Source organism: Varroa jacobsoni, unplaced genomic scaffold, assembly GCF_002532875.2.
Source record: "Varroa jacobsoni isolate VJ856 unplaced genomic scaffold, vjacob_1.0 scaffold_634, whole genome shotgun sequence".
NCBI lineage: Eukaryota > Metazoa > Arthropoda > Arachnida > Mesostigmata > Varroidae > Varroa > Varroa jacobsoni.
Window position 1 is genome coordinate 1 of NW_019213536.1, and position 72,089 is coordinate 72,089.

General features: G+C 40.9%; 3 protein-coding genes and 1 long non-coding RNA gene across 13 annotated transcripts; 1 reads left to right on the plus strand and 3 right to left on the minus strand.

Annotated features, from left to right (window-relative positions):
- Positions 1-2: 2 nt before the first annotated feature.
- On the minus strand, positions 3-3,243 carry LOC111262200 (uncharacterized). Of its 2 annotated transcripts, XR_002681451.2 has the most exons (3): positions 3,112-3,243; positions 2,003-2,064; positions 3-93 (listed from the first exon to the last, which is right to left on the minus strand). It is a non-coding gene; the product is annotated as an uncharacterized LOC111262200 (long non-coding RNA). The 2 variants fall into 2 exon arrangements; XR_002681450.2 differs by lacking the exon at positions 3-93 and having other exon boundaries at positions 930-2,064.
- A 286-nt stretch (positions 3,244-3,529) lies between these two features.
- Positions 3,530-32,226, plus strand: su(r) (dihydropyrimidine dehydrogenase su(r)). Of its 3 annotated transcripts, XM_022836281.2 has the most exons (19): positions 3,530-3,663; positions 6,905-7,015; positions 11,185-11,267; positions 11,550-11,637; positions 11,861-12,040; positions 12,325-12,497; positions 12,877-13,043; positions 13,443-13,567; positions 13,794-13,949; positions 14,264-14,477; positions 23,194-23,413; positions 23,794-23,974; positions 24,282-24,446; positions 24,915-25,188; positions 25,415-25,701; positions 26,225-26,428; positions 31,044-31,184; positions 31,308-31,490; positions 31,753-32,226. In XM_022836281.2, exons 1-19 carry the CDS (start codon positions 3,613-3,615, stop codon positions 31,846-31,848), a joined length of 3,099 nt encoding a protein of 1,032 aa, XP_022692016.1. In that variant the 5' UTR covers positions 3,530-3,612; the 3' UTR covers positions 31,849-32,226. The 3 variants fall into 3 exon arrangements, 2 of the variants coding, with proteins under 2 accessions (XP_022692016.1, XP_022692018.1); XR_002681449.2 differs by lacking the exons at positions 31,044-31,184; positions 31,308-31,490; positions 31,753-32,226 and adding exons at positions 26,992-27,230; positions 27,474-27,566; XM_022836283.2 differs by lacking the exons at positions 3,530-3,663; positions 6,905-7,015; positions 11,185-11,267 and having other exon boundaries at positions 11,575-11,656.
- Positions 14,659-17,518, minus strand: LOC111262199 (uncharacterized). Its single transcript, XM_022836284.2, has 4 exons — positions 17,368-17,518; positions 16,689-16,973; positions 15,426-16,145; positions 14,659-15,219 (listed from the first exon to the last, which is right to left on the minus strand). Exons 2-4 carry the CDS (start codon positions 16,963-16,965, stop codon positions 15,104-15,106), a joined length of 1,113 nt encoding a protein of 370 aa, XP_022692019.1. The 5' UTR covers positions 16,966-16,973; positions 17,368-17,518; the 3' UTR covers positions 14,659-15,103.
- Positions 32,227-56,635: 24,409 nt separating the features above from the next.
- Positions 56,636-70,725, minus strand: LOC111262203 (uncharacterized). Of its 7 annotated transcripts, none has more exons than XR_002681454.2 (8): positions 70,607-70,725; positions 68,179-68,914; positions 65,308-65,465; positions 64,531-64,919; positions 63,067-63,406; positions 62,211-62,747; positions 57,236-57,555; positions 56,636-56,827 (listed from the first exon to the last, which is right to left on the minus strand). XR_002681454.2 is itself a non-coding variant. In XM_022836297.2 (6 exons), the coding sequence occupies exons 1-6, from the start codon at positions 68,243-68,245 to the stop codon at positions 56,822-56,824; spliced, it is 1,497 nt and encodes a 498-aa protein (XP_022692032.1). In that variant the 5' UTR covers positions 68,246-70,362; the 3' UTR covers positions 56,636-56,821. The 7 variants fall into 7 exon arrangements, 1 of the variants encoding a protein (XP_022692032.1); XR_002681455.2 differs by lacking the exon at positions 70,607-70,725 and adding an exon at positions 70,418-70,593 and having other exon boundaries at positions 68,179-68,705; XR_002681453.2 differs by lacking the exon at positions 70,607-70,725 and adding an exon at positions 70,418-70,593.
- Between the last annotated feature and the right edge of the window lie 1,364 nt (positions 70,726-72,089).

Here is a 72,089-nt window from a genome sequence, read left to right on the forward strand (position 1 = left end):
AAAGCGACTCCTCGAGTGACAAGCTCGCAGATATACACTGCGTGCTTGCGCTGACCGACGTGAACCGCCCAGAGCCTTTGCTTGGCAGTAGACCTAAATTGAACGACATTTCAACTTTTAATTAGTGTATCATATACAGGGCGCAGTAGTTTGTTTGGAGTGCCCCTATTATGTATAGATTCTATAGATGTTAGTCATCTTAATAAAGTCAAATATCTGTACAGATCCAGGCCATGTTGAAGCATCTCAACAGAAAATTTATCAGAAACATTATATGCAACAAAAATTGTATCGTATGCGAAAAGTTGGCGAGAAATTCCCTCTGAAAATGAACGATTTTATGATCGGGACATCAGCTGAAGACGCGACCATATGCTGATTTACCGTTAATGTTGAATTTCTATTTAGCCGAAGTAAATCTCACTGAGCATGGTTATATATATGGTTGTATAGCAAAGTTAGCACATGCACACTATATTCAAGCGGATGTATATATTCATTCAACTTAAATACGAAAAGCGGCAGCGGATTAAACATCTGAACATGTAAATATCTGATCCAGGGCATCATTGGCGCGAAGTGCTACCACTCTGTCAAAAGCTGCTCACTAAGACGTCAACACACACATAGATGACCCTGACACACTATTCATATAAATAACCATTGTATAAAACAAGTTAGGATAAATTCAAATGGCCTTTTATCCTAAATAGCAATGTAATAGGACATAAAGGTACGCTTAAGGGCTTCATCTAAACCAGAATTGTTCAAGGAAACATTCATCAGCTAAGTCGTGTAGGGAAAACCCCACAATCCGAAGCACAGTACTACCTATTTCCACGTCGTAGCAGAAATGTTTATACTCGTCTTACTACTACTCGTAAAACTTATGAAAGCTAGAAATGAAACACTTTAAGAAAAACACTCTATTATCATCGATTCTGACGCGTTCCTTTAATCAAACATGGTTCAAGGATGGCTGTTTCAAAAGGCCTTTCTTCCTTGCTTATCCTCGCCAGACAACGGATATCGTTTGGCCACATCGAGCAGTACATTGTACAGTTCAACACTATTTGAGGCACTCAAAAAATTAGAGTGACATTTAGCACGCCATAGTCGAACCCGCGGCATGAGCCTTAATTCACTTCCCTCCAAGACATTGCTGCCGTCCTTCGCAATTGTACCAATACTAAAAAAAAATTTGTTAAAGACCACTGGTCAGGCGATACAATCGCTGCATGAGCAGAGGCTGTTGCTCTAGCCGTTAACAATTTGTCGAGTGATTATGTTATTACCTCCAAGCAAAATTCGTTTGGTATCGGACCTGGCCTACCCTTTGATTCAGTTACTTTCGGTGATTTTTCTACCACGAGTAGACCAGCAAGCGGCGAAGACGCACTTTCGGAGTAGGGGGGTGCTCAAAACGCTATAGAAAAAGTTTGGTTTTAATGATTAATATGTTCATCCCTATTTCACGTCGAAGATTATATTTCTCACGAAAGAGCTGCGCATGAATTCCAGTTACTTTATTAAATATCTTTGCCGACTCTACACGACGGCTTCGTGTAATTTTCGACGAAAGGAGAACTGATCACACAATTAATTACAGCTACAGGAAGAAGGGAGTGCGTAACCCTTCGCACTCTCGTAAGCACACAAATGACAATTAGGGTCTACCACGCTGGTAGAACCAAAACTCGATGTACCAACAGGCGTGGCTATCCTTGCCGAAGGGTTCTGTTTTTTTTTTATAACGGTGCAACCAATCTCCCTAGATTCCCAAAGCTGTTAATTGTTACGATAATTTGCAGTGGACAAACAAATTTCTATTTTCATCGGCGCATTTGTGATATACTGTATTGACAAAGCAGTGACGACGACGACGATGATGATGATGATGATGCTTTGTTGTGCATATATAGTTCGTTGTGTGTTCTGTGTAAAAACACAGAAATGGGGCTGAAGACCAAAGGGCTCATTGAACCATACAGCCAATTCTTACCTGGCCATCATCCATTCCCCGGGCCCTAGCGCCGAAGAGAGTGCTGCTTTGTACATCGTATCCTAAAACAAAATATAGAAAAAGTGATTAAAAAAATGTAGAAGAGCTTTATGTTCTACTAGATAGTTTTTGAATTTGATTTTTATGTGTTGTTGTCCCAAGCGATTCCACAAAGTTTGTGTTTGTCGTACACTTGGGCTGGCTTATCCAATTTGCTTGTCAGTCTACTGAAATAGCCGACAATGGCCTTCGAATAAGTAAAATGGTCACAAATAGTTTAGCGCAACATATCCGAGAAAATTGTTATATAGATTTTTGCGGTATCGCTTATCCAGCGGTGTGGCAACACGATCTTCTTTAACGTTTAAACACTTCCTTTTCACATTCTGTGAGTCACGTAGACCACGCTGCCCGGTAAAACGTCTGGATGCCTCTTGTAGAGATTAGATGAATAGTAGTATTACATAGGTAGGTAGGTAGGTAGGTACGTACGTACGTACGTACGTGCCAGATGATAGCAGCAGTTCACTAATATATATTTGCCGTGTTCAGGTCATTCGAAGTTTATCGAAAACCATAGGTAATTAAAAAGGTATGTGCAAGGTTTTCAGCCTTTATTCTGCTTTCATCGCCTACTTTATTCCTATCACAAACCATTCGTTCAAGGCGCAGTACGATAATTTTTACTGTTGGCATTCTCCCTAAGGTATATGTCGAAATTAGTATCGCTGCGCCTCGTTATGAAGTATGGCGTATTTTGTATAAGTGGCAATAGAATGACTAGCGTTTCTCGACTCGATCAGACCGGGTTATGGAAATGAGTCAGAAGCCACGTACGATGACACGGTTTATAAGAATGGCTGTTGCAGTAAATTTGCGTCTGACCCAGTTATAAAACGATTAGCTTTGCTGTACTTATAATAACTGATTATATATTAAAGATAATTGGACATTATAAGTGATGTCCAACTATCTTTGTATGGTACGCTGTCATTTCACCGAATATTACAGCGTACAAGGATTTTGGCTAGGCCTCACCGCCCCTTAATGTCACTATTTTTCTTTAATCAAGTAGACTGGTGGCAAAATGCAGTGGAAGCGGCCCTTACCTTCCTCCGTGTGCCTCCTCGCCAATCGTCTCACACACAGCCGCAGTACAGAGCACGTACGCTCCGTTATTTTCGTCGTTTTTTGTGGTGGTAATAGTTTACCTTCAGTAAACTTCTATTAACAACCGTAATGAATTGATAACTTGCAGGGCTTCTGCTACTTTTCCTCTGATATGTTGCTGTTAAGGAGTCAAGTTTGTGTGATACGCGACAGTTGGTCCAAAACGTCTCGACGGCTCCACCGTTTATGCTTCCAACTATTCAGTGGAGCTATCGGAGTTGTTTAGCGACGGTCGGTAGGTACAATAGCAGCCGAGGTCGCGGCAGTGGTAACCGTGTCACACCGATCTACTGCAGGGTCCTCTCCTCCTCTTGTTCCGCAGCCGTTCGTCAGCTTTTGAAAGAACGGCTGGGAGCAGACCCATACTGTTTTGAGCTGCAAGCTGACGGATAAGGCGAACTAGCGTAAATCGAGCACCGGCGTAACCGGAAATTAACGCAATGGCGCCCATCAACAACGGAGTACTTAGTGTTGACCCGCCCGACATTGAGGTACGTGCGTCACAAACTGCATTAATGGATTTACGGAGATGACACCTCACCTGGTCGTACACAGTTGAAGCGGTCGAGCCGATAAGCTCATGAATGTACAGATAAACGTTTACCTCTGCTAAGCAATTAAATAAATTAATTCTATTTCTAACGTTTGCAAAAATCATTTCCATTCATATGCGGAATGCTGTTTGTGGACATAATCGAAAGAATAGGCGGGACTGTCAAACCCGCGCCCTGTATTTCTACATCTAAAGTTAGCTTTAAAACAATATGCTCCACGTATTTAATTCGGTCGAAACTTCGAGCCAGCATCAATAGTGTCTGCTAAACAGACTGTAGAAGACCGAGAAGCTTCTGGTTTTCTTGATCAGTGCGCATGTCTGGGTTATTGTACTCTGAATATATTTCGTGCATCATTTGTAAGGAGCATCTGTTTCATTTGTAATGGTATTATATTCGTCTGTTGTTTGATATCGGACGGCAAACGTTGTGCTCCCTCGTTCATTGGTCACAGACTTCTATGTCTGCAGTTGGTCCGCAGAATCTAATGCTAATCCGTCCTTTATTGTAGAAATTTGGTACTCGATTTAATTTATCTCATAACTACTGCGCAGCCTTGTTTGCAAGGCCATTTGTTTTTCAATTTCGATGTTATTCGATTCATCGTCGCATCAAAAAGGGCGGTACTGTGAGAGCAAGGCAAAGCTAAACTAAGAAAGAGCCTGCTCAACAAGCAGGACTCTCTCAAGTGGTACACAAACGCAGCTTAGGTAACTGGAAAAAAACTTGAACGTTGTCACAGAACGATCAACTGAAACGGAACGGTTTTCGAAAACGCCCACATAACGTTCACATGAGGTCTAGCACAATACATTGCAAAGAGAACGTATTCTTTGTATAAAAAAAGTTTGCCGATCTCTTCGAGCAGGCGTAGATCTGTGCTGGTACTTTTTAATGGCAAAGCGTCTCCCAAAAGCTCTGTTTGGAAGCACAACGGCCTCCCATGATAGACGCTTTCCATTGGCTTTCTGAACTGTCCTAATATTCTCCTATGAGTAAACGAAACCATCCTAATCATGATTTGTTCAAATAGATGTACAAGCATAGGAAACCTATTTTCTATTAAAACAATTTGCTAATCAGGAACAAAGCTAGTTCGTAACTTCTTTCAAGTGTTCTACGACTATTTCGGCAGCCGAGACAAAAAAGCTAGTTACAATTAAGCTACACCTCTCGTTTTATAAGCGTTGAATGCCCAATTTGCAGTTTCCATCCACTGCCATCTTTCAGTATTTGTTATACTTCGCTGCTGTTGTTCATAATCATAAACATAAAAAAAAAAAAAACGAAAAAGTCTTCATTGTCATCGAAGAGTAGCGAAGTCGAACATTCTGAACTGTCGTATCTCTGATTTTTTCAAATTCTTACTATCTGCCAGCTTCGCAGTAACATGCGACTTTATAACATACCGGCCAAAAATGAGTATGTAGATACAAGGACACAGGCATATTTGAGATTTAAATAACGATAGGCTTATAGATGGGACAAGATTTAGTTGTATGTAAGTAGATAAACATTATTCATGCGCAAAAAACATGCTAGTTAACAGAATGTGTTAATTAGTAACCTGTTATGGAATCATTCAGATTTCTTCTCAATACTGACTCCAACACTTGTACGTACTCTTTTACTTTGTCTCGAAATACAGCCGCAAGAGGTTAAACGGCATGAGGTGTATATATGACTGATACGTTGTAATATTTGTATGAGGTCTGGCCAATATGTGCTCATGAGGATTGTACGTTTTAAATACTTCAGCTCCGTCCCATGTAACAACTGCAATCAGAGCTAGTCATCATGAAATTACCTCCATAAATTTAATGCTAAGTGCCATAATTTCTACAAATTTATTAAAGGTACATATACGCGGAACTAGTAGACACTTGTTAGATTTGAGGAAACTAAATCGTAGCTTAGAGCAATTCGAATTTGTTTACTATGAGTTCGCCGTTGCTCTTTTGGACCATTTTTGTTCCGTTTCTTTATATATATATATATATATATATATATATATATATATAGGAATACAAAGTCTTTCTAAGGCCATCAAACGCCAATCATGGCCTTTTCAGTGTAAAGATCAGATTTAACTCTGACCTTAAGCGTTTCTACAGGAACCACACGTTCCTTTCCTAGCTTCATATCGGCGTAGAAGTACCACTTGTCATCATGCGTGACAATCCTGCGTACAAAGCTGTCATTCCCTATGAGAGGCTAAAGGCTTTCGCTTAACTTCTAATATTTGAGTTCATTCTAAAAACTTAAAATACCTTCAATTAGTGATACGACTGCGGTTCACCCTCTCCAACCATTTCGCAAGCTGTCTGTTCGCTGTTTTCTTTTAAAGACGATCTTCATCGGCCTTGAATGGCCGACCGGGGCCGTGTGCATCTTCCAGTTGCAAAATGCCGTTGATGAACTTCGTAAGCCATATCGTCTCCACCATATGGGCCTCACAGAGGAAGGATATTCCAGACTAGTTTCTTAATTTCCTTTACGGAAACTAACAAACTAGACAGACTAGGCAAAATAGAGTAGAAGTTAAAAGTTGTTCGAATTAGTAAAGTTTTCCTACGTCTCGAGTCGACGAACATCCGGCGCCGCCGTTAAGCTGACATTCTGGCTCTCACCTCGAAACGAAGCTTGTCCGCCTATATCCGAACCCGAACCAACGTGTCGCCCACCTGCACTCAAAGCCTGAGCTCTAGCTAAACTTCTGCTTCCGGGTCAGTGACACGCTTGATCGTTATATAGGAATAACGTACAAACAATGCATGTAGATATAGAGATAAAAGGAAGATGAGAAAATCGGGCAAATACTAGTTTAATGAAGACAACACTTCACTTGCCGCAATCGACAATCTACTTCGATCTCAGCTCTAAACTCTTTGTTCCTGATTAAATCTGGACTTATTTGTGGGCTACCCAGTATCTTAAAATTGGAATAGCAAGCAGATGTGCGAGAACGGCGCATTTCGCATTAGTGCAATATATTTTTAGCAAAAGGTATCTCGTACGATTTATGCTGTTAAACATAAATTAGCAAGTAGCACATTGTAGAAATGAGTGAATTCTGAAATAAATGTGAAAGTTTTCTGTGTAACCAGTTATATGCTCACCTAACAAGATTTGCTTGCACCATATGTACAAGCATTTAACCGACTTTTCTGTATTCCAGAATATTTTGGCTCTAAATCCAAAAGTCAAACATTTTGCCAATTTGGTACCTAGCGCTCAGACGAGAATCAACAAGGCACACTGGAAGCGAAACGAGGACAGCAAATGCAAGGTTTGTAGTATCGGTGTTTTATTTTTTTTTCATAACCGAAAGCATCAAATGCATAAAATTCTTACAAAGTATTAGGCCTTTCGATTGATTGCTACTAAGGACACCCCTTCTTCTTAGTGTTTTGCGACAGGGCAAACCTAGCTAGATACGACAGATTATTAATTAGGATCCTTCAGTGACGACGAAAAACCCTTAGTCCTAAAGAAATTAAACCACTTTACGAGTGATGTAAAAGGAATTATTACAGTGGTCGCTAGTCAAAGTGTTGATTTATTGCAGACGAAAATCAGACAAAGCTACGCGTAGAATAAGACGACAATTACTCAGGTAAACGTTTGAAGTGTTAACTTCGACGCTGCTGGAATAATTACCACTGCTGCTATTGGTCGAGCCAGATAGGCTATCAGTACTTCTCATCTTGCGATGCCGAAATGGTGTCAGTAGCAAGGATTGTTTAGATGAGATTGCCGCGCGCCACACGTAGTGCTATTATGTATTGCTTGCCACCGTTAAAGTAAAAAGTGTCTTCAATCGCGTCTTTCTCGTCTGTCTGCTTTTTCGTTTTTGAGAGCGGTACTGTTTAAGGACGGTAACTATTCAGCGGCGGCCCTCAGCAGGTGGACGAGATTTTTCGTCAACTGGTAAAATATGCCAATACCAACATATGAGGAAAGCTTATTTGATCCCTACAGAGGCAAGTGTTTATTAAAACTCACGAATAAGAGACCGAATCACCGTTTGCCTCACTGTAGCATTTACTTGAAAAGAAACTAAGTCTACAAGAATTTTATACATACAAAGAAATGCATACGTTTCGACATGATAATGAAAATGAAAAGGAAAGATTTAAAGGAAAAAGTTTTTTTTGTGGCGTATACGAACCGGCACGGATATGTTTACCTAGCTTAACACCAGTGTGGTACAGTTCAAGGTTTGTTTACATTTGAATAACTTAGTTGTTATGAACCGCGTCACAGGTACTCGCAATGGTGGCGTTACAACTTGTTTGCGTATCAGTCGTGGACGGCGACAAGTTTGTGTCGTGTTTATATGTCGTGTTTTTGTAAAATACACAATAGCGAATCTGCTGCATATCGCCTATGGCTATTGTTTCTCGCGGTGTTGAAACGCTTGTTTGCGTTATTCGTTCTTATCGTCTATCGAAGAAACTAAAATTGCGTCTAAAAACAGTTTAGATGAACGGACGAATTTCATGAACTGGGTAGTTGAATAGATAAATAGTTGTAGTATGAATATACAGAAGATTTTACCACATTTGTGTCTCAAATAATTTTACTACAAACGCGCAGCTCGCTACCAATCGATTGATCGAGAGCTTTTAAATGCTTTTGGTAACACGACAAATGTAATGTTCGTCTTATCCTTCTGTATTAGTTAAACAAAGTTGCCATGCCATACCTACGGGGCACCATGACTGAGCTATAAGGTTATACCTTAAGTGTTTTATTATTATTCAAAATATGTTAAATAAACGTATCAGTAGCGTACTTATACGTTAATGTCGACGTCACTTTAACAGTCACCTAAGAATTACAGGTGGACGTTCAGGGAATATGGCATTATCAATATAGTAGTACTTCATATGTCACGCAACCTAATGTAAAAAGGTGTACAAGAAACACATCACTAGGGTGATGTTTTTTAGCACGTTCAAATAGCAAAGAAGTGAGTTCCTCACTTACTGCACTTTACGCAGTGTTTCAATGCTGCATTGCTTGAGCTTCTTACGACCATAAGCTTGCGTCATTTTTTTGCAAGATATGGCAGGTCTATCGAATTAAGCTCAGGCGCAGGCCTTCGCGATCGCGACACTAGCGACCGTCGCTCGTACGCTACTGGACCAGTAATAGCTATAGTAATTATCATAGGGCACGTGGGAGTTAAAGCGGAATCATTTTCAATCAACGTTTTTTAGTAGACATACTGTAGTTACGTGGCTATCATGGCTTACACGCATTCGACGGTGAAAACCAAAAACCCGTCCAATACTGTCATAAAATACGTTTTTGAAGTATTTATATATATATGACAAACAAAATACAACAGATTCGTACGAAAGTGAATCATTATTATTTATTCGAGCCACGTAAAATTCGAAATTACGTTTATTGCAAAATGTACTTACTTAAAATGTAACTAAAGAACCGCATTAACTTATTCGACATACAGTTTTGGCCTTCTTAAATGATTGCTTCACCTGTTTTCTTTTCAGTCTTATTGCCACGGTAAAATAAGTTTTTTTGAGTAACCTTTTTGGTGTCCTCGCTTCCATCCAGGTGCTGTAAAAAATTAGCAGGTTAAGGGCGCGAAATTCGAAATCCAGTACTTGCCTAGTACCGGCCGTGCAGCGGCCGCAGTCGTGCAAGCCTACGCCTGATTAGATCGCACATAGCATACGATTTATTAAAGCCCATCTTTGCAATCTTCAGTAATATAGTCAAATCTTTATCGATACTGCGCCTTCAACCACGATTAACGGTTATTTTTGACTTTATGGTAGTAAGTAATCGTTTGTCGCTTATTAAATGGATTCCAGTGGAAATTAATTAGTGAGTGGCATTTTTTTTTTATTTTTCGAACAGAAAAATTCAAATGCTCAAAGATAAAAGTATTTCTTAGATACTGTAGTGTACAAAGAGTACGTGTGCCTAAATGGGCGCAGCACTCGCCATGGGTGAATGATTATAATGTTTTTGTGTAATATCATGCGATTGGATCCTGGAATTATTTGTACGAAAAATGGAACCTAAGTTCTTGTGATAAATATTAAGGCTGGTTTACTTTTGCAGGTGTCCCCGTATAGGTTTATGAACAAACATATTACGTACAACATTGTACTTCCGTCCACTTGAAAAACTTCGATTGTACTTTCGCAAATGCTATAATGTTTTAATTAAGTAGGGCTACACTATTTCACAGCAATAAGAAAATTTTGCTGGATTTGGATGCAAAGCACAGGTCTCTTCATGACAAGGTATCGACCAATGGCATTACAGTCTTTAATAGCAAATGTTACAATTTTTTCTATATGAACAGTAAACGCTTAACTTGTCGTAACAAATATCAGGGACCAAGGGAACGCAGAGTTACGGAGGCTGGCATCATTTTCAGACACAATCAGTTGTTTTTTTTGCGGTTTACTGATGCCATGTCTGTCTTCTATGAGTGTGTGAATTTTTAAATCATCAGCTCATACACTATATTCCGTCGGACATAGTTTTTTCAAGATCATCGCGCTGTAAAGTCCTTATTTGTAGAAAAGGTAGTAAGATACTGCTTGGTTTCGAATTCATTCTAACCTAAAGGGCCTGTTTTGAAAGTAGTCCTATCTACCTCACAGACTTATAATAGATCTTTAACTTTCGTAGTAATAGTTTGCGGCTCACTATATCGAACGCATGTTAGCAGTATACATAATGGCACACCACTGCTTTGTTTAGATTGAAACCAACTAGATAGCATAGAGCCAAGCTTTCCAAGAACCATGTTGATATTGTCGTTACGATCGTGCTTTGTCAGGTAATTCGGAAGCTGGTCAAGGATGGGATTCTCAAACAGTAAATATGGTAGACCTGCCTAAACTACCGATCAATAGTCCATCGATTAGACACCCCCAATAAGATAACAACTCGACCCTCTTAGGACGACTATCCAAAAGTAGGCGCAAAAATCTTTATATCTGCCTATAAAAGTAACAACATGTTTTGCATGAGATTCGCCTAAATTTTTTTAACTGTTACCGAAAAAAACCCTCTCAGTGAATATTGTTAGGATTTTTTTTTCTCATTTAACTCTTCGGTATAGCATCATGGATGGGTCTAACACGGGTGGGTCTTGCCAGACTTAACTGGGGGTTTCCACAACAAACTTACGAAACGGCGTGCTAATCATATGTCAACTATTTTTTTAATGTTGAACTAGCGATAGTCGCATGTTTGTGGTCTTTATTGCGCATTTCAAGAGATGCGCATGAGCTGCCTAAACAACGTAGCCCGATCATTAAGAGTTGGCGTAAGACTTTTGAGGTCATAAAGGATACACAGAATTTTATTTCAGCAAATGATACGGAATACAAAAAAATATCTGCTCTTTTTATTTTTTAGATCCTATTCATTTTACAATTGCTTACAAAACCAATTTGTTTGTAGGAGTGTAAACCTTTGGAGAAAGACTTCGACGACATAAAACTTACGACATTATCCGAACGAGGAGCTCTTAAGGAGGCTTGGAGGTGCGTTCTGTATGACATGCTGCTACCTGTAGAATTTTCTTATGGTTAGCAAGCAATTCACACCTGTATATAAACGGTATTAAAAGGCGTTCTAAAGCGTTCGATGGGCCGTTATTCATTTCGCATATTTCGGAGCAATTTTTCGACGTAAACCAAATTTGCCTAGGTTTTAGCATTAGAATTTTTCGAAGTTCAAATTTAAAAAATAGAATTAGAAGGGAACTTAAATATTGTAATCTTTTAGAGTATTTTACTGATGTCTCGTTATTATTTCATCTGAAGGTGCTTGAAATGTGCTGATGCCCCATGCCAGAAGAGCTGCCCTACGCAGCTGGACATTAAGCACTTTATAAGTTGCATCGCTAATAAAGTATGTCTCCCATCAAAAGGTGAATTAACTATGTATGCAGTGATTTCTCAATGTATCGAGGTTTTCTGAAAAAAGGTATTGAAAAATAATAATATCTTTAATTTATTGAATTTCTTGTTTTTGTTAGGTCCTTAAAAGGTTGATTTAGCTCTACGAACTTAAAGATCGAACATCGTTTCCGAGATTATAATTTTATTATTTTTTTTTTCTTGCACTTGAGTAGAACTATTATGGCGCCGCAAAACAAATATTCTCGGATAATCCTCTCGGCTTGACCTGCGGAATGGTCTGTCCAACATCAGATCTTTGCGTCGGTGGTTGCAACCTCTATGCTACAGAAGAAGGACCCATAAATATAGGAGGATTGCAACAGTTTGCTACCGACGTATTCCGTCGCATGAAGGTAATTTACCCCAAGAGTATGCATACAATATGCAGCATCTCCATAATTCATTATCCTGTTAAAATTACGCCGTTCTTCTCTTCGAATGGTTGACTAATAAACAGTTATCGGCAAAATGTGATGCAGACATAGCGTAATGATAACGATAGCAAAACTTGAACTGAAACTCCTTGTTAGTTGTAGAACGCAAACGTTCTGGTGCAAATTTACGTAAACTAAATGTGTATGCCTTTCGATAATTTACTAATCCGATCACGTGTTATCTACATGCATGTTATCAAAAGGTACCACAAGTGCTTCCGCCCGATCTACCGACGAATCTGCCCAACTCATACAAATCGAAGATAGCTCTAATTGGTTGTGGTCCAGCATCTATGTCGTGCGCTACATTTCTAGCTAGAATGGGTTACTCTAACTTAACGATCTTCGAAAAACACTCTTACTTCGGAGGACTCAGGTACTCTTACCTAAGGACACCGTCACAGAAACTGACTGAAGCTTTAAAACGGGTCTGAAGGAAGCGATACCTTTCGGCTGTATATTTAGTATGCTTTCGTATTCGTTGGGTAGTTTTTTTGCTAGCCTTCCGGCAACGTTATTTTTTTCGCGTGATGCCATCTGAGAAGCCATTATAATATTCAACAAGCGACAAGCCATTGAACATTGGTTTCAGATAAAGTAGTCTTCTCTGTTTTATCCTTGCCTTATTTAGCTTTATTAAGCGCTAATTATGCCTAGAGAGAAAAAAAAAAGTTCACATACATTGCTGTGCGGCACACGTTATCGTAGTAGGACAGAACAATTACATAAAAAGAAGCTTTAATGCCCAATTCCAGCTCTGCAGAAATTCCACAGTATCGACTACCATTTAAAGTTGTGGCGTTCGAGCTGCAGTTAGTAAGAGACCTTGGGGTTAAAGTTGAATTTAACAAGGAACTTGGCAAAGATTACAGTATCCAGTCACTAAAAGACGAAGGCTATACAGCCGTGTTCGTTGGAATTGGTAAGTTTACGAAAACGTGAGAAAATATACAAATTTCTATATTTTGATTTAGCGTTCGTTCCTCTTGTTATTCTTAACAGCCCGGTTCGCTTAGATCGCCACTTCAATTAACTTATCTTTTGCTAAAATAACACCGGATCTGGATGCAATGTTAGCGACAGCACGAACCACAGACTCTGTACATAACTTATGAATGTTATAGAATAACAACCATAGCTTAACTGAAATGCTCATCCGATAGAATATTAGATTTTTCACACTATTTTAGTTTTATATTTTTTTCCTAAGTTCGCTTCACTTCCTTTTACAATTGTTTGGGATCCAAGTGAAGATAATCGGTAAATAAAAAAACTATAAACAAAAGACATATGACAAACATGGATTTTTTTTTGTTTATAGGGCTGCCGGACCCAAAATATATTCCGATATTCGATGGTCTGGACGTTGAAAGTGGCTACTATTCGTCCAAGGATTTCCTCTATCTCGTTGCAGCTGGAAGCAAACCAGGAATGTGCGCATGCAAGGTAGACCCTTCAAACACGTCTTGAAGTTAATTTGACAGACTAGTGTACCTTAACTTGTTTTCAAACAATACGAGGATGAGCCATATACGTACCTGTCGTACGTGCCTATTCCCCTCATTTTTTCTATCTAACAAAAATACAAACGCATATGGTGTTTACGTGGCCACATGTTCATCTCAGACGTCATCTAAATCTTGTTTCTTATCGGTTACACTTTATATTCTAGAGCCAAAAATTACCGCCATTGAGCGGAACGGTGGTTGTTTTGGGGGCGGGCGATACAGCCTTCGACTGCGCTACGTCTGCTCTACGATGTGGAGCTAAGCGGGTCTTTGTCGTCTTCCGTAAAGGTTTCAATAATGTGCGCGCTGTTCCTGAAGAGGTAAATTTGAGCAGATTTTTTTTGTATGTGACTCCCTTCTTTCGAAAAACTTACATGAATTATTTTTGAAAAACAATAGAACTGTGCAAAAAAATAAGTTAGAAGATAGATCTCTTGATGTCATTTTAGGCGTTTTACGTGCCGAATCTGCACATATCTTGTACTTAGACGTTTTGCAATGCGCTTTACCTAACTAGAAGTTAGGTAGCTAAGTCGAATCATTATGTGCAGCTCTAGGAAAAAAATGAACATCTACGTAGAAAACCCTAAAGACATAGATACTAATTCATTTTCTAATTTCTTCCTAAATGTAGATGGAATTAGCAAAAATGGAATCATGCGAATTTCTACCATTCATGGCGCCGCGGTCGGTGGAACGCCATCCGAATGGCCGCTTGAAATCAATTCTGTTTTGCCGTACTGAACAACTTGACGACGGTTCGTGGGTCGAAGATGAAGAGCAGACGGTTCGTCTTAAGTGCAACTACATTATATCGGCTTTTGGATCTACGCTCAGTGACAAAGACGGTGAGCTTGTCAAGTCTCTGAGTAATCAGAGCAAATAAGATACTGGTCCTTTGCCCGACAGTCAAAACAGTTCGTTCTTTGCAAAGGTCTGAAATCTGCCGCGATCGTATTTGCCCAGTGGATAGTTTATGGCGCGCAGCCTACTTGACCTGACGGAGATACCTGATAAAAGATTTATCTGTTAACAAGTTTATTACTTTTCTTTTTATTATCATTATTATAATTACATAATATTTAGCACATGTTTGTAATAATAAATACGCTACACTAGTTCATTCACGTTTTTAATTAAATTTCCCCGATGGCGACTGGATGATATCCCTGTTCTTGTTGCGTTGGGATGACATTTGTTTGCTCAATGAGATGTGATCAGTCCTTCAACTGTGTTCGGGCTCATATTTTACACTTGACATTTCATATAGGGTTGGATCCGTCCGTATTTCGTGAACCGGTGATCCTTGTCGAGATAGCAGGTCACTGACGCGATAACCGCGTCAAATTTTGGCGAATTTAAAGCACGTGAAGTTGCGAAATAAACACGACTTCGGATGAGGCAATGAAATAGTTGAAATCATTGATTTCTTTTCCTAATACCCTCTAACAGACAGTGATCTTGGCCTACCTCACTAGATGACACAAGGTAGCTGAGTGTATCTAAGCGAGAAGCCGTACTGGCCGTTGGCAGCGTTATCGGAAGCGGCATGGTTTGATTTAACCTTCAGCAAAAAAGGTTTGCTATGAGCTGAAACAAAAAAACGTTTTGACAAAAACTAATTTAAAATATGAAGAGTCTCATATGAAGGCTAGCTACGTATTTCCTGAATAGACTGCCTCATGATCTTCCAACAATAGAATTGTATCATTGGACCATGGGTACAAATATATGTGACGTCATGATGCAGTGGCACCAAAAAACACTTTGACAAAAACAGCACGGATGTTACTTACATATAATAACGTTGTCTTCTCCAAGCATTGCACCGCAGAACCTATCTTGTCCAGGACCCTCTCCTAGGGTTGAGCCACTATCGATACCAATGAAATCGTCGACATTGCACTCGGGGCCAGAAGCTCCGTTCAGAATGGGCTTACCCCACGAAAACGAATTGTTGGTCTCCGTTTCCCATTTAATGGAACAAAAGTTCTCCTCGACGCGAATACAAATTGAGTAACGCAGGTTGCTTAAGTAACGAACTCTATTATCTACCTTAGGTCCATAATTGAATGAACGTACAATAGCTTGCGGACTACGATAATAGAGAAGACAGCCAGCCGGGGCGATATCAAGCGAATTGCATTGAATCATTGATATACGAATACGCCAGCGACGAAGCATAATGGCGCCATTACTAACGACGGAAAGTACGACCGGGTTTCCACTGCTGCGGCCCATGTCAACGTAGAGATGTAAGCCGGCGTTCTCTCCGCAAAGAATGGGTAGGCGTTCGCCGACAGTGGTACGCACCATGAACGAGTCGGTAATGCACTGGCCGTTCTCGTCGGGTTGGGCCAGTGAGAATTCGAGGAAGTCCAAACGCAGCTGGCACACATTCGGCTGCTTCTCAATGGTTACCTGGCACGTATCAGTCCCATTTTCGCCGTTCGGATAGTGTGGGTTGACGAACTCCGTCTCGTTGTTCGATGTCGATTTACCGCACGTAAAGGACACTGTGATGAAAATAGACAACACATCGCGAAGTGGTTAATAATCGTTCGCTGCCATAAAGCCAAAAGGGTGTAATGGTCTGCTTAGGCCATCGCTCTGTAGCGCTAATTTCTGGGCGAGCGGTGTAAAATACCTCGTACCCGTCGTGGTTGGTGACCCGTGTCTGACCCGCTTGGTCGGCTCTTCATGAAGACGGCAAAAACGGAACGCTCGAAATAGGTGACGGGCGTCAACCAAATATCGGTTTTTATTTTTCTTTTTCTTGCTCTTGTCGTTTGTGAACGATAACAGTTCCACTTTTCTTGACCGCCGGCCGATGTGGGTCATTTCGGCGGGTGGTCGCAGATACATATCTTGTCGCTTGACGAAAAACAGTCCTCCATAAGTCAAAGAATTTTATATGAAAAAGCCCAGCAAAGGTAAGCATGCCACCAATAATGTTACAGGGGAAGGAGTGCAGTTAGTACACACATTACATGAGGCATAGACTTGAAACTGGAAAGAAATAAGACTGAGTCCGATCATCGACGCGTAAGGAATCTTACCGTAACAACAGACTCCGAATCCGTTGGCACAACGGTTGACTTCCGTTCCTTTGCGGTCCACGCAATCTTGCTCGCCAAGACAGGTTCCATTTTGGTTATTGCGTCCTTCGCACGGCTGGTTTTGGTACCGTAATAAGTTAATAAGTCCTGTGATGGATTGTGGTCGAAGGGCAGTTTGAGTGCCGAAAATGCCGCTTCCCGAACCTGATGAACTTTGTCCCCATACGCCTACCGCGAGAAAAGCCAGAGCGGCGCACGACACCAAGATGCCGCGCATGACGGACGCTGCAAATGAAAATATGTGTAGAGAACGGTAGCCGATATAAATCGTCACAGCCCTTCTGGAGAGCGGGACTCCTCTATGCAGATAGCTAAAGACCTGGACTGGAACTAAGGAGATAATCAAAGTAAAACAGGATTTGATCATTCTTTGCAGGATGCCGTTTGAAACAAATGCACACAGCACATATCCCCCTCACATAAGGCGTTTCAAAATAAAGTGTCTGCTGCCTGGGGCGAAAATACGGCTTGTTTACAATTTTTGCAAAAATGGTTTTGCTCGATTCCTGCAAGGATTGCCTGTGTCAATTTCTACGGTATCACTAACGTGGAAGTATCCTTCGAAGTCACTAATAACACTGTTTGACGTAGTTACCAATACACCTCAAATCTTCCTCACCTGCTAAATTGGACTGTACCACACTACAGAAAGTGTTACGTCGAACTCTTGGCTGGCAAGTGCCTGCTGCGGCTGTCGATCGTTGCGGGAGCAGCGGACTGCAGCGCTGGGTCACTCAAACTGCCTGGTACTGTGGTTCGGAGCCCGGACCCAGTTTTGGTAGAAGTCACTCGCGGTGGCTTCTCCTTCTGAATGAGGGCGAGGGTGAGAGACGAAGCATCGGTTCACTGCACTTCCTCCGTTCTGCAGTTCTTTCGCGACGACGGCAGCGACGGTGGCCGTAACAGAAATAGCAGCGGCAGCATCCGCCACCAAAAGGGTCTCATCATAAAAGTTCGAGGCGCAACGGAACCGCAGACACACTTTCCACATTTCGCACGCTGCCGACCACAGCCGAGCACCAGCGAAAAAAGCTAATTCACTATACCAGTTTCGAGAACGTCTGCTTCTGGCAAGCTCCGCCATCCGCGAGATGCAGAAACCGACGAAGATCAAATGAAAAACAGGGGGAAGAAGTTGGCCACGGATATGTGGGTCACCGTGAAGACCTTGCTCCTTATCAAAAAAAAAAGACAAGAAATAATATCGTACTTTGCCGACGGATGTTCCATAATGGTCCCGTAAAGAAATTAGATGTACACTACGTAAATTAACCATGCTAAAAGTGGCTGAATCAATCGCAGAACCCTTAAACGAAGAGCACGCGCAACATACGTAACAAACTCGTAATACAATAAAAAATAGCAACTTTAGCAAACGATTACTTCTAAAAGGAGACCGCAAAGCTTGCGAACAGCATGTATTTTTCGGACGCTGGTAAAACAGGGTTCGACAAGCCATATCTGATTCAATTTTAATTAATTCTACGAATATTAGCAGATTTTGCTCGCTAAGCACTTCTAGGAATAGGTCTTCATGGGCGGATGCAGACCTAAGCAACGTTGGTCTTCTCATTCATGCTTCATTACGACATTTTATAGCTGTCATTGCTCAAATATTGCGGTGGGGAAGCTACAAGGAAACGTTTTCCATCTATGACAAATAGCTGCCACGCTAAAGCTAAACAAAAGTAAATTCATCTATTAAGTATTCTATTGAGATATATGTGTATATATTCAATGGGATAGTTAGCTTTTTTCCTCCTGCAGAGCTCTGTTAGGTCTCCCAGAAGTGACAGATTGATGCCATCACCGCCCCTGTCGAGAATGTATCGGCACAGTTTGTATCGCCAGACTATCATCTACATATCATTGATGCTATAATGATATGCATTTGAAGGTGACACAGTGATTCCAACATGCATTGACTCATCAATTGATTAAATAATGGGAGCAGGCCACTTCAGTTGATTCCATTTGGGAGCTAGGTAGCATGTAGCAACGCACGGAATAATAGGACAAACATATTGAACAGAGGTCATGCAAGTCCAGTTAAATGTGTCGTCACTAATTACGAATAGAAACCGAAGTCCTAAGCCATTGAGGAGTGTTTTAATAGAAAACGTTGTCTGTCAGAGAACATGGGGGATTATCGTCGGGCATACAACATCGTAGCTTAATACAACTGTAGAACCGTGGTCGTCAGATTAAAGGTACACGTGTTAGATTCGCTCACCAATATAAAAGGGGTTGGATATCTAACATATGGACTGTGAAACGCTACTGTCGGTCAGGAGAGGTCAATTTCAAGCTGTTGTAAAAACGTAAACGAGCTGTTCAACTTTTTTAAAATTATTAAAAAAAAAGTAACTTATAAACTTTATAATAGTTATAGAAAATCCAAACAGAGCTTAACAGTCAAGTTATAACAAATAAAACAAATTAGGTAAAGTGGTCATATATGATCAATTTGAGACAAATAGTTGACTTGCAACAAAGCTTATATATCTATATATATATATATATATATATAAGGTTATATTATCAGTGCAGCATAGCTTCCGAATTGAGCCAACACGCGTTTATACGCGTTTTATTTCAACCGCGATTTCATGCTCGAGTGATATATATATCCTCTGTGTTTTTCTTACCTTGTTCTTTATTTTTGGCACGCCGTTCGAAAGCGCTCTCCTTGATCTATCAGTGAGCTACAATGGCATTTGTTGTAAGTCCTCAACTCGAGAGACCTTGGAGATGGATGCTCCAGGTGAAAAAGTGTGTATTTACAACGCTGCATCTGCTGTGTGTTAAAAAAACCGCTGTCGAAGCAGCCCGACACCTTTGCCTTTCTTGTGGCTAAAAAACTGCGTAAGAGTTAGTTGTATGTACCCCTTGTTACAGAGCGGTATCCGGGTTCTAGATAATGTCGTCCGCTCTAGTCGACCGCCAGAGTCCAATACTGCCTATTAATAATAACATATTAATATAATGACGGCATACTATAAGGAAGATATTCTACAAACAGCCACACGACTACCGTTAACCATCTCAAGACCTTCTGGTTGACGCAGAAATTTGGAGCTTGAGTATCTCTCGAACTCTCTGAGTCCAACAATCACGGTTTAATGCTGCATCTCAAAACGTCGAGCATCACGCGTCACAATGACCGATTTCTGCATAAAGTTGCCACTGATGATGAGAAGGAATACCTGTGTGTCAACATGAATCAGAGATCAAAATCTGTGGCCCTGGCAAAACCTAGAGTTTGGCCAGACCTTATCTAAAGAAAGCCACATTTTGCGTTTGGTGATATTGCAAGACCCTGATTTACCGGGAGCTGCTTCCTACGAACCAGAGCGTTGATGTCACCCGGTTGCGTTGCGTCAACCAGCTTATTTCAGAGAGAAGACCCGACAATTAAAATCAGGTCATTCTGCTCCATGTCAACGTCAGGCCACATACGGCCAACATCGTCAAAGTCCGACTTTGAATGGGGCTTTTGGTCCGTCTACCCTCCATACCCTTCTACGCATTTTTTGCCATCGAACTTGCACATTTTCCGTTCACTAGACAGTCATGTTTGTGTTCTAATTTTTGACGAACTAGCAACTCAAACGTAATTGAGAAACTCTTTCGAGATAAAGTCCGTTACCCTTGAAAAGACGGGATGCATATCGCAGCAACTTACTGTTACTACCGAGATACAAATCGTGATACTTTTTTCTGTAACATACAAAAAAAAACAAGCAATTATATATACAATGCACATTCGTACTTATTTCGGAACGAAATAAATAAGGGGTACTGGTGCCGTTGGCAGTTTTAACGTATCATTCGAATATATCCCATGCCACTTTATGTCCCGATTAACTTTCGAATCTAGTGGTAGGGTTATGTTAATGCATAAACATAATTTAATTTTACAATTGATTTAAAATCGCAAATGACACTGGGACTTATTATTTGAAAAAGCAAGCTCTTGGCTCAAGGTGAACATCTTCGACATTTTGATTATATCTGACGAGTCCGTAGGCAACATTAGTACCGCTCACGGATCGGCAGCAGTTCTACGTTAGCCACTTGCTATAACTGCAGGCACGGTCTTTCTATCTTGACCCACTTTTCGTAAGCAGTCGGCTGTATTTTGTCAATATCTTCTTAACGGCACACTATCTTGGGCAGAATCTGTATCACCTTTAAATAATGCTATTACTATGATAACATGCTGAAGATAGTAATCATTACGTTAATTCTGGCGTACTCAAAAGTACTAGCTTGGGACTGCTATAAAAGAGGGGCTCAACGGAGAACAAATTTTCCTTATTGGCTTCGTGTGTACTAGACTGAAGAGTAAGCTACTGTCCATTGTATTATAGAAACACACCACCAATGGCATGATTGATGATAATGCCTGGAGGGGCGAGAACATTTCTCGTATCCTCTAAGCCTCTGTCAGTGATATACACTGAGAGTTCAAATAAAATAATCGTGAATGTACTGGACATGCGTCAAGCGTCTTTTATACCAGTCCACATAACAAGTACCTGAAAATAGCCAATTCATTGGATCGATGTGTTTGAAATTCTTCGATACTTTATATTACAAATGGCAAAATCATACGTTGTAACTTAACGGAAGCGAGACACTTAGTTCAACAACAGTCCGGATCACATCAAAAAAAAAGTACTCTCATCTAATTGACAGATAAGTCTGAGATAGTAGAAATATACGGAACAGACGGGGAAAGGCAAGATGACAGCAGACACATTCCTCAAGCGGACCAATGGGGCCAGGAGCTCTCGTAGGGATAGGGACGCAGGAGCTCTACAGACAGACGGTCACACACTCACACACACACAAACGCACACAGACGCATATACACACACACACACACACACCAACACACATAGACACATACACACCAACACACACACCAACACACACCAAGACACACACACACACACACACACGCACCAAGACACACGCAAAGAAATGTCGGAGCGGCTGAGAGATGCCCAAATTTTTCTTTTTTCGCCTTTAGCTGCGAGGTCACCGCGGTTATTCACCTTCCCAACCCAGCAGCACGAACGAGAAGGGAACAACCCGAATCATCGAATAGGCACGATTTTCGATTGGGGTTAAATAGTAACTGACCAATTTTAGCTGCTTGCCATATGAACAAGCTAATTGTTTTAAGGTTCGAGAGCCGTTAAAGTTTTCCATCCTATATCATTGATGCATCTAACTTCGACAATTTTCTACTTCTAGAAAGGTTTCTTTGTAATATATATTTTCTGTGAAAATTTTATGTAACACTACTTTTGTACGTATTCAATATGTTTGATTTAATAAATAGCCTATGTTACTAGACTAAAACTTAAACCAACCCAAAAATTTCACAAAAAAAATATTCAGTAAAATCTACAGATTAAAGCATAGCATCAACCACAAACAGGTGCAGGTTTTGTCTACCTTAAATTTATACCAACGATAAAAAACTTTAAATATCAATTGGAAGAGCTCCGACTAATAGATAATATGACTGGTTACTTTAGTGAATCATGTAGATTATATTGGGTTAAAGTTATATGTAATATAGGCACAATATAAATAATTCTATTACGTTGGTCAGTATGAAACGCTATAATAAACTTTAGATTTTAATATATTATGCAAAAAAATATAATTTATTATTATTATCTATGACCTTATTTTACTAGATGGTAACTTGTCTATCCAGCTGCCATAGAATTCTGGAATACAGAAATCGATAACCGTTATAGAATAGCGTCGTTCTAATGTATGGGATTATATTGGCAGTCTCGTTCTTGATATCAAGCAGGCCATTTTTTTGTTAATATTAGTCTATAAATGCGCGCAATTAATGCAATTTTGTGTACACTTTAAGAATCTCTCCCACTTCCCAGGTAGCCTAGACATTGTCGTAATACGCTTGCCAAATATATTTCTAAGGCCGTACGGACGTCGAGCCCGATCTATAACATAGCTCCCTGTTTTTAAAGATGTTGATTTTCAATGTACAACTGTAACTTGGCGCCTTTATTTTAACTGATCATAGTTTTTGCATTACATTTAATTAACGTAATACTCGCTTGATAAAAACACATTGCTTCCATGAATGGCTCAATTATCACTGAATGAACCTTACCAAATTGAATGCATAAGAAATTCTGTCGGGCCTCTTTTTATCAAAGGTACAGCCGACTTGAGGGGAATATTCAGTCATGAATATTTAAAATTTGTTACGTACGATAGTGCCTAGACATAGAGATAACCATGATGATCTATGGGAACCAAAAACCCTCGAATATTAAAACCTACGCGCTCTGAGATTTCGCCGTCTCAACGTAAACAAACTCCATCAAATCAGTCGAACACATACATCTTAGAATAATAATAAAGTATTATTTTCATTTTGTTTTTTTAGTGCAAGTTGCACTGGCTCCATTACGTATGAATCGCTGGGGGCTTCCGGACGTAGACCCAATGAAGATGACGACTAGCGAACCGTGGGTCTTCGCAGGAGGTGACATCGCCGGTGTGGCAGGGACCACCGTCGAAGCTGTTAACGATGGCAAGACCGCAGCGTGGACGTTACATCAATACGTTCAAAACTTGCACGGGTTAACAGTGCCTGACGTGCCTTGGTGAGAAATCTTAATATATATATATATGCGACGCGATAGTATCACTGACTTTGGGAGCAATTAGTTTCCTGAGATACTCTTAGTTTTCCATCCTTAACACTACCTTACAGTTCGCTCCCGCTTCAATTCCCGTTAATCGACAATCTTTTAGCAACTCTGTATAATCCCTATAGTATTACATAAGCCGTTATTGAAGCCCCGTGTGGTTAGTAATTTCGGTTAATCAATAATTGTTTACATTAAAAGTAAAAAAACAAAGCAGAGATTGTTGTGCATTGGCTATTTAGCTATCTAAAGCTTTTAAACTTGACGATTAAAGGATAAGAATTGGAAGCTTCAAATTGTTCCTACTATTCATTTCTACGAACTTGTGCCTTTAGCTTGCCGAAGTTCTATACGCCTATCGACTCAGTTGATGTGAGCGTAACAATATGTGGCATCAAGTTCAAGAATCCATTCGGTCTCGCTTCCGCACCGCCTACGACGACTTCAGCGATGATTCGGCGAGCCTTTGAAAACGGCTGGGGATTTGCACTCACGAAGACGTTTAGTCTCGATAAGGTATGGCCTATTTTGCACTCTAACCGCAACGTAGCCATGTATATTATCGGAAGGAGCTATCGATTAATAGAAATATATTAAAGAGGTTCCACTTCGGTCTGTTTGAGGTCAAGGATGCATACGTACTGCACGAGTTGGTGATGCCTTGATTGATCTTGTTTATTTTGCCCTTCTGTGCTATATTAATAAGTATTCGTTCAATAGTGACGACGTATCTTTCAGTAGCCGCATTGGATATATTAGACAGCCAGTGTGGTTTGTGGAGAAAATAAACAGAAAAATGTTCACTTTATTTCGATGTTACTAGGATGTCAGCACCAACGTATCTCCACGAATAGTTCGCGGTATAACGTCAGGCCACCAATACGGACCCAATCAGGGATCGTTTCTGAACATAGAGCTAATCTCCGAAAAGACGGCAGCCTACTGGTGCGGAAGCGTCAAAGAGCTAAAAAAGGACTATCCCGATCATGTGAGTCGAATTGTTCGGAGACTGTTTTTTACAAACTCGTTAGATATACTAAAGCATGTGTTTGGAGCAGGTAAGAAAAGCGCATTGTTTCTCATGGCAAAGCACAGGTGTTTCAATCGAGTGAATCTGTTTATTTCGATGTTATGAGTATGTGTCTATTAAGGTCTTCACGAACACTTCGGGACATAGCCTTAGGTTGTCAGCATCGAATCGCCTGGGGGCCATCTCTAAACGTAGATTTATCTTTGTCAACATAGGTTCAACATCAGTTGGCTTTCCAAATTGTTTTTGATAACGAAGACGCTGTTAAAGTGCGATTATAGGAAACCTAATTAGAGTTGGGTCAGGAAGTATTCGTTAGCGGACAAGGCTTCGTTTCCATTTTGCTAAAAATACATCTGTTTTTAAGGAAATAAATTTTTTCTTTTTCTCGAATTACTAAATATATGTTCTTTCATCTGGTACCAGGTGATTATTGCTTCTATTATGTGTTCGTACAGCGAACATGATTGGGTTGAGTTGGCAAAAATGGCGGAGGCATCGGGAGCGGATGCTCTTGAGTTAAATCTTTCATGCCCGCACGGTATGGGTGAACGTGGTATGGGTTTGGCTTGCGGACAGAACCCGGAATTGGTACGTAGCATTTGCAAATGGGTCCGAGCGGCAGTAAAGGTGCCTTTTTTCGCTAAGCTCACGCCTAACGTTACCAACATTGTCGATATTGCCAAGGCAGCATACGAAGGTAAGTTTAACTGCGACAGACCAAACTTAAATAATCGTTATTCACGAAATGTATGTGACAGATTTTGTAGGAAATTTTTGCCAAGCAACTATTGAAATAAATTAATATCTAAAAATCATCTTGTGCCAGAAATTACTAACTTAGTATATTGATTTACCATAAACCTCAAAAAAAAACTTGGCAGTACTTAATATGTCAATTTATGCATGCTTACATGCTGTAATAGGAAAGGCGGACGGAGTCACAGCAGTAAACACAGTTTCGGGACTCATGAATTTAAATGGGCAAGGTGATGCTTGGCCTGCTGTAGGAGTTGAAAAAAGGACAACGTACGGCGGTATGTGCGGTAATGCAGTTCGACCGATTGCCTTACGTGCTGTCTCAGCCATTGCAAAGGCTCTTCCCGGTTTTCCCATTCTAGCCACTGGAGGTATCGATTCCGCCGACGCCGCACTTCAGTTTCTTCGTGTTGGTGCCAGCGCTCTACAGATCTGTACTTCTGTCCAAAATCAGGTGCATATAACTGTCAATTGTGAAGCCATTATGAATAGTTAATCTTACGAGGGCCCAACGTCAACGGGTTATTGAGAGCAAAACTGAACACGATGATTTCAAAACATAGCTGAAAACGATTTTCGGTACACTGGAAAACTGAAATCTAGTGCATAATCAATGACAGGAAAAAAATTATATATATATATATATATATATATATATATATATATAAGGTTATAGACATAATGACGAATGCGTTACGCAGAGCTCATCGATCATTATTGAAAGCTATGGGCCAATTCGCTGATTTCAGCACCAATATCCCAGGAACACTGTAGGATTTTGCTGCAGCGAAATCATCTGACGTTGTCCTTAATGATCTTAATCGTTTTCACGCTGGTCAAACGTAACGCGTGTTCTGGGCTGGGCTGACATTTTGAAATTAAATGCTTAAGCAAAACAATAGGTCCAAACCCAGATTTTTATGATTGCAAATCGAACGTCGCCCTATTCTATCAGTTCGGCAATCTGATTGTTCCAGGAGTTCACCGTTATTGATGATTACGTCACAGGTCTTAAAGCCAACTTATACCTTAAAGCACTACAACACTGTAAGGAATGGGATAATCAAAGCCCTGTTATTGAGCCTCATCAAAAGGGCAAGCCTGTACTTGTCCTTGATGTCACGCTGCCCAATTTCGGCAAGTTTAAGAAATCTAAGGAGGAGCTAATTGCTAAAAGGAAGGTAAGTCGGACAGAGAATACGGGAATATCATCTTGATTTAACTATGAATGAAAATTGTGTGCAGAACCAACGACCATCTAAAGTGTGTGTGATGTTATCAACTAGGCTAGTTTTCATATCTCAGAACATCTTGATATTAGTTCTACAGAATTTTCTTTTTTTTTGTTACAATAAAATTAACAGAAGAGTTAGCTATCTTGCCATTTCACATCATACTATTTTGATAGAATCCGACATTTCCAAAAAGGGCCAGATTTGCTCCAACATATTATTGTACATGGCGAGGCGTGCCTGTGGTGCAAAAATTGAGTCATCTCAGACTGGCTGCACAGGTGCAAAAAAGCGGCGAGATCTATCTGAAACACCCAGTTTCTTCCCCTCCGCAACCGCGCTATGGATACGTAAGAAACTGTTTTGCTATTACTAAATAGAATTACCAGGAAGTCTTACGAGAAGTTGCGCAATGCTGTTAGCCGAAACAGACCCAGGAGGATAAGTCGTTGGCTTTTCACTGCGATAATATACAGCCTTATAAGTCAAAATTTGTATTCCATTTTTTGCAGTAAAACTCACGACATTTATATCCCTGTGCTTAGAGCTTGAAAAACGCCTAAAGGAAAATATTTGGAAATCGACGATCGAAAGAGATTCAAGAAAAACGAGAACTGCATCAATATCTATTCCTGAAAATTACATGAAACCTTGACACACTTACACTGGATCCTGGGAGTATTAGCTCGAGGCAGAAAGTCAAATTCTCGATGTTTGCGCCTAGAGAGAACCTAGAGAGAATCGAGAAACAGTAAGTTAAAAGAATACGTCATAAGCTTGAGTACTAGATGGACGCCTGGCCCCATGTTCTGATGAATTGACTTATCTAATTAATCCATGATTCAACTAGTGTTGATGGCATGTCCACATTACCGTAAACTTATAATACATTGTATTGTACACCAACAGTCACTTTCTATCCTTTTTATACCGTAACTTTTTGGAGTTGTTTCATCGGCCTGTTTCTATGCGAACTAATTTTATAAACTATAAGAGTTAAATTGCAGGCACAGCTATCCAACTGCAATTGCTTTAGAGCATTACTTCTCCTATTTTATTTGTCCAGTCGTTCTATTACTCTGTTTGAGTGATCGATCAGATGCCACATGACCTACAAGCAACTTCAGTGCACCCATCGTCTGGCCGTGATCTCCTTCTTCGATCGTATGATTCAAGTAACTATCATCTTATTTGTTTGTAATTTCTTTACTTTTCCCGCATTGCCATTAATTCATTACTGTAACCCTGTTCTCATCACAATGTTTCGAGTTTTACGTTAGGCAATCCATCAAACACGAAACGACTTAGGCTGTATATGGCCGAGTTTGAACCCAGACTATAACGTGTCTCTAAGATATACAGCCGAGCTAACACCTAACTTGGCGTAAAGCATCGTTTGATTGTAGGCCAGCACCTTCACAGATATCTAATGATAATATTCCTGAGATTCTATTTTATCGCAGCTATCCAGTTGCTAATCATATTTCTCTGGTTTTGTCGGTTTCATATTTGCTCACCCCGTCACTACCGTGCTTGATAACCCCGGTGAGATGGATCCGAAATTTCCCATTGAAACATTCCAGTTTACTGGTTGCTTTGTTTAAACGTTAACGCCTTACGTAAATCCTCTCATCGGAAAAAAATAGCTGAGTTTCATGGGCAAAATTGACAATAGAGTATAATACGCGTGTTTATTTAAATCTCTAATATAAATCTAAACAAATTTCATTTCACTTGCATTAGTAAGGTTACCTCCGGCTAGGGACTCGGTGTGAGTTTGAGGTTTTACCCGACTCAGAACTCAAACCCTTAGGCAATTATCGCGCTCTCCCCTGTTTCCAAACTTCAATCAGCTCTTCACCCAACTGGCAGATGACTTTTTTCATCAATAACCAATCATTTCAACCGAAATCGTTATCTTATCCTCAATAGTAGAAATATAAGGAACTTAGCTTTTGGCTAAAATCAAATTTGATGCCTACTTTGAAGAACAAGAGCAGGAAAAAAAATGGTCGACTTTTTGACATAAACCTCTCTGAGATCTTCAACGTTTGTCAAACCGCCAGAACAATAGCTCAACTTATCCGAATTGTTATTACCCTCTATTATGGAAAAAGCTATCTCCAACAATTCATATTTCATTGCCTATGAGTCAGTTCGTGAATTAACTAAAGGAGTATTACACCGTATGGTACATAATCAGACGAAATATATAGATCAGATACCAAAAAAAGGCTATATTTTGTAAACTTTCTACTATTTCGGCAAGAGTCGTCACTCAACAGGGTAAACTGAGACAAAAATTGATTATGAAAAATAAGTTTTCAATATAAACTTAGCGCAAAATCTCAATGCTTGTTAAAAATATGCTATATGAGAGAAAAAAGCTACTGTCCTCTCCTGGAAAAATATCTTATTTATCCAATTGACTGGATCTCACTCGTACCCTTCCCCAAGACGAAGCTTAGATAGAAATGCTTCGAATCCCTGAAAAGATAATCAACGGGATTTTTTTTGCGCTTCAATCAGTAGTAATGGGCCGGTCAAAACTGATCATCATATAGTCAAAAATGATATGATCGTTTTTAAATACTTTTTTCTCGGATGTATCCTCTCAGTAGCAAAATAATTTACTATAGAACTTTTTTTTTGTAGCAGGGAGATGTGTGCCCCCTTAGGAGAAAAAAATTAAATATTATAATTTGCTTTTGCAAAGTTCTGCAAGTAATGACTGCGTCACTGTGTCTGATATGTTGTAGATCTTACCAAAACAGAGGAATATTTTAAGATGTATAGTTTATAAAATAAAATCAAGCCAATTTCGATAACTTCAGACCGCTCATCAATCCTAGATCGCATACCAGACCTTTGGCCACCTCAGGGTTTATTATTTCAGCTGAAAAATGACACAGTTTTAGAGTGAAGAGCACAGGCAGGTTGCCTATATGGTTCAAGACTGAGCTATATCTTGCTTTGACGGAATTTATTTCCATTTTTTGTACATCATCACAAAACGTCTATTTTTAGAGTCTCTTACACGAAGTAGATTTATAGGGTGTTAGATGGATGACGAACTACCTGCGAGGGCATTCCCTTTAAATGCGTGCTAACGATACTGCATCGGTCGTTATAGGTAGCTGTCTCCCAGGTGTCTAGACGGGCAGTTATTTTAGGCCAGTATTATTTTATCTTCACGTTTTAGATATAAATGGGGTAATCTTCGGGTCTTTTTTGAACTTCTAAAGCAATTGATTACAGGTATGAATAACGTGCAAATGAAAACAATTGACCTCCACAATCCGTCGTAAGGCCCGGACTGATGCTAAATGATGAGACTCAAAACGAGCCGTGCATCTAAGTGTCTGCCGCGTGCCAGCATGATTTACATTTGGAACAATTGACAGAGTTATAACAAGTGACTGACTAAGTGTTAAAAAACTGACCAGTGTTGATGAACGGAAAGGGCGTCGTCTTTCATTTTGACAATGGCAGACTACATACCTATTTAGTTAACCGGAAAAAACATCGTTAGGAAATTTCAATGCACATGCCGTGAAGTTCGAATCTTGCAGTATTAGACTATCGTCATCTGTTTCGGTCTCTGTAAAACTCCCTTAATAGTGGTAATTTAGTATCATTGTAGGTGCGCAAAGATCACTAGTGAGAATTTTTACGTGACGGAATTAGGGTGCTAGCAGAAAAATGGCAAAGGATAGCGAGTATCTAATGTAGGGATACTATTTTAAACTTATTTGGTTCAATTTTGGCTACAAGTCGAATTTTTAGGTTTCTTAGGTTAGAATTTGCAGATAACCTGAATTTATACGGTTTACCTAATGTTAAGAGTGAACTCTAATTTAAGTGAGCCAATTCAATTTGGATCGATGTGCAAAAAAATAGAGCTTAGATCCGTGCTCAAGCTTGCTCTACGTCGACTCTCTCATGTGTCTTTTTTCTTGCAATGAACCGCAGTAATTCTGTATTTCGTTAAAGGCCTTAGCGGATCGCTAATGGCGGAACTTAATCTTAGTGAAAACATGGTCCAAATTATCCGGTGTTCTGCTCGGCTATGTAACGATGAGTCATTGTAAAGCCCCTACAATTACATATAAACCTTCATAAATTTATCTTCTACTGCAACATCTGACAGGTACACTTTAAATTATCATTTGACCAAGCGTTTCCTTAGACAGGTTTATTTTTCGGTGTATTTAGGATGTTATGTCAATGACAGCAAGACAATGTGGTAAAAGCACCCCTAACATAGCAGGGGTATTATCAGATTACGAAATACTTTTTGCAGTATTGTCAGTGAACAATAATATATTCCTGCCATTGTTATAGATCTATGCATTAACATAGATGAATTTATTGTGACACATAATAGATCAGCGCGTCTTCGGAACACTTAAATGAACCTGAGGACAGTGTTAGGGAACTCTTCAGCCTTCACATGCCTACTTGTATGATATTGCAAAGTATTGTAAATCCTAATAACCTCGGCACAGAACTGGCGGACATATCAGGCAATGATTACAAAAAGATTGTTTCACGCCGTTTTCAGATGAAGCTTGATCTCCTGGATGATATTCCAGAGCCCCTAGAGCGGCCTGCGCCATCGGAACAGGTACCTCAAGTTGCAGACGTAGTTGGAAAGAGTTTAGCCAAAATTGGAGCGTTCGGACAGCTCGACCTCAAGCAGCAGGTACGCAGAACGCTATGCTAAAAACAGTATCCTCCCTAACGTCTGCAGTCCTAGCCATAGAGAAATACAGCCATTGTACTTCAGTGCATGATGAGAGTGTGCTTTTCTCGACATTTCTAACAGGTGGTGGCGGTTGTAAATGATGACATGTGCATTAATTGCGGGAAATGCTATATGGCCTGTAACGATTCCGGTTATCAGGCTATCAGATTCGACGCAGAAACCCATTTACCATCTATAACAGATGCGTGTACCGGTTGTACCCTCTGTTATTCCGTATGCCCCATTCCGGAGTGCATTCAAATGGTTTGTACTGTACAACATTGCATCTCATAACGCCATAATGAAATAAACAGGAACCGCATTTTACTGATTCGTCGTCGAGATTCGAGCCTAAGTATGACTTTTAAGGATACGAGACATCTTGATTTAGCGTTTTTCCAATATCCGCGATTTGCAAAACACATCATCAATGTAACGTAATGAATGTAACGTAATGCCTGAAACGTAACGCCTAAGGTATTCTTGTGTTGAGTACTAGTTCATAAAAATACAATACATATTTCAGGTGCCTCGTACTACACCTCACACTCCGAACCGTGGCATACCGTTTGCCGAGACTGCCGATTTCATCAAGGAAAACTTTCCTTCATTGAGCAAATGACCACTCAATATGTTTCCCAGCTGCCATCCTACAGCCATACAAAACCATCAGATCATATCACGTCTCCCGTGGATCGGAAGAAGGGCAGATAGATTAAATGGAATCAGGCATATTGCAACGAATAGTGAATGAATAGTGCCCCTGAATATACATGAGAAATATAATATTGATAGATAATTATATAAAATGGTTGTCTAACGAGGACATTTTATCTTTTGATCTAAATGCACTACTCGAGCAAAAAAATATTGTGTGCTACGTCTCTATAGTAATTATAATGATGGCCTCATTGAAACGCTAGGTGATTCATGCCAACAATGACCGATTTTTATAAGAAAAATTATTGGGTCCGAATCAATAAATAAGCTTTCGGGATTATTTTTAGTGTTTTTTGTTTTTGTTAATGGCTTCTTTTATAGACGACTCTAGCTATTAGTACGAAAATAATTACATTTTTTAATGTCTCTTACTATAGAAACGTTATCCATGCAGACAATCACCTCTCTCAGGACGGTGATCAAGCTACTTTGATCTCTCAAGTGTTTCGAATGGTCTTTGATCGACGTAACGTATCCTTAGTCTTATGATCTTCGATGCTATTTCTGATTCTGTCCAAGTTTTTAGTTGGTCTTCAGAAATCCCCCAGACTGTGAAAGTGTGCTACAGTCTTTATTCAGATACATAAGCCTGAGACTTCATTGGTTTTAAAATAATCAGATCCATTAAAAAATTATAAGATGACTTTATATTTTATATCTAACACATGATAATAACCGCGTGAGAAATTAATTAGCGCGTTATTATTTAACTAATCGCAGTACATTTGTGATTTTCAACAAAGTGGGTAAACTATGACAAAGAGTTCTAAAAATGCTACCACGTTGGTAGGTCAGGCCTAACAATACGTGTTAGAGTTCCTGCATTTTGAAGTTAGCAGTCATCTGTTATGATAAATAAAGGACTGACGGTGATGGAGGTCGGAATAGTTAGTAGCTTGATTTGCGTAGACCGATTCGTAGGTCAGGCAGCAAGATGTTACGCTCTACGAAAAGCCTATTTGAATGGCACCATGGTTAGCCATTGATACAGTGCTTAAGCGTTCAGAAAAAAACGCTGGTCCCAAACTACATGAGCGTAGCTGTCGATGAAGCACCGACAACTTGTAGAAAAAATACGCTTTGTTTTCGAGAGGCTCACAGAAAGGCTAGGTGTATGATAGTTAAATTTAACATTAGTTACCTCACTCGAAAAAGCTAAGTATATCGGCGTTAGGGCACAATTTAGGAGTGGCTTTAACCTAATCGAGATAAAAAACAATGGTCAGTACTGGTGTATGGCCTATCAGATTTTTTTATCTATATCACCCGGTTTTCATTGACGATAACGTTAGCTAGAATCTAATTGTGTTCTAGATTCATGGCAAATTTCTGTCGGTCCTATTTTCTTTATGCGCTCTAAAGCTACAGAAGCAGCGATTAGCCGCCTCTTTACTTATGTCTCTGTAATAATAACTGTCTCTTTCTTATCCAGCTCACCGAGTGTCTGTCCCAAACAAAACAGAGACACATCTCAAGGCTAACGTGTTGTACAGACAAATTCCCATAATGAAAAGACACAAATTTGACCGATGCTGCCACTTTTACTAACTAACTAACTAGGCACCAACTTCATGGACCTCTTACAAGTCATCTTGAGAGAATCGGTTAACAATTGCCGCCAAAAGAAGACTGCTGCCTCGAGCCCGTCACCAACTTGTTGGGTTCACTGGTGTCTAGTATCGATCGGGTGTCCATTGCTTTTCTCATAATGATTACGATGAAGCATATCACGAAAGGTTCAATCGGCCAAACTAACTATAGCGAGTTTCGAAACAACTTTCTATCCATACTTGTATGTCCAACTGCGCACGTGTACACACAAGTACTAACAAACGACAAAAAACATCGTTCTTCTCTAAAATCACTGGTTGCTATTCATCTACTATTTGAAATCATCGTAACATCGAGGCGGTAAGACCTATCTCTTCACAGATCATAATCGTCATCACCTGAATATGACAGGGAACGCTCGAGGCTTCGCACCGATTTGTCGAACGGATTCGCTCAAGACATCCTGCCAGTGCCGCACCGTAAGGGCATCTTGATTTGCATCGAGCCTTTTGGTGATTACTGTAATGTATAATAATAATAATATGCCCTTGGCCTTTTCTTCTTTTGTTAAGCGCTCTCTTACCTCAGAGCTAGCATGCTACCTGTTTCAACGAGGGTGCGACAGGTGACGACAGATTCATTTAGCCAATATGTCGATATTGATTGAACCAACTGTAGGATATATACATGAGCACTTGAGGTTAGTAAGCCTCGTCAAATATTGAGCTGTCGAAAAAGTACTTATCGTTTTTATTGTTTAAAAGTCACATATCTCAGTCTGTTTGGGTCGCATCAGGTTAGCGCCATTCGGCACTAGAAGATGTGCTAAAATGGCTGAAGTGCCTTAAAAGATAAAACGTCTGAAATAAAGTAAACGAAGTGTTTACAAAGCTTCGTTTTATTACGATCAAGGCGTAAACGCTTCCCACGCCTATAAAAAAAAAGTGTGCTCTGTGTGGTCTAGGTACGTTACCGGACAAAATGGCCGGCAATGTTTCTGGAAATTTTGTAGAAGCTGCTTTCTGCAGTGGCCGAATGGGAGCTAGTGAGTAAAAAAGATGTCGTCTTTTACCATTGTACTACTAGACCACGTACCTCCTTAGCTATTTGGCAAAAATTGAGAGTAATCGGATGGGAAATTTTAGTGCATCTGCCGTATAGCCTGGATTTTGCTGCGTCCGATAATCATTTGCTTCAGTTCCTGCGGAACCTTCTTAATGGTATTAATTTAGTTTCAATGGAAAAAATGCGAAAATAACTTGTTAAAGTTTTTCGCTCAAAAACCACAGTGTTGGGATTATGGTGTTACCAGAAAAATGGAAGAAGACCGTCTTTTACAATGGCTGTATTTAGCTTCTTCGACAACTTTTCCCCAATTTTCGGATTTAAACACGGCGCAAGTGACCGTTACCAGTCAAAATTCGTCATTCATACACATGGTCCAATCTGCGTCACTCTATTCAAACGCTTCGTGGAGGGGGTCGCAATACAAGCGGAAGCGGAAATATCAACTTCAGTGTCCGCCACGTGGCATTTGCCATTCATTAGCACACAGGCCCCCTGGCTCTATTTCCCGGAGCTGTTCATCCGCCAGCCCATTGGCCGCCCGACCGCTGGGTGCCCACATGACAGACACAACAAACAAACAAACAAACAACACGTGCCTCTATGGAATACGTTGTCATACAGAAGGCCTCTCTCCTTCGCCCTTATCTCGCCATGTGTTCTTATTGAAAACTCGCAGCACACTGGACAATACAATCTCGCCACTCTCCCGAAACGGTCAGGCAGCGGGCTAAGTACCTAGCGCACCCCCTGCACCAGAGCAATGGACGTGGCAGCACGACTCAGAGGGAATTTTATGAGTCGCAAACGCTGCTGCAGCAGCAGGAGCAGCAGCCGCCGTAGTACGGTGGTTGTCCGCTGTTGTATTCTTGTGAGAAGACGACGACGACGACGACGGCGGCGGCGACACGCCTGTGAAGGACGGTGGGATGAAAGAGGCGTCTCGACTCTGCTTGGTGGCCAATGTCGGGCACACTCGGGCCGGAAGCGCTGCTGAATTCACATGCTGCAACGGATAACCCAAAAGAAGTCGTACTGTTTGTCGCGTTTCGGATTCATCCATTGCGTAAGTTAGCCCTATGTTTGATGCTCACCAATGTTACTAAGGATGAAAGCATTTTTTTTTTCGGGTGGCGGTTCTGTTTCGAGGATATGCCGGATGCCGTTGTAAGACGCACTCTGTGCAGCCATCGCCAAAACTAGCCAACGGAAAGATGCAATACTTCTGCTTGGCCTTTCATCCTGTTACAGCGTTAGCTCCAGCTGACACTTATTTGTGCGGGTATGCTCACAAATGAAAGAACGTTGCCTCTTAGTATTATATTCGCATAGTGAATAAATGAAAGGCTTCGATGGGAAATTATCAATTCAGTGGAAAGACTAGCTTTAACGATCACAAATTGTACTTAAGAGGTACACGAATAATGCAGTTTGTCGTTTGATTCCGTTTCTGAAAAGATGGTCTTTTCATCCTCAGTCACGCACCACCTCTCTGAGAACTGTATCTCATGTCATGTATTAGGAAAGTCAGGGACAACCGGATGTCAACGAGTCACAGCTTCTGCATACGCCGCTATTGGAAATTGTTTGTATCGACCATTACATAAACGGAAGAGAGAGCGTAAGAGGCAATAGTCACTGGAGTCGATAGATATGGGTCAGTGGCTTAGTCGTCAGTTCGTGATCTCCTAAATGAACCCCTTCGGTGCTCTCCGTTATCAATACAACTAGTTATGATCTTCAAGCTCGTATCTGAATAATTTTCAATGTTGGGCGGTAAGAGGGACGAATTCGGCGGCCGTTATATCACGAAGCCCGAACTACGACACGGAGAACATTGATGCTCCTTGCCACTCTATCCACTACAATGCTACTATTTACTGGCTATACATTTAATTTCCAATAAAGTCTTTCCGCCTTCTTAGCAAAAAAAGGAGAGTTTTGCCCCATGCACGTTACCCGGAAGCCTTTCGCTATCATTTGGCTCGAAAACCTCTTACTGTACACTTGTAAGCCTATCTCAATTGATACTAACAAATATGAAAGAGCAGCCTATTGGCTATAGGTGATTACCGTGATGGGTGAATACTTAGAAAAGTTATTACTATTTTAGTTTTCCAGGAAAGTGATAAGAAACCTAATCTTCTTATAGAAAGCATAGAAGCCACTTATATAATATAAGGTAAGGATCCTAAGGGAGGACAGTAACATTCAAGTCGATATTTTGTCCTATTTTAGGCGCTGGAAATATAACATTTTTCTAAGTTCTTTCCGCGAAAAGGAATTGTTGGATACATTATCTTGTCCTTGCTTTCGACTCAAATCTTTCGTTGACTATACTGTTTTTGCAGCCACTAAGATTCGCCTGCATGTCTATTTGAAATCTTTGCACATATATAAGGTGTAAGTCGGTAGCTACCTCCTAGTAAAGATCTTTTTAGCTGTCTCCAAGTGGTGAAAATTTTTAGTTCGCTTTAGAGGTGTCTGCTTCTACGAGACAAGTTGTTTGCTCCTCGCCTCGGCTATGATGGTTGTGTTGACCGGTGATAACTGAACCCGCCACAGCAGCCATGATAAAAAAATTACCAGCACGATTGTCCTCGGTGCGCGTTACGACCCTTGTCATTATCGCCGCGACGCTTTGAATGCTATGCACGGTCCTGTTTTTGGTCTTCGGCGTTAATGTAAATCTCGTTCCAAGTACTTGACATCGAATGCAATTATTGTCGTAGAGAAAGCTTCCTACAAAGCCGATGATGGCGTACGGTTGGTTCTCTTGTGATGTGTCAAGTATTATGACGCTGCTGCTGCTACTGCAGCAGATGCTCGTTCCGCCATCATCTTCTACCCGACTTCATTCTAGTCCATTATCGTTCTTTTTTTCCAAGCTTGTTTGAGCTGACCGCCTCTGTGCGCGTTTCTGTCTCATGTACAGCATACGTGTATGAGTGTGTACTTTTGCATTGTTGTTTTAGAAATGTTAGAGGGAAACAAGCACAAGAGGTCGCCTGTCTGCGGCAGGACTATGATGTCTATCACGCGGGGAAGAAAAAGGAAAAATCGGGCCGACGAGTAAGTGTGTAACTGACCCAATTCGCGTTCGTTTCGACCAGTACAAACATTATTGCTGCCGTTGTTGGTAACGTGGCATCTGCTCTATTCGGTCCGATATGGTTATTACTTTTGACATGCAGACATGCTGGACATCATGGAGCTTGGTTTGCCCAATTACTATTGCATAAGGAGATTGCAATCTAGTGTAGATCTTGACTAGCTGCTTAACCTTTGCCCCAATAGTCCTTCAATTTTAGGGGCCGAATTCTGACAATACGTTTACTATTATCACAAGAGTGCAATACGCACGATACTAATAGGAGCACTATAATTTTTCGAACAATTTAATTGTCTACCAGATAGGATCCAGATTGGTAGATGTGTGAAGTGGAAGCATTTAAGGACACTTCTTCAACGTCAAGCTTCGCGTTTATTGTTTTTTTTTTTTATAATTACTAGAGTATATGAACATTTGTTGGATTGGCATAGATATTGGTCGCGCTTTCATTAGTGCTAAGTTTTTTGTCACTTCGAAAATTTAAGGCCAAATCCAGCCCGTTCAACCAATGCTCAAAATTCACTTTCAATCATTTGTCTCATATTTTTAGCATAATCTGGAGATTTCGTTCGCATTCAGTAATAGTACTTCGAATAGACATCACTTTACTTCAGCGCTGTGGAAACTATTGATAATGGTTATGATATCAGTAAACTAGTTTTCAGGAATATCTGTGTCTTTATTTTAGGTCGTTTTGCATCGATGTGGGTTTGCGTACCCATCCAAACACCGAACAGACAATCCATTCCACAAAGTATGTGTAAATCTGAGACCAAGAATAACATTTCAATACTTTGCGCCAACATTACTGCTGTCGTCTGCTTTACCAAGCGCTGCTAAACCTTGCTTTTCTCTCCAATTCCTCACCAGTGAAGGTGTGGGGGGGAATTGTGTAAGTGTGAAACAACAACATCAATCGCTTCTTCGTCCCCTCTACGTTGGTGTGTGTGGAGGCATTTCTCGATGAGTTCTCTACCTAAGACTGCGTTCTCACAAACTCGCCTCGACCACTAAAGAGGTTTTCCAAAAGGATGGGATCAGTTGCGTCCGTTAAGATCGAGGGGAGAGGTCGTCAGCGCCGGTGAGGACAGAACGGGGGGCTTGGTGGTGGTTGATATTTTTGCACAACTATCAAAATAACAGAAAATCTACTCGAGTGAGGTTCGCGCCCTACCGCAACGGAGCTGAATCAATTGGGGCACCCCCAACTCCTCTCATGCTTTCTATCCTTCTTTCCGTCACCGGGTGGATTCATCCGTCAAAGAGAATAATTTGATTTACAATCCTCAAAGGATTCGTTGTCCGCAGAGCTAAGCCGTGCTTCTGTGATCTCTGTACTGACTAGAGCTGGAAAAACAGTGAGCCATCCCAGCCGTAGAAAGGCCATGGTTGTCTCTGTACGGAGACACGATGGTACGGTAAACGCACAAGAGCGCGGGAGGGGGCTTGGAGGGGCAAAAGCGAAACAGACGAGCGAGAGCATAAGAAAAAAGGAGAGCAAGAAAGTGAAAAGGGGAGGGGGCAGAGGACAAAAGAATGTTAAAAAACGAGGACCGACAATCGTTGAATAAAAATAGAAATTTTCGACTGTTCCTTAGTGCAAATGTTTAAAACGAAATAAAAAGAAGTAGTTTAAAAAATGGTGCTTTAAAAATGACAAATACGTAAACATAGCGAAATCGTCATTGAAAATGGATACCGTCACATTTGCGTCGTCCATCCAGTACTCGTAAAAAGTCGAAAATTATAGAATGAAAAAGATAATAATGCTTTTTCTACACAACCAACCCATTTATGATGGTTGCCCGCATTGCTAGCATTTCCCAGACGTAATCATCTTGAAGCGCTTATCTTGATTCTTGCTTATTATGACGTTATCTACTCTTCACTTGTGGATCTCAATGCGGTTCGAAGCGGGTAAATCTTTAACTGAATATGTCGTGTCGGCTGTGGAATGAAGCGTGATTAAAAATGATGATAATCCCGATCTTCGCGTCAAGGGAATTGACGTTGAAGGATGGCGGTGTGTTATGCTTCTGCGATTATTTCAGGATGAACTGCAGAGCAGGCCCGCTATCGACATGCAACTTCATTTCGGGGTTCGTCTACCTCAAGCGATATTCTTTTCTTGTTTTAGATGCTTCGAATGAAATAACTAAAAACTAAAAAAATTAGCGGTATTTTTTCTTGCAATAATATGTTGATTTGTCGGCCCTTCTCGCTTGCTTTCTGTATGATTTGACAATTATATAATTGTACAAAAAAGATAAAATGGTGGCTCGTTTCGTACGCCTTACTGCATTTACGTACAAGTGAATCTGTGTAATTGGCTACACTTGATTAGAACGCATGATGTAGAAGAGCTAACCTGAAGAAGGCAGGTTGCACTGGGAAAGCGGTAATAATGTGCTACAAAATAAGCCTTGTTCAAAACCGTTGTCTATTATACCGTCGATATTTTCAGACAAAAGTGCTACTCTGAATTGCTATATTGGTTTTCCTATAAAACATCTCATATATATTTTGCCTCTCGTAAGGAAAATTTTTGAGAGGAGCGAAATAAAGGGGACGATCCAGTTGGTGACACCATAAGGCAACAGTTTCACCGAACGCAATCTTACATCAATTAGTAAATATACTTCCCTGTGATCTTTGTCGTGTTTATGTGGCCTAACTTTGACGATCTGGCTAACTACAATTGGGCCTAAATCGTTCGGCTTTTACAGAATACACAGTAAAATTCGAGAGCGTCCTCTCACAGCTTTAAAAAATGCGAGTTCATGCCTTGAATAGTCAAGCACAGAAAAGGACGTCTTTTTTTTTCTAACAAAAACTAATTCTGGCTATTGCACAGCTTAGGTTAAGCTGTTGTTATTAACTTCCTTCGTAAGAAATACGGCTTGTTAGTAATTTAGATTTCTATATCAGTTTGATAATAAATATAGCAGACCAGCTAAACAGAACCTTACAAGAGTCTTTTTATATCCCTTGTAATAAGCTCAGACCTCGGTTGGTCCCGCAAACGGACAATGCAAATGGTCTATTTATTCCACGTGTATTGAAATCATTCAGAAACCCAAATATCTTCTCACAGGCAGCATATGTATGATGTCTACTGTGCGGGGTCCAGTGAAGTTTCAGTTGGACAAAACGCGCTAGTATTTAAATAACGGCAGTATCCATTTCCAGGCGGCGATTTTGGAACGCTTGACTGGTCCCTAGAAGTGTCTATTTCCCTAGAAACACTGTCTATTTCGAAGCCGTTAACGAAGCTCATGTCAAATTTAAATGCGAAATTTTTTCTAGTTTGTAATGATGATGGCACAGAAATTTTTAATGTGTTGCTTTTCAGAGACGGAAAGGTTACGTTTTGACTTGATATAATTCAGTATCAATTTCGACAATCACCCCATAAATACAAAGCGGTTTTATGGTGTCTGTCCTTTATATAGTGCCATAGAAAAGATCCAGAGAAAGCAAGCATCGAGTGGATCGGGGCGCACGTTTGATATCACGGCCCCCATCTCATCCACTCGCATAGCTATTGAACGTTAAATGATATTGTATCTTGACATTGTCAAAAAGGAGAAGATGATCAAAGAAGTTGCTGGTACGCGTCATGCGCTACAGCTTGACGCCTGTGACGCAACCTATAAATGACGCTTGGTTTTTAATTCTTAAAACTGTCTCTGTGCGATTGAAAATGCGATAGCTGTTTCAAAATAAATTGCTACTTTTATAGGTTTGGTTTTTGAGCCCAATGAGATCGTTAAATCGGCATCTACGGCGCTGCGCATTGTAGTGATTTAGTGATATCGTTGTGTCGTTCGAAGCTTCCTGGCCTAACTTTATGCGCAAACCTTTCCCGCTCTCAGGATCAATCGTCTTCTGGTTCAACGAGAGGTGTCGCTACGTTTTGAAAAACACCTGCAAGGCGCTGCTCTAATCGAACCCCATTTTAACAGCCTTTCACGGAAAACAAATGTTACTGCAAGTGTTATGTTGATCTTTTGAAGTTTATCAACTCTTGCTTCCTTTCAAAGCATATAATAGAGAGACGAACTCGACTTTAAACTTCCAATGCAGCCTATAGAAACATTTTGGAGAGAATGTCTCAACATTGAAGCCATCACTGCCCATCAATCTATAATTTTTTCTAGTTTAAATATTTATACGTTACCATGTCGCCATCAAAACCTGCATTGTGAAATAGAAAAACAAAATTTTTTTACGCTGTATACACTGTACAATAATAGACAAAAGCACAATTGTACCGTGCGACAAGACACGCATCTGTGACATACAAAAGATATATGTATCCATATATGATCCACGCATCACATGTGTACAATGCAGGATTAACAATATTGGTTTTCATGTAAAGGATCGCATCTAGCTAAAGCATCACAATGACATGATAAACGTAACTATTATCTATATATTATTTAACGCCGGAGTAAGTGGTAAATCCCGCGCGATCTTCAAGGCAAATTGTTATCTTTCGACTTAGGGGTGTAATCGCTGACTATTAGACGTAACCACTCATGAGAGCGTAATACGAAGTACTGATTTCGTGCTTTGACCCAAAATTTAATGCGTTGTTTCCAAGGGCAATTGGAAAGGTCAGGGAGCAACTAGAAGTGGTTACTTCAAAGTTCCCGTATAGGCTCACCGCTTATACAGCGTTATCTAGAGGCGTGTGTCGCAGTACACTGTCCATAATCGATACTTGAATCATATTATCACAGTTAACCTACATATATATATATTCTTTTATTAACTTACAAGTTCTACATATACATATAATTTATCAAAAGGACAAAGTCATCATCGTAGTTACTATCGATAAATTTGGCAATAACATTACAAAATGCTACAGTAGCAATTAATGTTTGATACTTTGAACTTTCCTAGACGGGGTCCTCCGGAACCAGGGTAGAGTAACTGCACAAATTATACCAAATTAGCACCGATCCTACCAGTAACTCGGCAGAAGCAGGAAAAAAGCTCCGTTCGGTAAGGGCTTTATGACATGAGGAAGTTCTCGTCAAATGATCCTGTAAGCAATAGTATTGTTTAAGCACTGGCACACCAGATACGGAAACATGCTCGGTGCTATCCTAGCGGAAAGAAAGGAAACATAATTTTGTGATTCAACTATTTGTTTTGAGCACTTTAGTTGTAAGACTTCACAGTCGACTCATGTGCTTCAAGGTGACGGGTAAAAACGATGCTAACAGTAAGTATATCGATGAGTATACCTGTAAAATCGACTGTTACTACCAAACGGCACATATTGCAATTGTCTATGAGTAAAGGCTTATATGTTTTATATAGGATTGTAGTACGGTCAAAACCCAATACTAAGACAGCAGATAGATAGGAAGGCAGGTATTACTGAAGTACGTGGGCAGAAGGGTTTGCAACAAGTTCAATTTGAAGACTCATCACAAACTGGCTTTAAGTTCATCTTACAAATGAACAGTGTACAAGACAACTATACGATCCCTATCGAGAATAATTTTTCAGAAAATTGAAACATTCCAACGCAGATGTTCAGTCCTATGCGCCAGATTACACTGGAAAGCCGTGTTCTTTCCCTAATTAACAGTGTCAATGGTGTAATAAATATGGCCGTAAACAATAATATTACGTTACGAAGATATGTGTCCTATTATGAGGGTCAAATAGACTGAATAGCAGATATTTCTAGCGGAACAGACGTACACCGACATGCCGGAGTGGACGGTTAAGCCAGTTCATTACGACAGCTTCAAAAGGTCTGTTATAAGGGCAATTGACTGTATTAACCGGGAGCTAAACACTGAATTCGCAGACGTACATGATCAGTATTTTATTAGGACAATAAAAATATAGAACGAAAACGATTCAAGACAAAATAGCGGATCTAATGCTGTAATGAAGGGCCCATAGATGTTCTGTAATTATCCACTACATCCAGTCAACATGCAGATATTTACTTTTTTCTCTCTTTAGCATGCAGATACTCTTGTTGAAGATATTATACGACAGGTTTAGAACCATGTAACGAATACCGTTAACCACAAAATACCCCTAGAGGATTGCTGGTTACAATAAATACAAGCCATAGTCGACAATATCCGGAGATCCAGATGTAATGGTAGAGATAGTGCAAGTTAAAATAATGCTACCCTCAGAAAAACGAGTTAGGATTTCATAGATAATTTACTCTTTTTTTTTTTACATTTACTCGCAAGCTTTTACGTCTGAATTGGGCAAATACACTAAAATAAATTAGGGCAAAAATAATCTTTGAAACCAGTTTCGCGCTATATTTACTCTAAAGCGGAGAAGGAATTCGAACGATCATATAAAACTGTATTTGTGGGGAAGTCACTCAGAATTGTTACTCCAGGGATAATCATTTAGAGAAAAAAAGCAAGAGCAGATGACAGTCCTCGGAACCCACGCACCTATACACCTGGTGTGAACCGGTTATGGCCTTAGAAGAGATTAACGTCGCGATCGACTGTGGGCTAGAGGAAATATTTTTCATTACTGATAATCTCTGAGGCACCCTAATTCTGGAAACACATACTATTCCTTTCGAAGAATTTCAACTTTCTTTTGTAAAAATCATTTTTCGTACTCACCCTCTAGTTATTGCTTTGACACTTTTAGTGAATACGTAATACTACAAATAACAGCGCTCTACGTAACGGCTCCGACGATCTCTCCACAATCCATACAGCAGCTCGATAAGTTCGTAAGCTGTTCAGCAAACATACGTATACTCCCCGTAGAGTGTCGTGAGCATGGATCCGCCGAGTAAATTTCAGGTGCTTCTCGTAATTCATCTCATAACCTGTGTAAATATATAGGACCTCTTAAGACCTGCGACGTTGGCTCAAACGAACAACGGGTCTCATCTCCCTTTTCAGTATGGGTAATCTTTTTGGTTTGAAGCACAGCTAACGACAAAACAGCACGCCTGCCTCATGAGGCTTTTCGTGAGCCGGCACGATTACTGCTTCGTAACACAACGATTTTGTCCAATACACGATAACGCCCAGCGACTCACCCCTGACCCACGCTTAGCCACGGCGCGTTGCGTTCCGCGGAAGAGGTCCTAAAGGATAAGATCTGAGCCACGTTGTGCAATGATATTAGAAAACCTTTGTCCAGTGCATGCTCTTCACCTATTGTCCTTGTGAGAACGAAGCACGTGACGGCGCATTTTTGCATCGCGCTTAACGCCATTTTAAAATGAGATGTATGCCCAGTTCCACGAACTGGTGACTCCATGGATGACCTTTCTGGCCTCCGCTACTTCACTACTAAACATAATTAGCAGGTGTTAGCAAATCAATGTGCATCTAGGTAGGTAGAGGATAAAATTCTGCATGCGTCAATTCAAGCACATTCTCCTTGGCCTCGCTATCGGATCTACCGGCTAATGGATAGGGTTAACGGGGCCCTGAAACCCCTAATTATCCTTCTACACTTCCATAGTGTCAAATGCTGTTCTAGTCGTCGGACTTCGATACTCACATGAAACCCTTGTAAGAGGGGTCCATATTCACGTCAGATTCAGAACAGGAAATGCCGACTACAGCAAGGCATATTTAGTATAGTTTGGAGGCGAAGCTGCAGACGGACGCTAGTGTAACGGAGTGGCGTTGACTTGGACAAAGTGCGGAACGCGCAACGGAGGGATATATTTTTTTTTGCATACAATAGGTTGAAAAAAAACGCTAGCGGTCCAGTGTCCATGCACCAGGTTCGTTTGGTATACAAGGCTGTTGGAAAAGCAGTGCTGTTTCATGTTTCCCTGTTCTATGCACAAGAACCTATAGACCTGCGTCACGCAGGGGAAAGATTGGGCATGTCAGCTTCTAAAAAACATTGCACCGCGTGTATCAGCGCTTCTTTGGCGGACTGAAGCCGCCAATCAGAAAGATTTTGGCCTGATGTGAGGTCTGTCAACGATGGAAACGGTACCGAGAAATCGTTCGATGCTGGCACCAAAACTTTCCTTCAAGGAGGTAGGCATATACTTTATGAACACTCTGAAAACCTTAAGACGGTAAGGCTTTTCACTTCCTGGTGACGGTGGATTACTGCACGGGTTTCGTTTAGCTTAGAAAAACGGCGTCCGCTACAAGCCGCTTTTTGGTTATCGAGCCATGTCAGCCATGGAACTCTTCGAATGCGGGTGGACACGTTATGGCATTATTCTAAAAAAAACTGCCTCTTCAATCAATCAGCGACAAGCAGTCGCCCGCTACAGCAAACATTATAAAAATTTGTTGCAATTTATCTTGAATACTTCGATAACATGTGGCTGTGCTTCCTTTTTTGAGTTTCTCTTACTGGTCTTCAGTGGGTTCCTCTGTTGATTGCTTTTGCCTTCGTCAAACCAAACGAATCGTTTCTCTTCCCTCGGTCTGTTTCTCTTTCCTCTATTCGATTTGTCGTGACCGTTCGTTGTTGAGGTTACCGCCTGCTCCAGTGCTTTCCGGTTGGTTACATTTTCAGCACTGCCCTTGCCCGTACCAGAAGCAGTAGCTACCTGACTAGCCTGAGGCAGGCCCTCCGCATTGGATCTCAACAGTCACCGAGAGATGGGATCAGTCACTTCATCTCCTGATTTGGCAGCCCCCAGCTTTGGTCAACCAGTTAAGGTGTAGTGTGCTTGGAAATGGGGATAAATGAGTGCTCTAGATGCTCCTCTCCATTTGCTAAAGCAGCTCCAAGCAACCAGTTCGTCAACTGGGCCTGCACAGAGAGAGGTCAGTTAGTATATTGTCACTTCCACAGAGGACTCCAAGAAGAAGAGGAGAAGACGGACAACGAGCAAGATGACTGTCGCCTATATAGGTGTACACATCGATGGGTGCGTGCGTGTGTGTGTGTGTGTGCGTGACTTGATTGGCAAATTGAGCATGCAACTCGTTCCCTCGCGCGTTTGTGCCGAGCCCCTTCGATCCGCCCTGGCCTATCTTGCTGCTTTTGACTGTATGTCCAGCGCTCTGCCTCTCATACAAACAAGCGAAGATTTGTACGACTGCTTTGTGCCTTTCTACAACCTATTGATGAGCTCTGTTGACGATGTTCTGTGCGGATCTTTATGTTATTTAAAGAGATGGTTGCTTGCTAATGCTGTAGCATTATGCGTAGTTAACCTTTGCATATATTCCGTCCAAAGATAAATAATCTATAATTAACAGCTAATGGCAATCTGTCACTGTCCTTTTTATATTTCTTGATCACATGATTAGACCCTATTCCTTGTTTAATTTTAATTATTTCTTAGAAAGACGTTGTATTAAAGGAGGAGGCACAATCCTATTCGACGATCAATCGCTTTTGTTGTCTACCAAATAAAGATAAAGGTTTTTTTGTCAACTCTGAAAATGTTAACCTTTCTTACGGTTTTACACTATTTCAATTTAGTAATGAGACGCAGTTGCTGCATATCTATCTATCTGTCTGTCTGAACTACTTACATACTGTCGCGTCGAGCGCTAACCACAGCCACCAGGTAGACAGATAGGATCGGGGTTAGATGGAAGTCAGAGGTGGATCGAGCCAAGACGAGGGGATTTTCAAGGGGTAAGGGCGGCCCATCGGGTAGGCTCGCGAAATAAGTTATGCTTTTTGCCTTCTCAGCCGCCGCGGGCAAAAGGGTAGCAGAGAGAGGGAAATGACAGCCAGAGTGTCTCCCTGCGGCCTTACGAAGCAGAAAGAGAAGTTCAAGGGGAAACTAGTACTGCTTCTGCTCCTTGCTCTATTCGCTAGGGGCGAATAGGAGCGTCCCAGCGCAGCGGAGACAGCAGATCATTGCACGGAGCGGACGAGTATGACGATGTGACGATGTGTCTGCCCCTCTACCCTCGTCTCCTACTCGTCGTTGTCGTCTTCCCCGTCTTCATGATATTCTTCTACTGCTGCTGCTGCTGCTGCTGCTGTTGTTGTTGTTGTCGTGATGGCCGACGGCTCTACCGCTTTCCCGGCTGCTGATGGGTGATGTTCCTAAGGATATTGCTCTTTGCTGCCGCTAGCATCGACATCGGAGCAGGAAAAAGGGGTCGAGTCGACGACTGAGCTGCGTCGACCTCAACGCTTGCGCTGGCAAGAGACACCACTACTCTAAGCAGAGTGAACAAGTTTGGCTAGGCCAAGCCGCCCGCCCTCGTCCCAAAGGTAAGTGCTACGTGGCTAGAAGTAATATACATAGATGTGGATAGTAGTGAGGATAGAAAAAGAATACTCACATTTTTCCTACTTGATCGTTAATTAGTTGTTGTTAGGACGTTCGACGTTGACACCACTCGGTTGACATAGAGTCGCGCAGATGTTTTCACTCGAACCATTTCCGTCTTCTTTTACATACACATCGTTGTCCTGCGCGCATGAGGTTAAGAGATCTAGCCAAACACAAAGCCTTAATGCATTAGGTTTTTCAGAGCTTCGACTCTAACAAAGCTAGCGACTCACCCGCCTGCTTCAATAAGCAAGCCGACAATAAGCATGCTTCAGACAACGATGACAGAGTTCGACATTAAAAGCTGACTAAAACGTATATTTCTGACGACCGATGGAATAACCATATTTCAATTTGTTCACCTAGGTTGCAGGCAGCGAGCTAAACAAATATTTCCGTTATGTTGCTCAGTGTTAAAACTGCCTCCATGAAAAGATCTGAGCTGGCGCAGTAACAATGACACGTCAGCATGCTATGTTTTCTGTTCTCACTTTGATCTATGTATACGTACATTATTTTTTGTTGCTATTATTATTTAAAACCCTAGTTAAATATGGCGCCTTATCGCCTGGCGTTTAGGTGCCACCACCGTGACGATATGTGCCGACTATAGACGACGTTTTATCGATGAAAACGACCAATCAACTATCCTCGCGTAATATCATGCTGGGTATATCCCTTCTGTCAGCGTTTTAACATAAATCAACGATGAGAACCTCTTATTTGTTGCAGCTTTGCTTCTGCGAGTGCAGCTAGCAGGGTTGTCGTATTGCCACGGTAACTTTGAAGTAAGTTATTTTTGTGCTTTTTTCAAGTACGCTAACGAAAATACTTCGTATTGTGCTGGCTAAGATCTTGCTAACTTTCCCAGCGAATAACTGGCGTAAGAAATGTATAAAAAATATGTAGGCGAAACCTCCGTAAACATAGTTTTTCGTTAATTTCATGTTTGTCCCTTGTCCTGTAATTGGCCATGTAAAAACGCGTGAGATTCCATTGTAGACGAAAACATAGCTAAGCCTGACGCTTTAGCAAGCTCATTGTGTCGACATGTCGGTTATACTGTTAAACGGTTTGTTTCCTAACTTGGTTTATAGTATGAGAAAACCTAGAAAAAATAAGAGGTAGACAAGCAATCGGATAGATTGCTTCCGATGTTGTTATATCGTACGTGAACATTCTGCCATATCTGGCATGTAAAATGTACATTCTTTTTGATGATTGAGTAGAATGTGATTTTGCGATAGCACACGTATTTGGAAGTCCTTACGCTCGAAATGCGGCTGGTTACGGGTTACATACTGTGATAATTATAGAGCCGTACAGGTTAGTACTTTTCGTTGTGTGTCGCCCGTAGATTTTTAAGAGGTACACTTCTCCTTCGTTCTTAAATCTCTATTGAATTTCCTGCTGGGCTACAACCGCAGCAATCGCTTCTGGCCGCCTCGTAGGGACCTCGGTATTGTTTGCTACTGCTGCTGCCGTTAGGCTATTTGTGCTGGCAGTTTCTATTGAAGCACGATCCGTCCGCCCCTACCGCCACACGATTCTATTCGTGCTCTTATCCTCCTAGAACATTCTTCATCCATTCTTCTATTTGTATTCGCGCCGTCCTTCCGCAAAGCACCGCCGCCTCGCTCTTTTTCTCGCCAATGCCCCTCCAAATGCGCCACAATGATGCCACCTACCACATACGCGATGTCGCGACTATTTAGCCATTCAGTATAGTTCGGCGACACTCGCCTGCCCCACCATCGATTCAACAGGTCAGCCCAGCCCATATGACACTTTTGCTGCTGTTCCAACGATTTCTATCAAGGCTCTAAATCGGAGAAATTTACAAGGAAAAAGAAAAATACGACCTGATGCGCAAGAACAGTTGTGCCGTATAGCATGTACATACATACACGTTATTCCTTGCTTTCATGATATATTTACAAAAATCCTCTAAGTTTTATATCGAATGAAGATTAGAAAAAAATAGCGCTATTACTGGTAAGTAAACGTAGTTCGTATAATGGACCCACTAGGAGAAATAGTTCAGAAACAACAGAAGCCGGTACAATCTTAGTGAGCAAACGTTTAATTTAGATAGCAGACTATAGAACATTCAGTTGCGCTGATAATGATAGTAGTTATCGGAAGCAACTCTGTCCTGCAACGATAGGTAACTTGACGTCGTGATAACGGCTTGGTTCTTTCATTAGTTTCATCATTTTGGCGTATGGCGCAATTCGTAACCTCTAGCAGTGCGGTGTTTAACCTGTGTGATCTCCCAAACCTCTTCTTCGTACAGATTCCTTTCAGATTGCAGAATATATGATGGAAAGCTATGGATGTTACCCAAAAGTTATGGTACGCAGTTGTTTTAAACGGAGGCTGCTACCGTTCTTAAGGTATATTTCTATAAGAACTTATCGGCCGCTAACAGCAAGCAGTTTATAGCTCGTTGTATATGCAATGCTTGTCACTGCCCCCTAGACCAGGTAGCAGACATGATAATATAATCCTTTGTCGAAAAATCAACGGATTGCTTGATCTTGATTAAATAATCATCCTAACTCAACGCTTCTGCTACCATTTTTCCAGGCTTCAAAACATTTCAAATTCAGTTGTCGGCATAGCGTTGAGCTCGGTAAGCGATTGCTTTGTCCTTTTGATCGTGTCGAAACGCTTCCTCTTCGGACTAGCTTCTAGTTTTGAGTATAGGGGGTGCGGCGACTGGGCAACATAGATCGATGTTTTTTTAGAAAAAAAAACGCTGTACGAATAGTGAAATGTGAGCCGGTGCATTGTCGTAATGACAAAAAAACAGGACCTATTGTGCCACAATGCTGGCCTTTAGCGTCAGACAGATTCCCGTTATCCTTTTCAAGTTTCTTAACGGTATCACTTAGTGGCCGGGGAGTTGGTTCTAAGCTTTCTGGCGCATAAGCTGTTGGTTAAAATGGTCGCGCATGAGCCAAGTTCTGCAAGCTCTTAGGTGGCGATTTAATTCTTCGATCATTCGTCCACGATAGCTGACACAGGTTTTAGGATGAGGATCGCCTTCTATCTTGCCTTTGAAATGAGCTCCTGATTCCCGTACGCATCCGCAGATTGCCTATGCACTTGAATTCATTTTGCATGTAAAACCTAATCCAGGCTTGTTTCTCTTGGTGTGTAACAGCGGCCCTACTCTTTTTGCCTAAGCTAACGTCAATCACATGATCGTTCACATTTTTCAACAAGGGCAACTATATAAAATGTTACTTGACTAAGGCTGATCAACTAGCTTTAGTGAGAGAAAAGCTTTGGAACGAAGACAATCTTAATAATAGATACCAGCGACGTCGCTTAATATTATTAAGCTTGATCCAAACTGAATCTGAGCTTAAGCGAAGCAAGAAATGTTCTGGATGCCGTCAGCTTGGCGAGTGTATCGTAAGCAGTCACAGTATGTTATTATATATTGAAATGATTGCTGAGAAGTAAACAAAAACGCGTCCTAATCTTATATCGGAAAAAACAAAATTATTCGTACTGTTCTGCCACTGTTTGTCAGAAAGGTTTTCGGTAAAAGAGATAACGAAGCGTGTCGTCTAAGTGTGTAAAACAGTAAACAGGTTTCTCATAATATTTTTCTTTACAGTCACCCCTTGAGGTTCTCTGACAACATTGGCATTGTATATTAGAACATATTTTTCCCATTGCACCCGCCTGGCCGCTTGAAATACGGCAGGCGTTGAACGTGCATGTCTGGTCCCTTCAACACAACGTAATGACCATCGCTATTGGTATAATTCTGAGAATGACGTACGTTCGACGATACAACAGTCGGACCAACATTCAAGATAAAATTCAGCGCCTGCTTTGGAAACCTTGCAAGAAACAATAATAAAAAAAGGATGTAAATTATACGTAGTTATTTGTCCTCTTGACCTGGGCTGAGCTGTAATTCTGTGCATACAACGAAATATCGTTGTTCTACTAATAACACAGTATATCCAGTGTACCACTTCTGATCCCTGATTAAGCATTGTAATTATCGATTTATAGAAAAAAAAAAACACGCAATATAGATGAATATGAACGGAAATCCTTCTTTTGGGCTATAAGTTACGCGTATGCATATCAATGACTCAATGGCCTATTTAGACGTATGAATATGAGCGCTACTGGTGTTAAAGTTGGAAATCAAGCCTAAAACTGAGTCAAGTTAGAATAATTGCACGCGCAACTTAGTGCTGTAGATAGTTATTGATTTTTTATATTCAAACGTTGTGTGGTTGTAACGGTTAATACAGCAATCAGAGTTGTTTATTCGCCAAAGAACGACAGGTCTGCAAGAATTAATTATAGCTTAAGACTAAAGCCATTCCCTATTATCATCTGTCAGTGCTGTTTATAGATAGACGACTCAAACTACCAGTCATAACTGGACTGAGCGAGGTGAATCGTAGCTTTATATCGGAGCCCTTTTCAGTCTGTCAACAGCAGATTCAGCAGAGCCATATGACTTCTCAGAGCAGGCACTTTTCTGCTCTTCCGTTCAATTCACTTTGGCGGCGGTGCAGTCGTAAGCGGGATCGGATGCATGCACACATTCGCAAGAATATACAGGCATATACTCACAGCCCCCCTCCGCTCGTCATGCCCACGTGAGCCTAAGAGGAGTGACGCACGGGCCGACGGCGAAACGGACAGAGTGGCTGCTCAGGAGTCCAGCAGCGCGGCTGTAACTGCCGCTGCTTGTGCATCTTTTCATTCCTATTCTAGCTAAGTGAAGACGAGGAGGTGTCTCTGGGCTGGCGGAGCCAAACCACAACCCACGCAACAACAAGAGTATAAACGACGGCCGCCGCCGCCGCCGCCGCCGCCGTCGCTGCGGCCGCCATCTGCTTTGCCCGGCTTTGACTTGCTCTGATAAGATAAGATAAGCTACTTTGAATTTTAAATGTAAACTCGTCGCCCGTCGCCAACCAGCCCCTTTCGTCCGTCTTTTCCTGCCTGGCTTCTGCCGTTGCCGCGGCGGCAACAGCTAGGTAGGACTGTTGCGCTACTTCTGGGTAGCTCCCGTTACCTTTATGAAAGATCAACTCTGTCCCGCCAACTTGAAGTAGCATGACTCTGAAAGGTTTGAGAGGTCTGACGGAAGAAAGGCGGCGTACCAAGCGCGGCTTTTGCCCCTTTTAGAGTCTTGGTGTGGTGACTTAGACATCACACATGGCCATATCGAAAACATTCACCAATAGCATCTATCCGAATAAGCATTAGAAGGGAAGCGTCTACCACCTATTCCCCGATGTTCTTAGATTACGCATGAATGGCTCACAGCTTCAGCAGTCGGCAATGCTACCGTTAGGACGCTATTTACAATAAAAATGGAAAATCAACATAGAAGATTTTGTCAAGAGAACATTCCGTCAGCGTTAGCTGAGGCGTACCCGCCTTACTGACGCGCCTGTAATAGTTCCTTCCGTATAGACAGGCAAGCTTCGGCTTAAACGTTTAGTACATATAATTGTTTGCGTTTATTATCTGCAATCGTTGCCAATTTTCTTGTCCTTTAGCAACAGGGAAGTTTCCAAGTTCCAAAAACTACCCTTCCAGAACCATACCCTTCAAAGATTGCCCATTGAATTTCATTGTAGCCTTCTAAATTATTAGTACTTTAAAATCAGTTAGATAATTCTATATATAAGCTAAAGGTATTAATGCACCATTGCGGCACTCAGACGCTAGCTAGTGTGTCCTATCTCTTTCGGATAATAGAATAGCTAAGTTTTAAAATACTGCATTGTTACAAACCTATTTAAACGGCATAATTTACAAGTTTTGTACATGGACGCATAAGGGCTTTCGCAGCAATGAATTGGTCATTAGGTGGAACATCCGGTACCGTTTACGTTGAATACCTAGTTGACGCTACTGGGTTGAGTAAGTAATGAACATTCAAAGTTTCAGTAACGGAATATGCCTCAATCGTCTGAATTTCACTTGTCTTTTTACTACTTAGAGTCGTCCCCGCCGGATTCAATGCTTTTGTAGCACAATTTTTTTTTGGGCTTTTTAAAACAATTTTGGAATTAAACGTAGAGGTTAAATTCTTGGATTAGATTGATCTCTCAAAGTTTTTCTTTTAAATTTTTTATCTCCTTTAACGAAAATAAAAATCACAGGGGACTATATTTGATACACACAGGGCATCACAGGCATTGAAGGATTGCTGTGAAGGAACATGATCCAAATAGCGAGGCGTAAGTTTGTGGTGAAAAATTAACGATTCACTTTCTTAGAGTTCAGCACTGAACAGTTTCCCTGAAGTATCTTGATGACAATACAATTACTTGACGTAGATCTATAACGCACAATTCCCGGATAGTCAAAAGCTTTAGCAGTAAGAAGTTCTATTTTATTCGAAATGGGTCGTTTTTGAAGTGATACTTGAACATTTTTTAACCACGTTGTATATCTTATAAGTTATGACGACGTCTCGAGGCAGATCCTTCTCCTTAAATGAGGTTATTCTGGGGCAATTGTTTACAAGTGTTCATTCTAAACTGGAATCCTCCAAAAAAAGTTGTTCAGACTGGTCCAACATGAATCAGATCACATGTTAGATCGTTTTTCAGTCTTCATTCAACTGTCTTTCCCTAACGATTTCATCCGCGTCTACTGTAACATATCGCCTACAACGAAAATTATTTTCTAGGCTCTCTCATGCATGTACAAGGCATTGGCTCGATCTGATTCCAGAAAGAGCACCAAAGGTTTCACGCGCTTCGAACACTTGATTATATACTTAAGACTTTATGTTCGTTCCTTTTCGCTTGAAGCAACAAAGCAGGGTCAGGGGCACCTGCGAAATGCAAAGCGCATGCTCGATTGTAGGCGGGTAGGCGAATATGACGCCGTAGGTCCGGCTACGGGTCAATCTGCAGACAGTAAAAGCCGGCCGTTTTGTCGCTGCTTTAGGTAGACTATGATTCGTTTAGTGTTCTATTCGAAATTGTATTGCTCATCTATATGGTTTTGTAAGCTACTCTTCATATCGTGGCACTGGCTCCACTTTACGAAACTGACAACGCTTAGGATCCTTACGGAATCTAAGCTTGACCTCCAGATCGATATCCGTGAACCTCATATTTAAGCTGCTTCTCAACTCAAAGCAAGGCAAGGCAAGGCTTACTTTGGCGAATATTCCGCCTCTCTTTTACAGAATTTTTTGATGTTGGACCCATGATCTTCATTTGCACTCTTACAGATCCACAGACCTTATCATGGTGTCATCCTAAACCTTTTCCACCAATTTATTGTGACAGCTATATTCAAAAAAGTTTGTAAATTAAATATATAAAATTACCGCTTAGTTTTCCAGTACTCGATTGCCTGTTACATTTTTTACGTATTGATTTTTCTAAAAGTAAACTACTGGATCTTGCCCTACAAGGCTTCGTTATCCACCATGCCCATTGCAATTGTTCAAAGCGACTTAGAATCGGGTCGTGGGCCATATTACCGCGTTGATTTTGCCAAATTGATAGAGTTGATCATGGGATCCTACTTGGGAAATAGGTTGACCTGGATATCCACCGATCTATTTTACAATGGCTTTCCGCTTACCTAGTTGCTGGCTCGTTTCATGCTAACGTCTCTTGCTGCCTACCCTACCTAGTATCCCGTAGAAAAGTTATATTAATTCCTTGTTTGATGTTATTTTTCGAACTGATTTACAACAATATATTATAGCTGAGGTCAAGGATTTAGAATAAGCAGATAATCTAGTATCTTTTCAATCTCAGAAGCGAATACGACAGCCTTCATGCTGTTAATGCGCTCGGGTGTGGGATGTCGGAATCAAATAAAGAATGTGTATTGTTGAAAAATGCAGCCCTAAATCTTCACTATAGAATTTAGATTATAATGTTTCCTACCGTATCGGATGCCTAATATCGAATATATAGGTGGCCTCCGTATACAAGTTTCTGCAACTCTGGACTTTAGTCAACATATCATATAGAGCACAAACAAATACAATTTTTTTTATATTTTGAGTTATTAATAAACAAGCCTTACGCGCTATAAATAGAGCTTTACTTGGAAATCTACAAGAACAGTTTTTCTCGCAGCTGTTCTGATTTAACCTGATCAGTTTCCCATATCATCGATATCTTAGACGCAAATTGTTCGAACCCTGTCACAGCTGTATAAAGGGTATGTTATAATGTTCGTAGCTCATGATAATCGTAGAAAATGTACCAAGTGACGTTCAGAACACGGCATATCTGCTTTTTTGTTTAATTCATTGTATGCTACATGATGCTTGCTTTTGTATAACACACAGTAACTAAAAACGCTTTTAATTTTAACAAAAAACAATTACATAATATAGACACCTTTATTGGTTGGACAGTTCGCTAGTGTTAAAGATGTGGTACCAACTTCCTACGAATTTGTGGGCGTACTTATCTTTCTGCTCGAGAGCTTGCCTACATAGGAGGGTACTGGCTTTAACTTGGCTCGTGGAGAAGTGTTTTCAAGGTTTTAGAATAGTTCTACCTAGAGTTAAGTTCAGAAACATAGTGTTTTGTTTTACGTTTCACACCAATCAATATCGTCGTGGAACATCGACACATGGCGTGACGAAAGTTTCACGTTAAATTTATTACCTAAAATCTCTCAAACTATCTATAGCTATGGTTATGCTAGGTAAAATAACGACATCAGATATGATACTAATCAGTACGGTACTATTTTTATTGGTCTACGCTAAATGACTAGGTGCACCATGAGTAGATTCACGGCCATCCTATCGAGTCCTTAGCATTAGACTGCCAGGTGCGCTTCCTGTCAAATACACCGACGCACTTTTTCGGCCTAATCAAAGTACACAAAATCAACAAGGGAGGCCGAACTTTACACCTGAAAACCAATGACAAATAAAAGAATATGCAATAAATTATTGAGCTGGTGTTTAACTGGAACTTACGAGCTATGCTTTCTCATAAGTGATAGGCCCAAGGGTAAAACTTAGTAACGTTAAAATTTTGCTCGGGTATCTTTTCCATATCGTAAATGGTACGCGCAATATGCCTCGAGACAGGATACACTATAACGGATTTGACGTTCTGTCCGAAGAAATTGCAGCGAAAATCGCCAGGGCCGCAGTTGGTAGTTGCTCTAGACTGGGCTGATAAGTTCATTCCTCCAATAAACTCAAACGGTATAGTGACTAATTTATTTAAAACTAATTTATTAGTTTTAGCGCCATCGTCATCATATATGCATCCGTAATAAGTTGATGCCAAGGACGTATCGGAATAAACTTACTAATTAGATTTCTGCTGAAGTCGTTATCCATAATATTCAAATGATTCTTAAGTTAACGATGAACAGACAAAAGCGCACAGTAGAGCTTGAAAACTTTCCCAACTGAAGTGCTCGCCATAGCTTTTTATTTCCGCCGGTAGTAGCTTAAGCACCGGCCCATGATACACAACGACGAAGCGGCTGAATTTGATCTTCAACATTCTTGTTGCTGCCATTTCCTCAATCATTTAACTCAGTAAAACTGAATAACTGTATAAAAGTGAAAATTCAACTCCAGACGGGCAGCGCGAATTGTCCTTGTTTTCTATACGATAAATTGACTATTTGTGAGAAAAAAAAAAACAATAAAAACAAAAGGTCTGTGATTAGTTCGAGTATAGTAAAGCATAACATCCAAGTTCGTTGCGGTGAACGGATACCAGTGCTAACTAACATCCTGGTAATGGGATTGTTCCACAATGAAAACCGACGATAGCGCATATGGAATAAGGCAGGCCCGACTATAAAAAAAATTGACATTATAAATCTGTTGGTTAGTGTGTTTTTCCCAGCGTCAGCAATCATCGTGCTCGTTATCAGTATCTTTATCAGAAAGCGAACAAAGCTGAATTTACAAGTGAAGTAGTTCATAATGAGCGAAGTTCACTAGTTTAAATGACAGATTCCTCTGGAAATGCAGCTAAATCTATAAAACTGTTAACGCTCTTAAATCCCGTTGCTCACCACTTCAGAAACTTTCTGAACGTTCTCCGTTTCTTTCTCTCTCAACGCGACTTTTCCCAACTCCTGAGACAATTTATGTAGAAGAATGCGCTTCAACGTTCAAGGGAATCCTGGTTTCTTTGACAGGGCATACCCAACGCCACCGAGGCCTGACTGACATCACACGCAAAATCAAGCGACGTCAGTACATAAAGCAATCAGTAACCCGCACTGCTCCTACTCCAGGTTTTCTCGAAGAAAGCTCTCCGGCAAGCTGTAGTTGACGCACTAAACAACTGCTCCAACCACAGAAACGACAGATAAAAAAGACGTTTGCAACCCCCATTAGCCGCCACGAAGAGTAAAAGTAGTACGTCGGATCGAAGCGAGCCTTCTTATCTAACATCTCAGAGAGATCTAAGAGTGCCCTCGCCAATCAGTATACGACAGCTTCAAAAATTGTCCACAAGCAGCATTCATAACAACTACTATCGCTATTATGTTCGTCAGTCTTCTTTAGAAAGATGGCCACTTTTTGGCAGAGTCGTATGACACTTTACCGTCCGTGATATAGAAAAACAAATCATTTTATATAAACCTGAGCAAAATTGTCCTATTGTCGTCCCGTTTCGCGATATGGTAGCTATAGTTAAAAAAAGCATTGAATAACGTAGAGTATTTCACAGTTTAGTTGTACAAAACCTGTATTCAAAAGGTGCAATATTCAAAGGAATAATCAAGCGCATGAATGAGCTGCATCAGATATAGGACCTAATAAAACGTTGACAAATTTTCCAATAAACTTCGGGATGATTTTCAAAATAAGGTCGCAGCTATAGATGCATTAGCCCGAACCAGTAATCGTGTAAACTGTCTTACTTAATAAGCCCTTTTTTGAATCTAGAAACTGACGAAAAACACTTTTACTGCACATGGTGGTAGTATCTTTTTTAGAAGGTAACTAAATGGAATTAAATTGAACAGATGCAGAAGCCGCTATTAGATAGGTATTTCCGAGTATAATATAATATTCCAGTTTCCTGTATGACAAGTCCCTGATAATTTAAAAGGAAAAATAAATTTGGAAAAAAAAAAGATTGAAAAGACAAAATCCACAAATACTTAAAATATGTTTATAATAATAACAATAACAATTATAATCGTTACTAAAATAGAGGCGAAACTTATCGCAACATGTCCATAATAGGCCTCCGTATGTCTTGATAGACAGTTGCGCGTATAGAATACGGTAGTAGTCACCTTTGACAGGTTCAACTGTAACTCAGCGATAAATTAGGAATTATTTTTCATTTTCCTTTTGTCTACCACAGGTTCCTCGCTTACTTTCGCGACATAATCATTGTAGCAAATAGGATCTATAGAGACTATGTCTCTGCCTGCACACATTGCGAATATTGCCGAGCGTACGATATGATTTCCCTGACGCCGTCTGCTTGGCCACCCTCCCTCCACTTCAGACCAGACCAACTGAACGAACTACCAGACAAGTTGACCTTAATGCTCATATCCACTTACCGTAGTAAGCGATGCGAGTATTATCCATACAGTGAAAAAGGATTTGCAGAAGCAAAAGTTGATAAATCGCGGCCCATCTGGGAAATTCGTCTTTTTTTTATTATATGAATGAACTATCCACTCCTGACGAAGACAGAAAGTACATCTAAATCCCTCTCCTTAAAAGATTACATCCTTTCGCTTATTAAGCGACTGTTATTATACATGCATGCATGTATATTATCATTGCTACTGCAAAGATAGCTATGCTAGAAAGCCTGCGCAGAGAATAACTCATGTTGTCTATTTGAAAGCGACAAAAAAATAGGCGAAGGAAGAGATTCATCTGTTAGGCGTGTCGTGCTCACCGATTAGATATGGTTTACTTCAAACCCTTTGAAGCCAGTGTTTTTAACAAAGGCCTGTCTTTCGTTCTCGCCGCTCATCCGTATCATCGTTATGGCTGCAGTAGCTTTTCGCTGACCGCACCTCTCTATCCCCACCTGTTCATTCCATTTTCTCAGTTGTAGCTTTGTAGTCCGTTTGTAGGGTCGTGCTGGGTGTCGAAGCAACACGGTCGGTCTACAGTGGCCTGACGGGGCTTCCTTGTTCATTGTGCAAACGGCAGTACACATGCGAGGCGTCATCGACACAATATAGCAGGTTAGCCGTCCGCCGAAGGGAAAGAAATTCCTTTAAAGGTCCTCACTCGTCTTACAGAGACACGCACATAGGCTCCGTGCGCACAGGGCGGAATCACACAGGAAGATCGGTAGCCGTAGTGAACTAAAACTCCTTTCGGAAGACCTCGGGTTCGGTGCGCGAGTGATCGCGCAGAGGCAACGCTGCTTACAATTGCGAACACTCCAGTAAGGTGAGAAAGAAGCCCTGGCCGGGGAAGTCTGAGGTGAGTCAACCTCCTTTCAACACTCATTCAACTACTGTTACCTGGCTCCCTTTTCTTCTCCCTTTAGGGAAAATACAGCGTCTGGTGGAGCACACGCAGCAATGGCTACACCATGCGTAGCAGCAGTAGCTGTAACAGTACCAGCCTTCCTTTGCCTCCTTGTATCCTCTGTTCTCCTGCATCTTGTCCTAGAGCTTCGCCTTTCTTTTCTTTCTTTCTTTCTGTCCTTTTCCTCCTCCACTTCTCCCTTATATTCTTTTTTCTGTCCTACTAACGGCTGTCGCAGCAGAGTAGTAGGTTCATTCTTCTACTTTTTGGCCTGCTCTCTTTCTCTAATATATATGTAAAAAAAAATTTTTCCTCTTCCGTCTTTCCTTCTCTCTGTCCGTCTTCTTCCTCGCCCTTTTTCGAGTGGATTTTTCAATTGGGATTCTAGTACGATGGTGAAGAAGAGTCCAAACAGAAGCGCAAAGGACGCTACAGAGGGCTGGCTTGTCTCCTCGACCCCAGCTCTACCCCAGGTATCACAGGCGCACATACAACTCTCGGCGTCTCCTGAGGCCACTCGCCTCATTGCTCTAGCCAGAGTGATGTGTTATCGCGGCTCCGCCACCGCTGCCTCTCTGTCTGTCTCTATATGTCTGCCTGTCTGCTAGGCGCCCAGTTGCTGAGTCTATTCAGTCTACTGGCATTACTATTGCCTACACCTTTTGCTGGCAGCCTACAGGTTCCTATTCGACCAAAGAGAGAACCGCCGCTTACTTGATCCCGGTACTATAGGACACGACCACCAGTTCACAAAAAAAGAGGGACAAAGAAAATACACACATACACACACTATAGCGACACCATTCAAAACCTATTCAGACTGTGTTATCAATGTGATGACAAGTCCTGCCCCTTGGACTTGCTGCTGTTGAACGACCTATTAAATGCGAACTGAGGAACGAGTGCCATTGTACGCAAGCAGCGAATGATATATGGTGAGTACTTAAACAAAGTTTGGGCAATCGTTTTGCAATTGTTGTCGACTTTAAAGCCGGAAGTGTCGAACGAGAATCGTGGAAGTAACACTGGTTAGTGCTGACTGTACCGTCCATCGAAGTTCATGCAGACTTCCCGCCGTTTCCTAGAACGCATAGGAGCTTCAAAATCAAATAATCTTCTTCCATAAGAAAAGACAGCGGACAGTAACGATTTGTTCCACTTCAACATAGCGGACGACTTCGCCGTAGGTAGTGGGGAACCAAGAGGATAAACGCCAGTGATTCAGTATATAACAATGTAGTACTCAGTGGAATTTTTTGTTACAAATTTAATGCCCATACTGGCCCCAATTTCCGTGGGCAGGCGCTTCCGTGCCGTTCGATTGTTTAATTCTATAAAATTAGGTGCAACATATGCCCCTGAAAACAGTCTGTCCTGTATGTATCTAACTATCGACGCAACTGCCTAAGCCGCTAATGTGTTGAATACAAAAAAAAAGCCGTTAATTGACCGGCTGAAAAAAGACGACCATAACTTATTATAACAGGCACCTTGTAATTGTATGCTCACTTGAGGTCTGTATTTTACGAGATATCAACCTGCGATATATTTATTAAACCTCCACCCACATTCTGAGCACGAACGTTACAGTATCTTTTCAAATATATAAACATTCTGATTTAGCTCGAAATACTAAGGTGCTAGCTAGTATGAATTCCAACATCGGGAAGGTATGGAATCAGATGGCTTTTTTTTTTTTGCTAGTCGATTTTTTTTTGTAGCGTATTCAATACATTATAAGCTTAAAAATATTAGTATCTATGCATGGTGGCTGTAACTATTAGATCTACCTTTGATCCTTACCTCGACTGTAGTCGTTGAGGGTAGCCCGTCGTCATCCCCAATATTATCTGTGATGTCTTTGTTGTTGTTGTTGTTGTTGTTGTTGTTGTTGCTATTATTATTATTGTTATTGTTCAACAGCTGTGGCTGTCCAATATTGCCCTCATCTGTATTATCCGTAGGGCGGTGAACTATCGGCAATGGTGATTCGTTTCCAGTGGGGCAACTGTTTGCCGGCACTTCGTTCTTCAATATTTCCGCACATCCTGGCAGTGTTCCTGCTACCAAGGAACCTCCGACTATCATTCCTCCGCCGCCTCCTCCTCCATTTGGGGCTGCAGTACTAATGCTGTTTAATGGTTGAGCGTGAAAATTGAGCAGTAGGGGGTTAAGTGACAACCCTAGTGGCGGCCCTCCAAGGCCGTTCAGGGGGTTCAATCCGTTCAAGCTGCCAAGACCACTTAGGCCATTGAGGGTTGGCAACAAAGGTGGAAGCGGCGTTGAGGCCACGGACGCTGCAGCTAGCGCAGCTCGATGTAGTGCTGACGAATATAAACCCTATAGTATGAAAGATTACAGAAAAAGGAAAACAAAGTTGTAGAACAAGAGCTTTTCACAAGAAGCAAAGCAAAGCAACCGTTAGGAGAGCGTACAGTACGAGCAGACTATATTCAAATATGACAGAAATACATACGTTCGAGGAACACTGATATAAACAGAAAACACTAATGAAAACATTCAATTCAACATAAGGGATGCGTGAGTGGGTGCAGTGAAGTCAGCGAGAGGACACACCGCTACGCTAATTGCCGTGATTTTCTAATAGGAGTCTAACAAAACGTTTAGAAAAACTGAATAATTGATAATACGCACAGACCTGCAATAGTTGATGAGCTGCAACGATCTGATCCGTTGATGCTGTATTCGAGTGCGCGTTCTGCTGTGTTTGATGTTGTTGTTGCGGCTGCTGTAACTGGGATGTTTGATGGTGATTCACAGATAACGGATTGCCGCTTGGATGGTGTTGACTCTTACAAATAGGTGAACTACAATGGCTAGGTGAGTGTGGGGAGCGTGGTCCTAACGATTGCACCCCCCATGGCGACGAGTACAGTGCAGCGCCATTATAAGGACTTGATCGACAACTCGACATAGGAGCGCCGCTGACAAAATCGCTTTGGTCAGCCTCAGAGCGATTGTCTCTTGGAGACGGCACTCTGAAAATGGATTCGTTGATACGTCAATAAAAATAGAGTGTTTGTCGCTTATGTATACATAATTATTAACGAAATCGAGTCAGTGGTGAGTGGATTTCTATTTCACTATAACTGCTACATGGCGGGTCTCCAGTCTTTGTATATGCCAGATCTGAGGCGTTCCCTGGAATGCCCCTTTGGTTGAAACAACCGAACTCTTCCCCTATCATTATAAGAAATATCTCAAAAACTATACGTGAACTGTGATTACCATCGCCCTGCTTACCTAATATTATCGTTTTTCTGGAGCTTAAGAGTGACCTAACTGTGTCGCGCCTTGTAATCAACGATTTGTCGCCATCAATACCACAGGGCATATATACTGTGTGGTAAGATCTTTATTATATATATAACGAAAAAATCATAAGTTGTCAACTAATGTGAGTCTTTCGATGCTTCGCACATCCTTAGATAGAAGATATGATTTCATCTTCTGATTATCTCCGATTTGACTGATTATTTATCTAGTAATAAATTCTGTAAAAATAAAGTTTTGGTATATCTTTAAATTGTTTAGAATACTAATGTTACTGATCACCCCAGTTCAGTAACGTTGGTGTTATAAACTTGTTTGCATATCGCACTATTTATTTATTATTTGTGCTAAATTATCTAGCTGAATTAAACTAAAAACGCTGCAGTTTTTACTACAAATAATAACTAGATAGATTTCGGAAAGTTACAGGCGTATAATTTCCATTTTGGAAAATATTTTCTAAGGTTCGGAAAGTATCTATATTTTTTAAGAAAATAGATCTTAAAGGAACAAATGTCCGTTAACCAGACAAAGCTTGAAATAGTCGACGACGATAAAATTGACGAAAATAATATAGCATTGCATTTTGCCTTGAACTGGATGAGTTTTAAGTCGCTTTTTCAAAATAAAAACAAAGCTTATTATTATAATTTTTCAATGAATCCACCTATACTTAGATACGCGCGCTACGCCTGCCGATAAATTATGCATTCTATTTTCCTCCATAAATCGTATCGCTATAGAAAAAAGTACGAAAAATCAATTCGTATTCGATCAGCTTGTGGTTTGTTTTTTGACAGAGAATTATATCGTGCGCACGTATATTAACCTGTGGTCAGTCGTGGTGTTTGGGGCACATAATCGGCCAAGAAAAGGTGGAAGAGTGGATGTAGGTGCTAGCCTTTTATCCTCATCGCGTAGACATAGGTATTCGTAGAAAGGAGGCATAAGTTGCGAAACTTCCTTCTTGACCATGGCGGGCACACGATCAGCCGAGGCAGATGACATCGTTGGTTTTGGTTTTCTTCTTGGCTTGTATTTGTAATCGGGATGTTCTCTCATATGTTGTGCTCGAAGTCTTTTAGCTTCCTCGATGAACGGCCTTTTAGAAGCCTCGGAGAGCCGCTTCCACTCAGTTCCGAGTCTTTTGGAAATCTCCGAATTATGCATCTTTGGATTCTCTAACGCAATTTTACGTCGTTGCGCCCGGGACCATACCTACACGGAGAAAAAGAACAGTTGAGGTCTAATGTTATTCAATAGGCTCCAACAGGCAAACTATATGTTCTTGCTCGTGATAAGAAATTCACTCTTATTCTGGATTTTACTAATGGATTGCTAGAGCACTGCGTATAAAATAACCGCCATAGCAATCGAACTGACCGTCTACCAAGATACTGCGGCTACTTAGCTAGAGACGATACACAAATGTGAATACCTCAGAATCACATCGACAGAATACTTCAGATAAGTTTCAGTTATTGCTCATATCTCAGCAAAGATGACACCGAGCGCCTGTGAGCCGTGTACATCGGCAAGAGAACACTGTCGTACGTACTACTTATACGAAACTGATTCGGAATCATGTCTTTCTTTTTCTACTTACCATAAACGCATTCATTGGCCTCTTAACATGGTTATCATCTTGACAGGCTGCATCCTGTGTTTCGCCTGCGATGAGGGGGCTTTCATCTTTCACTGGCTGGAAGAGCTGACTTGAAATTGATCGATAGTCAAACGATGGATTAAACGGCAGCATGATTCCTGTGTTAAATCGTCAAGCAACGTTCGAACTTTAGATACGTCATAAAATGGTAGGCAAAGAGTAAATGAAAATGGAAGGTGCCCACATCTTGACAGTCCCAGTAGACTTCACGCAATTTAGGCTACTGTGCAATGAAAAATCTATTTAATATAGCACATAGAATAAGGTACCATCTAAGCCTTCACACACACTAATCGCGTAAAATACGTTCAACGCGTACACTCTACGCGTTCAACTGGAACACTCTGTTTGTGTATAGTAAACACCACCTGACCACTGGGTTGTGTCGAAGGTCTAAAGCACAAGAAAATTTATTTGCAAATCTGTACCAAACGCGAAAAAACTTGGATACAATGGAGCTGGGAGAGGTTAGTATTCATTCATAAAAGTCCAATATACATATATAAAGGTGGATTAGCGGATGCCGAACAGTCTAGGGCAGTGCAGTTGATAACTACGGGAGAGAAATTGGGAGAAATCATACGGCTACAAATTTAGCTATCAACACAAACGTTCTGTAAGTTCATAAAGGTCACGACAAGTTTCTGATAACAAGTATGTTACGGAGACATACCTTCGGCCAAAAGTCAATGTATCAATCCTCTGCAACGACAAAATAGGTCACTCTCCCCCTCTTTATGATGGGATCTGCCAAGAAAGCTTTCCTGCTACTGGAAGTACACACTTCTTGACTGGTAAAAACTCATATTGCCGCATTTAAGGTTTCTGACTTAACTGCCGCGGAATGGTTTAGTGCGACTCATCGATACGGCCAGAACGATTACTTCGTTAGAATTAAGAATAACCTTCAGAACAATTCAGCTGAAACATTGGGTTTGCCCAAATTGAAATGCAGTCGGTGAATAAGTTTTCTCGGAACGGACGAAGTTATAACGAAAGTTGATACTTAATTTTTTAGCGCCATTTAAACGTTAAGGAGTGGTGAGCCGGCAGAACCTTACGAGCCAAAGGACCCGAGGCCGAGCTGCGGACTCGGGTGTTCGGGTAAGCCATGCTTGTCCATTCGATGCGCATAATTCATTCGATCAGACTGTGTGACTCACTTAAGTGAGTCCTTCGGTCTATCTTGCATTTTATCGGGAGACTTACTCAATGGACAGTTTATATTTGATTAGTATGTTATGTAACTATATATATATATATATATATATATATATCGTTCGGAAGTATAGAATGGGTCGAAATTTCTGATATTGGGTTCCTTCCTCTTTCTTTATTGCTTTCAGTTTTCCTTACCTGCATCGAACAAAAGTTCTAGAGACAAGTGTTTCTCATCGAGTTGTATCGTTAGAATTACATTTATAGACACATATTACCTCAGCTATTTGAAATACAAGCTTACTAGCAATAGATATTTTTAGAGCTTTAGGGAATTTTCTAGAATGAAATGTTGACTCCTGTTGTTTATGTGTCTTCTTGTTGCTGTTGTTACCCTTATTTGGGTATTACGAGGGGCATCCGTAAAGCGTACCCAAATAAGACAGGCAAGTGCTGGGGTGAAGAAACAAATATCTTGCCGCAGTTACCATAATTGTCGTTCCCCGCGCAATTTTGAATGAGGAAATTTCACCAATAAAAAAAGATGCCAAAACGGTTTTTTATTTGGAAGAAAGTGACGCGCTATGGTGAGAGGAGCGCTGATATAACGACAAATGCCAATATTTGGATAAATTTTCCGTGGTATTGTTTGGCTTCCTGATTGATCGTAACATGAACTTACTTACACCATTCCCTATGCTATCTTATAGGCACATAAATTAAGTAAGTAGTATTATGAGTTAATATTCTAGCGCAGCTAAGGCCGAACCGTTTCGCGCACTCGCCCCAGCAACAGCCCTTGTCTGTGCGTAAAGATTATCCGCTGTGGTTAAACCAAATTGGCAAATCACATCGAATTTATTTATGGTTTATTTACGGTACCGTCTTTACGGGGTACAGCGAAGCGCGCTGTTATACACTATGGCATTTCTACTGGTTGTCAGATTGAGATTGACCATGACAGGTATCATTGAATTTCTTCGATGCATCAGATAGAATTCCATATAATCTATATATCTCATATAAAAGAAGTTCACTGTGTCTTCATAAGCGGCCTGGGCGAAAAAATCTGTTCTTCTCACCATTGGATGACTGCGTAAATACAAATCCAACCTACTACTACTACTGCTAATACTAATGCGATTGTAGATTGCCTGAACGATGATTGCATGAGTAGCTATGTCGGCTGACTCTTAAAAGAGAGCTGAATATCTGCTTGACACGGTGGGACAAAGCATGTATTTTGTCAGTGAAAACTGTAACTTATGATTCTCATTGGTTGTTTATTGCGCCTGTTGTGGCAGCAATATTTCACTATATTTGTTATCTAAGAACAAGCCTTACCCGCATTGTAAGAACAAAAGAAGCCAAAATGTTTCCAAACTGTCACGCCCTTATGGAAAAGCAGTATTTGACAAAAGCGCTTCCTCGTTATGTGTGATTCCTACTTATTCCGACGGTTTTAACGCACCTAGCAAAAACCCATAATTTTAATTAACATAGCCGCTATGCGTAATTACTAGCTTCTCTTGACTAACCAAAGAAGCGTCTCGTGAATTACTGTAAAAAGGAAAAATGCTCAGTTTCTTGTAATTCCGCTGTCCTTTAATAACCATAATCTGAGGAGAACAAATTTAAGAAAATAGAACTTACCCGCTCCTTGGCATTGTCCGCCATCCTCTGGAACACCAGGTACACGACCCTCAAAGCTCATCATCATTTTTTAATTTCGATCAAGCGTCAATTTCTTATATTTTCTGTCAAAGACTCGCGGTCTCATGAGCTGGTTGGTGCAACTTTTCTCTACTAGATACTATACACTTTGAAAGATGCTCCGGTAAACGCGCACTCACTCCACGTGTCTGTCACTGCACTAAATAATAGGTTACGACCGGCAAATTAAAGCGGTCACTTTTGGCCGTTCTGCTACGCAGTATTACAATCTAGCCCACTCTCTAACAGCTTCTCACTGAAACGTGTCCTGTTCTGCACAAGTTGGTCACTGGGTAAGCACGAGGATGTACTGAGATGTAAGAGAGGCAACGAGGGATCCTACCCTCATCGCGGTGGCAAGGATCGCAAGGTAGGCCTCAACCTCACAGAGACTCGGAATAGCGCATGCGCGAGCCTACACCTTGGGCGGGTCCAGGGGCGGAGCCAAAACGACAGCTACCTCATAGCTCAGAGAAAACACTCTTTGTTTTAGCACTCGAGTCAACTAGGTTAAAGGAGGCGGCCTTTAGGGGGTTGGATCTCAAATACACCCACCGTCGCGATACCTGATACGGTGCTTCCTTGACACCATGTGTTCTTTACGCACAGGATGACATCATGCTCATCAGGGTACGCGGCAGTAACCGGCCGGGAACGGAAAAGTGCATTCGGAGGCCTAAAAGTTATTAGAGCGAGTCGGCTCCGTTCTTCGGGCATCGGAATATTAATTTATCCGATATTTTACATCAGTTCAGGAATTCTATGCATCACATGTATTGTATATAGCTAAAAGCTAACGATAGAACTAATTTATAATGCGTTCTATATATTATATATAGTACAGCACAGATAATTGGTCTGCTTTTGTCACTCTTGTGGTGAAATCCCTCGGCGATTTTACCGATTGGCTCGAATGAACTGATAAAGTGTTTTTTTTTTTTTGGTAAAAAATCCACAAGATAATAAGGCATATTATTTTTGGCATATGGTTTATTTGTTTTGGTGCACTGTATATATATTTGTGTTAAAAGAAGTACCGGTAAGCCGAACTGTGTAACTGACATTTCTCAATGATGTTTTGTTTTGAGCGACAGTTACGTCTCGTGACTTTCAATTGTTCCCCTATATCGAAAAATGATACGTCCATGGTAGATGAGGCTAGACGTTAGCGTTTCTGTATGTTAGGCGCGAGAATTTTATGTAATCGCAAAGAAAGGATGAACTGCGGCCTTAGGGGTTATACAACTGTTTCTCTATATAGACGTTATGTTTTACGTCCTCTGGACAACGACTTATTTTTATATAATTTACCGCGACTAGTCACGACTGACTCATTGTGAGTGCCACACTGAATAGGTTCATTTTTCGTTAGTTTTTCCAAATACGATAATCATACAAAGCAAGCTATAGCATATCAGTATGCATTTGCTGCCATTATTATATGCAGCGCTTGCTGGAAACTAATATGACTCATATGTAATAGATGTACATAGACAAGGAGTCAACCATGTATCGGTCATGCTATCACCTGCTCTAGGGGGAGTTTGAGGAGAATGATAGGATAACGGGCACCTTTCAAGGTAGCGTTTTTAAAATGATCCTTATTAAACATTTCCATAGGAACAACTGTACATATTTTTTTAATCGTTTACGAACTGCAATGCGCTATCAAGCCTCTGGATGCTCCGTTGACTTAGTCGGAGCGCAAATAGATAACGTCTCATAAGAGAATAGGGAATCACCGACGATGCACGGTGTTTTCGTCGGAAGAAAACAGCCTGCAATTATCCTACTTTGTTTTATCTTTCCTATACACCAGATGCTATTGTTGATGCGTGCAACTTTTCGTCGGGTCCTATTTTTTTGCACTCTTTGCTCTGCCTTTACACTACATATATTATTCTAACGTTAGCCATATTTTCGTTAACGTAAAAGCGTTGTCAATTAACCGCGCATCGGCGATGCGTAAACAAGAACGAAAGGTTAGCGGTTTGTTAATAAAGTAAATCGCTCCCATCGGACGAATCAGTAATTCCTATGGTGTAGCTAGCCGGAACAGAGTATTCAGATACCCATTCGATAGAACGTATCCTTCATATATTAAATTGGCCGAATGCTTTCGGTGCTCGAAATTTAATTTATATTTGGTATTGAAAAAGATAAAGTTTTTTATACATACAATTAAAGAAAATGTTACGACTTTTACGTCCGGTGTTGCCATCAGACACATTTGCATGAAAATACACGGACAAAAAATAGAGCACTGTCCTATGTTTAGGTTGAGCATATTGCGACACTTTGTCTCTTAAGACGTAACGCAAATTCTCTTTAATGCTATTGTTAGCATATGCGTGCAGCCAATACGTACGTTTTGGATAGTGAGCTACAGATGCAAACGGAAGCGAATGTTCCAATGCGTGCGCTTACAACAACAGTCAGTCTTTAGTGGATGAGACTCCTCACAAGAAACGCATGATTTCAGCTTACTTAGAATTTCATCGTCATCGTACTGAGTGCGTGAAAATAATAGTCGATTGTTGGTTTTGATATTGTAGGTACAGCCATCTCATGAAAATATAGAGCGAGAGAGAGATCAGATCTCAGCAGAAAGCACATTGATGTTCCTGTCTGTGCGGGGCCCGCGTGTGTTTGTGTAGATGGAGTGGATCATTCATACAGAAAGCGAGATGTTTGCTTTGTTCCGTCCGGCGAATCGCCGCGGATAAAGTGATTGATTATTTGAGCGTTAACAATCTGGTTACTTTTCGTTTCCCAAGAGTCAAAGTGCTTCTTAAAATCGCGTCCGAGGTGGAACTTCGAACGTCACCCCCAGGCCCAACGTCGAATTTCTATAACTATCACTATAACGTGTTATTTCTGGTTCAAAAGCCACAGTTCTATGAAGTTTGTTGGCCTTGTAGTTCACAGTTCGAACTGTGAACAGAACTTCCTTTCAGTACTAACGTGGCAAGTTCTCAGTCGCTCAGAAAGCATAGTACCTGCATATGTTACAACTATATTAGTCATTGAAACTACATTTGATAATAGTCGGCAACTTCTCTAGAAGAAAAATTAGAATTTATCGATGCACTGTGGCCATTGTGAAACAATTACTTTGAAAAATGTTTAGCATAGCCATCAGTCTGGTCCAAAAACGGTACTAGGCTTATTTCATGTAGGTATGCATACTAAGCCTTTTTATAACAATAACTTAACTAGAATCGCCTTCTCTGCGAACAAAGCCGGCTTCCTACAGCTACCACAATATATTCTAAGTGGCCCCTGTCCATATTATCAATTCAATTTAAAACATTGCACATGTTTACAGCAAATATGTTATTTTCACTTAGAATACTCAACTTCGAAGCACTGGAGATCGAGCAAGGCATTCGGAAGACTTAATAATAAAATGTACACTAAGTTCACTAAGGCCAAATAGAAGTTATATGAAAATGCAAAAAAATAATAATTAAAGTTTAACTGAAATTACTTCTCCTTTGAGTATCTGCAAGCATGATAGATCTCATTTCCAATTTACATTATCCTTTACGTGTTCTGGACTTGACGTCCGTTCGTCGTCGTCGTCGTCGTCGTCGTCGAGGCCGTCACGTCCTTGCTCTTCTGAGTTGGAGAATGGTCATCCTGAAATCATTTTTTAACTTAGATCTAACCTTAGACTTAGCTCAATGTTTCTATTTTGCTTCGTTTCACTGTTTACCATTTACTTATTAGTTATCGGGATGATGTATGGCAAGTACAAATATATCTGGGGTATGTAATTATGTTCTAGACATCCTTGTGCCTTCAAAGTGGATAATTGTGTCTCATAATTGCTAATTAGAGAAATGTAT

Excerpts from the sequence above, each read along its gene's own strand:
- LOC111262199 (XM_022836284.2), bottom strand. The coding sequence starts at position 16,965 with ATGCGCGGCATCTTGGTGTCGTGCGCCGCTCTGGCTTTTCTCGCGGTA. Across the intron at positions 16,146-16,688 it reads ATTCGGAGTCTGTTGTTACG|TGTCCTTTACGTGCGGTAAA; the intron begins GTAAGATTCCTT and ends TTTTCATCACAG. Across the intron at positions 15,220-15,425 it reads AGAAGACAACGTTATTATAT|CTCATAGCAAACCTTTTTTG; the intron begins GTAAGTAACATC and ends TTTTTGTTTCAG.
- LOC111262203 (XM_022836297.2), bottom strand. The coding sequence starts at position 68,245 with ATGATGATGAGCTTTGAGGGTCGTGTACCTGGTGTTCCAGAGGATGGC. Across the intron at positions 64,920-65,307 it reads GGCCAATGAATGCGTTTATG|GTATGGTCCCGGGCGCAACG; the intron begins GTAAGTAGAAAA and ends TTCTCCGTGTAG. Across the intron at positions 62,748-63,066 it reads CAGCTCATCAACTATTGCAG|GGTTTATATTCGTCAGCACT; the intron begins GTCTGTGCGTAT and ends TTCATACTATAG.